Source organism: Trichosurus vulpecula, chromosome 1 (genome assembly GCF_011100635.1).
Source record: "Trichosurus vulpecula isolate mTriVul1 chromosome 1, mTriVul1.pri, whole genome shotgun sequence".
Lineage (NCBI taxonomy): Eukaryota > Metazoa > Chordata > Mammalia > Diprotodontia > Phalangeridae > Trichosurus > Trichosurus vulpecula.
In genome coordinates this window covers 341,247,012-341,319,100 of record NC_050573.1, presented here as the reverse complement: position 1 = coordinate 341,319,100, position 72,089 = coordinate 341,247,012, and the positions used below count along the sequence as shown (strand labels likewise).

Below are 72,089 nucleotides of genomic sequence, written 5' to 3'. Positions count from 1 at the left end.
TATTAGCAATTGCTTCTTTAACCTTTTGTGGCCGAATTATTTCAGTTAATTATAAAAGCTATATAATTAATTGTATTAGCAAATTGTTACTCTAAGATATAATTATAATAAAAGATATGATTATAGGCTTTTTTCCACTTCTGATTTTTTTTTTTCTTTTTTCTCCCCTTTGAGTTTCCAACAACTTGATGGTCTTATTCTAGGTCGGCAGTCAATTCACGGATAACACCTCAAAAAGAAAAAAAATACTTCATTATCAAAAAAAAGTAATGCTTAAGTTTTTTTTTAGGTTATTTGGTATTCACCATGTCAGATAACTAATTCCTTTCTTAAATAAGTTTTTTTATTATGTTAAGTCAAGCTTCAGTATTATCTACAATACTTTGACTTTAAAAAATTCTTTCCCTTTGAACCATGCTTTCCTATAAGTACTTCATCATTATTTACTTTCCTTGTCTTTGATTTCAAGTACCTGGATATTATATTGCACATTCATTCAATTTAGTGAGTCTAATCCATTTTTTTGTAAAATTCCTCTAATTCTTTTTTAACAAATAATGTTGGTGTATCAATGGAAATTATCATAACAGTTGTCTCCTCACAAATATTTATCATCAGTACTGGAATGTGAGATAAGCAAACATCACAGTATCAACAGTTGGATTAAAAACTGATGGTGAGTCTAAAACCTATGTTGTTCCTAGTATGCTATGTTCCCTTTCCTTCCACTGTCATTGAAACAATGGAAAGTTTATATCCATGTCAATAGATAGATCTATATTGATACCTTTTTATGTTTTTGCTTTCAGAACTATTTTTGTAGCTATAAGATCTAGACAGAGTGCTCTTTATCTCCATTAGAATCAGAAAGAGTATTAAAGATATGATGTAAGTAGTCATTTCCTACATAGAGATAAATAATGTAATGTGTACCCCCTCCAAAAAACAGCAAAATTGGTGATGGCCAAAAGTAATAATCTAAATTGTTTGAAAAATAAGTAGCATTCTCCTTTTGTTTTGACTCTTCTTTTATGACATGGCTATTGTGTAACTATTTTAACATAGTTGCGCATATATAATCTATTTCAGATTGCTTGCAATCTTGGAGAGGGGATAAGAAAGGGAGGGGATAGTCAAGGGAGGGAGAAATTTTGGAACTCAAAATCTTATTAAAAATTAATGTTGAAAAGTATCTCTCCATATAATTTGAAAAAATACTATATAAAATATAAATAAATTTTATTGCGCTACTCTTAAAAAAAGAAAAAAAAATAAGTAGCTTTCTCTGATGCTTCTTGCTTCCAAGCACACCACAAATATGTTAATTGTGTTTTATGGGTCCACTGAAATATATAAACTAAGAATGTTTCTAATTTAGATATTTAGGTAAAGTTGGATATTTGAGGGGAAGCTAAATAGCATGGTGGATAGAGGGTCAGGTCATCTCCCTGAGTTCAAATCTGGCCTCAGACACTATTACCTGTGCAACCCTGGTCAAGTCTCTTAACCCTATTGGCCTAAGTTCCTTCATCTGTAAAATGAGCTGGAGAAGAAAATGACAAACCACTAGAGTGTCTTTGCCAAAAACAAAGAAACAGACAAACAAACAAACCCAGATGGGTCACAAGGAATTGGACATGACTAAAATTATTCAACAACAACAACATACTTGAATTGTATAGTATTATTTTTAGGAAAGACAGAGAACCTTACAGAATCATTTACTAATACCATAGCATTTTGATTGAGATTTATGAAAAAGTCTTATTACAAAGAAGAGCAGAGTAACTGTACTTTATCTTTTACTACGATTTAATTAATAATGTTGACTATGAAAAACAAAGTTAAATACAACTATGAAAATCATGGGGCTACTTTGATAAAAATTTAAGTCAACCTTGGGTCCAACATGCCAAATATTTCTAGACAAAAAATGATGATGATATTCATGCTTTAAAAAAGTATTTTTATAAATGGTTTTATCTATTGAAATAGTAAATACATAAATTGAAAATTACAACACAGCATTTCATTTTGCACACCAGCTGTGAATGCTAATCCAACAAAATATATGCTAGTAGGTGGCACAGTGAGTAAAGCATAGGCCCTGGAGTCAGGAGGACCTCAGTTCAAATCCGATCTCTCAGATGCTTGAGACACTAACTAGCTGTGTGACCTTGGGCAAGTCACTTAACCCAATTGCCCTGCCTTCCCCCTGCAAATATTTGTGTGTGTGTGTGTGTGTGTGTGTGTGTGTGTGCATCCGGAGTAGAATGTGATCTGGCAAGAAGACAAATAGTCACACATTTCTTTTTTATCTTCCTGGTCCAAATAAAGTTATCTTGAAAAGACATGCATATAAATAAGTCAGAGAGCCAGAAGATACTTGCATTGATAACATGGAATAGCCCTTTCCCCTAGCTAGTACTGTACTGAAATTATTCAGTCTTTGTCTGTATATAAAAAAGAATGTGAAAATGTAAAATTACTGATTTTTGCTCTATAATTTTAATAATTTTTCATATTTTATATTGTTTAGATTTCATTATTTTGAGGTTTTGGAAACACCCCCTACATATACAGAGAAATTCACCTGATACAAGATAGGTGGGAATAAGCATTTATTACATATCAATTATATGCAAAGCACTATTCTAAATACCATAGAGATATCTTAGCTGATCCACATGATAGCCTTCTTTCCTTGAGTTGAAGAAAATAAGCTTTTTTCAAACTTAAATGCCTTTAGGAATTTAAAAATACATATTATTTCTTCCTTTCTTTGTTTTAATACTTAATATTTGTGGCTAGATCTGGCAAGGACAGGCTTTTAAAACCCAAGAAATCATATAGATAATAAATTACTGAAGAAAATGAAAAGTCATTATATTGGAAAGGGATAAATTTTAAATGTTCATCATCTGCTATTTTTATAGGGCTGCTAAGTGGAGTAAGGAGGACCGGAATTGAAATTCAGCCTCAGACAGTTACTAGCTATGTGATCCTGGGCAAATCATTCAACCTTGTTTGCCTCAGTTTCCTTATTTGTAAAATGAACTGGAGAAATAGCAAATCACTACATTTTCTTTGCCAAGAAAACCCCAGATACGGTCAGAGAGTCAGACATGAATGAAATGACTCAAAAACTATTTTTTTAAATGTAACATAATATTAAAACAATTTAAATGCACTAAGCAAGATAATACTTAAAGGATGGTTATGGATATGTTACCAGTTAATATGATTCTTATTTTATAACTGAGGAAACTCTGGCAAACAGAGATTAAGTGACTTCCCAAGAGTCACACTGATAATACATACATGTCTGAGGGCACATTTGATCTCAGGTCTTTCTGACTCCAGTCCCAGTGTTATATACACTATGTCACTATTTCAGATTGATTAATCAAGGAAACCCTTAACACTATATGAGTGGTAAAGTGATCCTTTGTATATACCTTAGAATTATATATCCTCCAATTAGGTGACATTTGTTTTTAGTTTAGTTTGCTTGAGGTGAAATGAACTCAAACTCATTAATATTAAGAAAACAAGCTTATATGTATTTCAAATCTATGTCATTAATGTTATTAGCCATATAACAATTGTTATCTTCAGTTCCTTCTGAACATTTTTTCTTGTTTGCTTTCCCTCACCTTGGCTTGACTTGCTCTCTCTTCCTTTCCATTCCTTTTCTTTCCCTAACTTTTCCCTTCCTTCCATCTCCTCAGGTGGAGCCAACAAAGGGAATCCTGATTAGATGTAGGCCCGCACCCTTTCACTAACTAAATGTGAGGCTCCAGGCCCCAGACCTTTTTGGTAAGTAGACACTGAGCCCTCATTGCCCTGAATAGGGTATAAGAGCCTTTGAGGGGGCCCACTCATTGAAAGACTGTTTTTGACCAGACTATGGGTAAGCTGTTGAAGCACCCCCCCCATGCCCCCACTTTGAAAACTGAGATGTTGGTGCTTTTCTGGTAACTATGTATATTGTGATTTTTGTCAAACAGAAATCTGTCCTGAGGCCTATTCAATGATTTTTCACTTTCAGATTGGCCTTACCCTGACTTAAGGTAATAGGGGAATTTACTAGAAACACAGGAAGATAACATTTGTGAAAAGTTACAAAGATAATATGGATGATAATATATGATGAAGGGAGCATAAAAGGTTGTGATATGCACTATGGTAAACAAAAAAAAAAACAAAAATATCCACTTTGATAACATATTCCATGGAGAAAAATAATAACTTATACTCAAGTATCCTTGTTACAATACAGGTTTCTCTGAGATTGAAGGTGATCTGGGCTTAGTCACAGATGGTTTCAAGGATATTTTCCTGCTCATTCTAAGTAAAAAAAAAAAGCATTCATAGTCTACATTTTGAAATTAGCCAAAGGATATGGGGCTCAGTGTCAATATTTGCTTCACTGGAGGATTCCCATTGAATGTGCTTTGTGAACACTTGCCTTGGGGTCCTATGGGTGAGAGGATAAAAAAGGATGCCTGGGCCTTGGCTATCCAGGGGTGGGGAACCTGTGGCCTTGAGGTCACATATGGCCCTCTAGGTCCTCAAATACAGCCCTTTGACTGAACTTCACATTACACTTCACAGAAAAAATCCCATCAGTAAGAGAATTTGCTCTGTAAAACTTGGACTTAGTCAAAAGGCCACACTCAAGGACCTAGAGGCCCACATGGGGCCTCCAGGCTGCAGATCTCCCCCTCTCCAGACCTCTCCTAATTGTCTCATATCATTTCTTTTTTTTATTTATTTTTTTATTTTAAATTCTCCAGAATAAATAGATCTGAGAATGACAAGAGAGGATAATTGCATCCATGGAAGCAGATATGATAAAAAAAAAAGCAAAATAGTATAGGTAGAGAAGAAATCCTAGCAGAAAATCTTCAGGGACACCCAGGATTAATAGTAGGTACACCTCGATGAAAATCCAGGAATGGAGAACAATGTAGGACCAAAAAGTTAGGAGAACTAGAATAGTGTCCCAAAACCCTATAAAAAAGAGAATATCAGGAGCAGAGCAATGTCAAAGTCTGTGAAGAGGAAAAGAAAGAAAAGTAATGAAAAGTAATCATTAAATTAGACATGAGATTATTAGTAACACTAGCATGGTTAATTCATTTGAATGATAAATTTGTAAATAAGATTATAGAGAGATAAGAAGAGAGAGAGAGGCTCTTATTTTGATATCCTACTCAAGGAGTATAGCCACAAAAGTAAGAGGAGACAATAATTAGTGGTGATGGAAAGAACAAGCTGAGTGGTTTTAAAGATGGAGGAGACAAGGGAACATTTTAGCTAAACTTAAAATAACAGTTAAGCAGGAAGGGATAGGAGATTAGTTAGATAATGGAAAAAATAGAAGAGGAAATCAACTAGAATGGGAAGACATCAGTGTACATAAATGGACTCTCCTTAGCAAGGAGACAGTTCAGGTCCTCATGTGAGACATGGCTAAAAAGGACTTAGTTGAGAAAGACGTATGATTTCATAAGATGGGAGAAAAGTACTGGGAGAATGGCCTTAATTTTTTTTCATTATAACAAGAGGTATGATTTTCAGCACAAAATGAGGAAAAAGTGTGGGGGCAAATATAATCTGAGGAGGGTAGAGAAGGTTTGGGAAATCTTCAGTAGTAGGTTGGATAGAACGTTGATTAGGGAAGGTAAAAAATCTTGTTTTGTCAGAGTAAGGACCTCGTTGACATCAAAGGACATAAATATATAGTGGACACAGTAATCATGTGTTTGTGATTCCTTCTATTTTCAATAGCACATGAATAGTCAAGAAAGCAGTGCATATCGTGAACAATCCTAAGCTGGGGTTTGACGGCACAAGTTCAGAAAATGAATAAAGGAATAATGCTCTCTAAAGAAGAGGACTCTGTAAGTTCACCAAGAGGTCAAGGAGGGAAATGGAGAATGTAGGAAATGAAGGGGCAATGGCCTAGGAAAGAACTGAGAGGTTCAGGAATTGAAGATCATGGTGAGGACAATGAACTAGGTTAGAGCTAGTAAAACTGGGGGGAAAATAGAAAGAAAAAAGATTAAGTTGAGATAAAGGAATTTCAGAGTTCATGAACATGGGATTAGAACATCTATGGTTAACTACAAGATCAAGGACATAGCCATCCCTGTATAGAGCTAAGTTGGGATACCATCATATCCCAGGTCATGTTAGTTTGCGGTAAGATGTCATCATCAAGGAAGGTTTATTCATTGAACCTATAAATAAAAAAGGTACACCAATGTGAGAAAACTGGCAATTATGTTACATAAAATTCAAAGTACAAAACTGGAATTTATAAGTAATATGACATCTCACAGAGGCTTCACTAATAATCAGAAAAGATGCCAAGTTCCTAATGGGATGAAAAGCTGTGGATAATTTTCCAGGCTGCAACCTGCAATGCTCCTTCTGATATTGCACCTGCCCCTTCTTGCCCATTTGCTTGGGAAGAATAAGCTCACTTTCTCCCAGATGAAGATAATCCGTTAGCCAAGTAAGTTGTTGAAAACCACAATTTTATGCTTAGCAGCTTTATACCCTTTTTATCCTCTCATATATAGAACAGAATGAAACTGTTTCTATATTCTCTTGTTTGATGTTTTAAGAATGTAAATGTCATCCTATGGCTAATGGATACTATCATTTTTCCTTTCCACTCTTTTTTTTGAGGGGGATCTGGGCAATTGCAGAGCAATTGGGGTTAAGTGACTTGCCCAAAGTCACACAGCTAGTAAGTGTGTCAAGTGTCTGAGGCCAAACTCAGGTTCTCCTGAGTCCAGGGCAGGTGCTCTACTCACTGTGCCACTTAGATACCCCTTTTTCCATTCTTTACATGCTAAATTCATTGACCTTGGGAACATCTTCCTATTTTTATGTATGAGAAGCAATATACTGTTGAACTTTGAAAGGTGTTACTAACTAATGCAGTCTTATCCTTATCGATATGTCCCTATAATTAAAAATTGTAGTTAATGTAGAAATTAGCTGTATTCCATCATGATGACAATGGCTCTTTTGAGTACTATAGTAATCAGTTATAAATCATACTTAGATTGAGATGATAGATGTCTATGTGACTGAAACTTTTCATTTCTCATTGATGCTATTGATTATATATTTCTGTCAACTTAGCTAGGGTTACCTGAGTGTATAAAATTATTTTAAAAATTTAACTTCCTGAATGGCAAAATGCCCAAGCAGAGACAGAATGGGGGAGTAGTGTCTTAGCAGGAAACTTACTGGTGGGCTCATGTAAAACATAACCAAAGCAAAATAATGGTTCTGAAAGGAACATCTGGGTGATTGAATGTTGCAGATGGATATGTAGGAATAGTGGGAAGGATGAGAGAAAAAGTCCTTCATGGAAAGACTTGCATAAACTGATGTTGAATGAAGTGAGTAGAACCAGGTAAACATTGTACATAGTAACAACAACAGTGTGGGATGACCAACTTTGATAGCTTTTCTTTTCTCAGCATTTCAATGATCTAAGACAATTCCAAAAGCCTCATGATGGAAAAAGGTATCCACATCCAGAAAAAGAACTCTGGAGTCTGAGTGTAGATCAAAGCATATAATTTTCTTTTTTTGTGTGGGCTTTTTCCTTTTTCATTTTTTTGTTCCTTTTGTTCTTATTCTTCTTTCATGACATGACTAATGTGGAATTTTTTTAAAGCCCAAAAAATTATTGTTATTGAGTACAAAGTATATTTTAATTCTATAAGCTTAAAACATAGTCAAACACTTTTTAAGGAAAAACTCATGTGAGTATATATTCTGGGGGATATTTTAACCAAAATATAACATCCCTGTAGCCAAAAGTCAACATGCTCATGAAACTCTTAGAAAATGTGTAAAACAAATATGCTGTAATAAATATTTCACTACCATGTTTGAAAAAAATAAATTAGTGGGTTATTTTCAAAATTTCATTATTTGAGTGTATTTTCTCTTCCTTTCAGATGTGGTCTACAAAATTTTGGGAGCCCTTTGTGATAGGGATTAGGGACTCAGGAGCGAAAATACAAGGAGTGAGAAGAAAAAAAAACAGGAAGGAAGAGCTTGAGTGATGTAATGGGTAGCTTAGAAAATGTAGAATCTTTTTTTTTAACATCAAGTGTTAAAACAAGGAAAGGTAGAAGAAGCCAAAAACATTATCAAATTATTATATATACTCAAAAAACTTGGGAGACTTGACACCATCACAAGTGCATAAGTGTATATATAATGCAATGAGCCAAGAGCTATGTGAAGACAAAGAAGAAAAGGCAAAGAATCTCTCAAATTTTGGAAATTATCCATCTTTTCAAAGTTTTATGTGTTCAAAGGTTTTGGAAAACAGACAAGGAATCCAAACTAACTTGTCCTGCCAAGAAAAGGCCACAGTCTCCCATCTTGTTATCCTGGCACCAGTTCAGCATATCTCTTGTAATTTGCATTTTCCCCAGAAAAGAAATGTGACCAATGCTGTATGAAAATAGAATGATCTTTGAACTTCTTTCTCTGTCATGCTAATAAAGATAGACTTCAAAATGAGCAGCTTGACATGCTGCATGTGGATGATAAATGATTTGTTTAATATTGTTAGAGCATATCCCATAGAACTCTTAATACCAAGGAGGCCAACATAAAAGGCTTCATATCCTCATATGCTTCTGTCTTATTTCCAAATTCAAGAGAAAGATTTGAAAACCTGAGATCCCATTGCCTTTTAATGTCACTTATCACTCTCTAGGAAATGAATTACAGTTTAAGCTTCTGTTGTTAGGAAGGCTCCAGTGGATACTGTTGCATACAATAAGCACATGCCATAGGTATGGTTTGTGAAATTTTAGGTAAGAATATTTTCATCACTCAATACTGCTTATGTCTATTTTAATTATTTAATTAACAGCAAAGCTGTGGCATTCAAAACCTATACCAGGTTTACTACTTTGCTTTCAGTGGGTGGTATTCCACATTAACATATATAGATTACTAGCAGGAGGGATGCAAGGTAATTATAAACTAATGCTTTGCAAATCAGAAAGACAATACACTCAACATCACTCTGCACTGCTTTTCAAATGACACATTTCAGGGGAGTTATGCTAATTTCCATCATTCATAGAAGATAATGATACAAATCAGTCAGAATTTGGCATTAGCAGTTTCTAAGTGTTCAGGCTATGGAGAACACAATAATGGCCTCATTAACTATGGGCTGAGAATTGCATTTCCATTTCTCAGCAGTAGTGCTATTGCTTTACTCATAATACATATTATTTCACCGTAATTCATAAGTAGTTATAGCCACAGAATATCTTGCCTCCTTTGTTGACATTCCAGAGGTCTTAAGTAGCAGTAAAGATATATATATATATATATATATATATATATATATATATATATATATATATATACAATGTTTGCTGTGATCAAGAATATATATATGTATATATATGTATATACATATATATACACATTCTTGATCAGAGCAAACATTGTATATATGTATATATATATATATATATACATATATATATATATATATATATATATATATATATATATATACATACACACACACATTTTTGATCACAGCAAACATTGCCTTATGTTTTTTGCCGCTTAGCTACTTCTAGGTCAATAAATAAGCATTGCTACTCTCTAATTTCTCTTGGTACATTTGGGTCCTGAAAGTTTATATAGAGCTTAGACTTTCTTAAGTCTTTGATGAACTGAGAAAGAATTTATTTTTCAGAGGCTATATTTGTCTTTCAATCTGACATTACAATTGAAAGAATAATAAATACACACTTTTCCTCCACAATGATATAAGGAGCAAAAGTAATCAAGTCTTTATTTTTAGAGTACTTAGGTATTAGACAATTGTTTGGATGCAAAGGATCATTCAATTATCCAGGATCTTTGACTAGTTATATCCAACAGTACAGCTAACTCATAGTAAAATCAATAGAAAATGTATCCGTAGTGCATTACCCATTCTATATGTGCTTACATTGTATACTGACCGTACTCTATTTTTAAAGGTCTATTAGGGGTCTTGAAGAGATACAAATAAATATTAGCTATTTCATTTTATTCATGACCAAAAATAATCTAAGCCATCTAGTTGGTGATTCAGTCTCTGGTTTCTCCATAGCTTTTTCTTTAATAAGCAGATTGTGTGGGAAGACTGATTCAGAATTGGGTTCAATTCTCAACTTTGCCACATAATATCTGTGTGGCCTTGGGCAAGTTATTGAGCTTTTCAGAATCTCAATCATTCCTTAAATGAAGGGGTTGGACTAGATGCCTCTTAAGTCCTGTCAAGAATTAAATCTCTTTGCAATTGTTATTCAGTCCTTAGCTCATATATGCTAGGATCATACTTGGATTTAAGGGCAATCAAGCTGAGAAATATGAAGTAAATATATTATTACTCAATAATTTAAAATTTTCTGTTTATAAATTGTTTGGGGGTTCTAACTGAAAATGTCAGAAAAAAAGAATGAGATTTAATTCTAATATTAATCTTAGAATTCACGTTGCAGGACTGTATTATATGTGAAACTGTTTTAACTAGGTTCTTCTGAAACTCCAAACATTGAAACCCTAGGGACAACATCCAAGAGAGATTTAGCCACCATTTCTGTGTATACAGAAATTGTATTGTAATGTAATGAGAATCCAGCTTAATTTAAACAAATCAGAATAAAACCTTCATGGATTACATATCACATATATCTCAGCAAGAAAAAAAAATACATTATTTGATTGTCATAGCATTCCTAAATTTGAGGAAGTTAACCTTCCATTTATCATAATCATAATCAGTAATTGCATTTTTCACTATAATCTCAGCCCTAAGAAAACCAGAGTAACACTGAAGTAGATAATGTAGAATTCTTCAGTTTTCTCTCTTACTTTATGATGAGCTCTTTGAGGTCCATTACTATTTCTTTTTTCTTTCTTTTCCTTCTTCCTATTAATAGAAAGCTTTATTGTTGTTATATAGTTGCAGGTAGAGGAGAAAGCCAAAATATGAGAGTCAACCTAGGTCAGGCTGACAAGAAGAACCAGCTTCTAACTGGGTTCCAGGCCAATAACACCTCTGGATGAACTAGATACTCACTTAATCCCCTCATGGAGCCCACTTGCATCATGGAGGGTGGTCAGATGGTTGTCCAGGTGCTTCATCAATTTTGCTTCCTCTTCCAGGTAGCGGATCGCCAGTAAGTCTTGGAAACATAGTTCTCTTTGGTCTGAGCCTAAAGCACTCAGCTTCAGAGGCCCTGTTTTTTTTTTTATCTTTCTGAGATTCAGAGCAGCCTCTGTAACTTCTTGGTTACTCCTGCATTCATCTTGGGCAGGTTTCTGGACAGTTTGAAGAAGGATGCAGCCCTCAGGCTGGTTCTCGAACTATGGAAAATTCTCAGCTCATGGAAAAACTGAGACACCTCGGTCAGGGCTATCATGTCTCAACTGAAATAGGAACATAGGCTTCCACAGGAGTAGGAGACATGTAGGTAGGAGTTGGTCAGGTGATTGGCAGCAGCCTAGAGTTCCAGGAATAAGTTTTGGAAAATCTTGGAGATGGAGCTCAAGGCACTGGTGGCCAGGGTCTGGCTGCAAAGGACATGGGAAAAGAAGTACCTAGTTCCAGTGGTTGGTAAGAAGACAAGGAGTTGGACAGGTGAAGAAATGTGAAAATAAAGGATAATGGGTATTGGGTAGGGAGGGATCTCTGATATGTTTCGTCCAAATATTGTTGAATCAGAAGCCCCGTTGATTCGATCTCAGTTACTAGGTCATCTTCATCTTCCCATATTTCACTATGCCTCTCCTCATTCTAAGAACAAAGAGCTACCAAATACTAATTAAATGAATGAGTGTTTAAGCTGGATGAAAGTTTCAGAACAATGTGAGATGATATTCTATATGAAATCAATTGCTGTGAATGCATGTACATGTGCAATGACTCCGATGTGCAGTTTAAATCACAAACTTTTCATGACATGTTGACAGTACCAATGATAAGATTATAGCTTATATTTGGTAGAATAAAAATAACTTTTTTGTGGGATAAAGTTGACATTAAGCAAATAATAGTAATCGCAATAAACCAGAGTCCCAAGGAACAAGTTACCTGGTATAATAGAAGATGCTCACATCCTCAGACAATTTTAAAAAGTGAAAAGATATGATAAAGACAAAGATAATTTTTTTTAAAATTCAAGGAAGAATGCAAAAGAAAAAAAAATTGTGAATAATGAAAGCAGAATAGGAATTGGAAATAAATGAAATTGGTAAAACAAATGAATTGTGGGTTTTGTAAGGCTAACAAAAGGTATAGCCCATTATCATCAAATTTGAGAGGAGAGAAAGAAAGAGAGAGAGACACAGACAAAGAGACAGGGAGAGAGAGAGAGAGAGAGAGAGAGAGAGAGAGAGAGAGAGAGAGAGAAACAGAAAGAGACAGAGACAGAGAGAGACACACACAGAGAGACAGAGACACTCAGAGAGAAAGAGACAGACAGAGAGAAAGAGACAGACAGAGAGACAGGGAGACAGAGACAGACAGAGAGTCAAATTGGAAAAAAGAAAAATGAAGATAGGTGTACTTAATGTGGAAAATATGAATAATATTGTCTGAAACTTTGTGAAGGAAAATAGAGAATATGAATGAAATTATTGCCTAAAAACATTTTTCAAAATTATTTAATCCACTATTTGATGGATCTGTTATCTCATTACTGTAGGTAAACATCATAGATTAACAATAATCACTGATCTTGTGCAATGGTTATTTGTATCATTTGTGAGATGTCTACCTAGCATTCTTCTAGATCTATTGATACTGCAGATGTCAGTGAGAACTGTTATCTGTTTCTTATTCCCAAGCAATATATGATTGAATAACTCATTTTCTGGTTACCTTTTCTTCACTAATGATATAATTTCTCCTAATTTCAAACATATTTCTTCAGGGTTATATTTAACCCTGACAACCCTATCAAAAACTTCTCCTTAAGTTGACTTTAATCTTCAGAAAAAAGGTATATTGTTCATGATTCACAGTTCAATTTAACAATACAAGAAATTTTCTGAACACCAGGATCCTAGGTATAGTAAATAAGCAAAGGGGGGGGGAAGGGGTAGAGCCATGATAGCACCTGGAAAGCAGGGATTTGCCTAGGGCTCTCCACCAGGACTCTCCAAACACCCATAAAAAGGGATATGAACAAATTCTAGAAATGCAGAAGCCACGGAATAGCAGAGGGAAGCAGGGCTTCAGCCCAGGACAGCCTGGATGGTGACTGGGTAAGGTCTATCACATGGAGCTGGGGGTGGAGTGGAGCAGAGCCCAGCCTCTGCTGTGCCCACACCAAGCAGACCAGGAGCCAGGCAGAACAGGACCTAGAGCCCTGAATCAGTGAGCTGTGGCAGTTACCAGAATTCTCAACCAATAAACACCAAAGACAACAAAGAAGGTTAGTGGGGAAAAAACTGCGGGGACAGAGTGAAAAGAGTTTGTGGTTAGGCCACCACCCCAAGGACAGCAGAGGTCATGTAGCTACAGAGCTACAGCTGAAGTTGCTTCTGGCCCCAGGCCCACCTGGTGGGAGGAATTAGCTGTAATCAGAACTGGAGGGCAGAGCCTGCTCAAATCTGAATGGCAGTTCCAGGTTGGTGGTTCTTGGGGGAGGAGGAGAGATGGTGTGGCAGAGCTTGCTATGTAGAAATAGCACTGAAAACAACAGTGCAGTCCCTTAAGCTTGGGACAAAGTACTCTATAGTCGAGAAGCAGTCATATCCCAACAAAAAGCTCAAGGGTCAAGTAGTGGGCTGGGAACATGGTCAGGCAGTGAAAATGGACTCAGGTTCAGACTCAGACTTTGGAATCTTTTTCTGGTGACAAAGAAGACCAAAACATACAGCCACAAGAAGTCAACAAAGTCAAAGAGCCTACATCAAAAGCCTCCAAGAAAAACACGAACTGGTCTCAGGCCATGGAAGAGCTCAAAAAGGATTTGGAAGAGCAAGTTAGAGAAGTAGAAGAAAAATTGGGAAGAAAATTAGAGTGATGTGAGAAAACCATGAAAAGCAAGTCAATGACTTACTAAAGGAGACCCAAAAGATACTGAATAAAATAACACCTTAAAAATAGACTAATGGCAAAAGAGCTCCAAAAAGCCAATGAGCAAAAGAATGCCTTGAAAGGCAGAATTAGCCAAATGGAAAAGCAGGTCCAAAAGACCGCTGAAGAAAATACTACCTTAAAAATGAGATTGGAGGAAGTGGAAGCTAGTGACTTTATGAGAAATCAAGATATTATAAAACAAAACCAAAGGGATGAAAAAATGGAAGACAATGTAAAGTTTCTTATTGGAAAAACCACTGACCTGGAAAAGTATATCCACGAGAGATAATTTGAAAAGTTATCGGACAACCTGAAAACCATGATCAAAAACATAAAAAGCCTAGACATCATCTTTCAAGAAATTATCAAGGAGAACTGCCTGTCATTCTAGAGCCAGAGGGCAAAATAGAAATTGAAAGAATTCATCGATTGCCTCCTGAAAATCCCAAAAAGAAAATTCCTAGGAATATTGTTGCCAAATAAATTCCAGAGCTCCCAGATCAAGGAGAAAATACTGCAAGCAGCCAGAAAGAAACAATTTGAGTATGGTGCAAACACAATCAGGGTAACACAAGATCTTCAACTTCTACATTAAGGAATCAAAGCACTTTGAATATGATATTCCAGAGGTCAATGGAGCTAGGATTAAAGCCAAGAATCAACTATCCAGCAAAACTGAGTATCATGCTCCGAGGCAAAATATGGATTTTCAATGAAATAGAGGACTTTCCAGCTTTCTCAGTGAAAAGACTAGAGCTGAAAAGAAAATTTGACTATCAAACACAAGAATTAAGAGAAGCATGAAAAGGTAAACAAGAAAGAGAAATCATAAGGGACTTACTAAGTTTAACCATATTGTTTACATTCCTACATGGAAAAGTGATGTGTATAATTCATGAGACCTCAGTACTAGAGTAGCTGAAGGCAAAATACATACATACATATGTGTGTGTGTGTATATATATATATATATATATATATATATATATATATATATGTATATATATATATATATATAGAGAGAGAGAGAGAGAGAGAGACAGAGAGACAGAGAGACAGAGAGAGAGACAGAGACAGAGACAGACAGAGAGACAGAGAGACAGAGACAGAGAGACAGAGACAGAGAGAGACAGAGGGCACAGGGTGAGTTGAATATGAAGGGATGATATCTAAAAAAAACAAAATAAAATTAGGGGATGAGAGAAGAAAATATTGAGAGAGGGAGAAAGGAAGAGATAGAATGGTGTAAATTTTCTTGCATAAAAGTCACAAGAAAAAACAGTTGTGTTGGAAGGGAAGAGGGGCAGGTGAGGGGGAATGAGTGAATCTTGCTCTCATCAGATTTGACCTAAGGAGGGAATAACATACACACTCATTTGGATATCTTACCCCACAGGAAAGAAAGAGGAAGGAGATACAAAAGGAGGGATGATAGAAAGGAGGAGAGATACAGGGAGGGGGTAATCAAAAGCAAACACTTTTAAAAAGGGAGAAAATTGAACAAAGGGAGATAGGATAGGAAGGAGCAATTTATAGTTAGCATTTCACAACATGAGTTTTGTGGAAGGGTTTTACATAATGATACACATGTGGCCTGTGTTGAATTGCTTGCCTTCTTATGGAGGGTGTGTGGGGAGGGAAAAGGGGAGAAAATTTAGAACTCTAAGTTTTAAAAGAAGATGTTCAAAAAAAAAACGTTTTTGCATGCAACTAGGAAGTAAGATATACAGGCAATGGGGCACAGAAATCTATCTTGCCCTACAACAAATTACAGGAAAAAGGGATGGGGGGGACTGGGGTGGTAGAAAGGAGGGCTGACTGGGGAATGGGGCAATCAAAATATATGCCATCTTAGAGTGGGGGGGCAGGGTAGAAATGGGGAGAAAATTCGTATTTCAAACTCTTGTTAAAATCAATGCTGAAAACTAAAAATATTAAATAGATTTAAAAAAAAAGAAAATGAGCAAAGAAAAAATTAGTTCATTTGGATTTACAAGTAAATTCATTGTAATATTTAAAATTAATTGTTCCATATATTAAATAAACTATTCTAAATAGAGATTAGAGTTTAAGTATTTCAAGAGAGAGATAATGGGCATATGTTTCAATTATGGCCTTGGTAGCAAAATAAAGTAGAAATAAAGCAAAAAGAGCTATGGGTTTATAAACACACACACAAACATCTGTGAGTGTATGTGTTTGTGTCTGTGTCTATGTATATGCACATACATATGTATGTATATGTACATATAATGATCATATAAAATAAAAATAATTACCTCAATAAAAATTTGCAAGACAGTTATATTTATAAGACATCTAAATGGTTAAAATTTAGAAAATAATATAATCTTATGAATTACAAAATTTCACTTATGGGAATAAATTCAGGGCCAAAAACCTTTAGCAAAATGCAACCATCATTAATATCAAACTAGGAAACAGTACAGAAAATAGAATGATGCTTCATTAGAATGATGAAAACATTTATCTGAAACCATGACTTATCATTATTTGAAACGTTATATTTAATTGAAAAAAGTATATTAGGTCAGATACGAAAAAAAAATACACTCAATACTCCTACTACTACTTGAAATGTTACTAGAAATGTGAGACATCACATGAGAAGCAAAACTTGCTTTAGGAATAATAATTAATAAAGAAGAAATGCATTCAATAAATTATTTAGAAAACCCTAAATTAATACAGTCAAAATTAGAAGGAAAAAAGGAAATCAGGGGAAAATTACAACCAATCTACTTGATAAAGACCTCATTTCTCAAAGATAGAGGGAACTGAGCGATTAAAAAAGCAACAGCCATTCTCCAATTGAAAAATGGCCAATGAATATGAAGAGGCAATTTTCAGAAGAAGAAATCAAAGCTACCATTAGTCACATGAAAAAAATTGCTCCAAATCAGTACTGATTATAGAAATGCAAATTAAAACAACTCTGAGGTATCACCTCACATTTATCAGATTGGCTAATATGACAGAAAAGGAAAATGGCAAATGCTGGAAGGGTTGTGGAAAATGGAGACAAAATGCACTGTCAGTGGAGTTGTGAAATAATCCAACCATTTTAGAGCAAAATTTTGGACTATGCCCAAAGGCTTAAAAATTTTGCATACTCTAACCCAGCAATATCAGTACAAGATCTGTATCCCAAAGAGATCAAAGAAAAAGTTAAAGGACATATATGTACAAAAATATTTGTAGCAACTCTTTTTTGTAGTGGCAAATGATTAGAAATTGAGGGGATGTCCATTAAGTGTGGAATTGTTGAACCACTTGTGGTATATACTTTTCATGGAATACTGTTGTACAATAAAAAAATGATGAGAAGGATGTTTTCGAAATAACTGGGAAATCTTATATGAATTGATGCCAAATGAAGTGAGCAGAACATGGAGAATATTCGGCCTGGTGACAGCAATACTATATTACGAGTAATGGTAAATTACTTAGCTACTTTCATCAAGACATTGATCCTAGATAAATTTTCACTCTCTTTGTTTTTCTTTGTCCTTTCTTTTGCAACATGGCTAATATAGATATTTGTTTTGCATGCTTTCACATATATAAACAATAGCATATTGCTTTCTTTCTCAAGGGGTAAGGGAAGGACAGAATTAGAGAGATGATTTGGAACTCAGTTTTTTAAAGGAATATTAAAATGTTTTTAAATGTAATTGGGAAATATTTAATGAAATAACTTAGAATATTTATTTCAAAAATAAATAAAACTGCATGACAGAGAACAGACAAAAAAGGAAATAAAAAGAATAGAAACTTAATAACAATTTATTTAGTAACAACAATATTCTAAAGAAAAACAAGTTCGAAAGCTTTAAGAACTATGATCAATACAGTTATCATCTATTATTCCAGAAGACTGATGCTGATGAAACAGAATATCTACAATGAGGTGACAGATTTTTGGTACAAAATGAAACATGTATGTTCTGGTTTATATCCAAAGTAGGAATTTGTTTTCTTTGGAAATGCATTTATATTACATAGAAATTGTTTTACTTTGCTCTTTTTTTACTTCACTAGAACAAGTATTGAAAGAAACACAAAATGGATTTTTCTTAATTAAAAGCACAATAAATATAGATTGGAGAGGCCACAAAATTGGAATGTTGTATCTACTTTTAAATGATGTCATAGTATTGATAGTTTTTCTTAATTGTTTTACTTTGCCACAAGAGATTTCTCAGAGAGTTGTGATGATGAGTAAACATTTGTAATATAAAAATAAAACATGTCAATAAAGCTTAAGAAAAGAAAACCTTAGACAATTAAGAAAAAAGTATCTAAAATAAATACTTTTAGAAGCTGATAGACTAAAAGATATCCAAGAACTTAGTAGCATTTTTTTATCTTACTAAGAAAAAAAAAACTAAAAGAAAAAAAGAAGAAATCCAATAAAAAGTAACAAGAATGTATAGAATATATAGGAGATAAATTAACATAAATAAATAGTAGTTAGATAAATTTAACCTTAAACAATATTGATAGAAATAAGGAAATAAAGGATAAATTAATCAATTGGACATTTCGTCAATTTTTGTGTCTGTGCCCCACGACTATAATTTGTTAAATGATTTTACAGCCTAAATTGGTAAATGGTATGCCAATCAAATAACACAAGAAATACAACTGAATTAAGAAAAAGAATAACAAAATTAATATTCATCTGCAAGAAGAGCCGCTAAACATTAAACATAATCTCTCTTATTTCAGATCTCTATTGGAAAGTTAACTAATGTAACCTGTCGAGCTCTTGAGGTTTTGAGCCCCAGTCAAAAAGGGAAGGGAAGGAAATATGCATTTACATAATTTCCCCTATGTTAGTCACTCTGCTAAACAAATGTAGAAATACAACTCGTTGGCTTCTTACCACCCCATAATTCAGGTTTTATTGTTATTCCTTTTTCAGAATTAAGAACACTGAAACAAACAGAGATTAAGTGATTTACCCAGGGTCACACAACTAATAAATGTCTCAAGGCAGATCTGAAGTCAGATCTTACTGTCTCTAGTCCCACCACTTCATGCATTATACCACCAGGTGCCTCAAATTGTTTCATATTCTCTTTTTTTGGAGGGGGAAGCCAGGGCAATTGGGTTTAAGTGACTTGCCCAAGGTCAAGGTCACACCCCTAGGAATTGTGTGAAGTGTCTGAGGCTGGATTTGAACTCAGATCCTCCTGACTCCAGGGCTGGTGCTCTACTCACTGCGCCACCTAGCTGCACCAATATCATATTCTCTTTAGCTAATCAACTCATACCTCTTATTCTTCTAACTCTAGTGTTAAAAAATCCTTGTCTATTTAACTCCCTCCACTATTTCATGTTCTCTTACTCTCCTTTACCTTAGTTCTTCCTTAACTATATCCCCATCAAGCTTTGCCCGTCCCTTCCTTTTGGCACTTTAGAATACCATTTCTATCATTAACCAACAAATTTTCTTTCATACTACATATATTCCTCCTATGCTTCTTCCATTATCTGATATTGACAGATACACAAACACAAACACACATACACACACACATATTCACATGTATATAAACATAAATACACATATATACATATGTACATATAGGTATAGATACATATAGGTATAGAAACAGATAAAGATAGAGATATAGATGTATGGTTCCCATTCTTACCCTCCACCTCCAAGACACTAAATCCAGGAAAAATGTCCCATAATGGTTGAACTTTCTCTCATCTGATAACACAAGTCCTTGTGAGGGTATGTGTATATTCTTTATTCTTTATTGCTCCTTCAAGACTCTCCTACTTCCATCATTATTTTATCAATCTGTAATTCTTTAAGACTTAATTCATCTAAATGTGTTACATAATCCATATCCTAATAGCAGTTATCTCTAAGTCCCTGGGACATATTTTGTCCTTTCTCAAAGAGCTTAAAAATCTTCCTCTCATGGCAGAGCCAAGATGGCGGCTGGAAAGCAGTGAGCTCCCTGCCAAGTCCCTCCAAAAACCTATAAAAAATGGTTCTGAAGCAATTCTAGAGCTGCAGAACCCACAAAACAGCAGAGGGAAGCAGGGCTCCAGCACAGGATAGCCTGGATGGTCTCTGGGTGAGGTCTATCACACATGGAGCTGGGAGCTGAGAGCTGGGAGCTGGGAGCCGGGAGCAGAGCAGAGCCCAGCATGAGCTGCTCAGACCAACCAGACCAGGAGCCGGGCGGAGCGGGCCCTAGAGCCCTGAATCAGGGAGCTGCAGCAGTTACCAGACTTCTCAACCCACAAACACTAAAGACAGTAGAGAAGCTTAGTGGGAAAAGCTGTGGGAGTGGAAGGAGTTCCTGGTTTGGCCACCACCCCTGGGGCAGTGGAGGTGGGGCAGCTACAGGTGCTGTTGCTTCCGGCCCCAGGCCCACCTGGTGGGAGGAATTAAGTGGCAGATAAGAGCAGGAATGCACAACCTGCTGAAGATCTAAGCACAGTCCAGGTTGGGGGTTCTTGGGGAAGGAGCGGTGCTGGTGTGGCAGAGCTGGTGCATCCACCCTAAACGTAGAACATAGAACTCTTAAGTCTACAAGCAGTCATACCCCACTGAAAAACTCAAGGGTCAAGTTAGTTGGTTGGGAATATGGCCAGGCAGCGAAAACACACCCAGATTCAGTCTCACACTTTGGATTCTTTCTTTGGTGACAAAAAAGACCAAAACATACAGCCTAAAGAAGTCAACAAAGTGCAAGAGCCTACAACAAAAGCCTCCAAGAAAAACATGAACTGGTCCCAGGCCATGGAAGAGCTCAAAAAAGATTTGAAAAAGCAATTTAGAGAAGTAGAGGAAAAATTGGGAAGAGAAATGAGAAGAGTGTGAGAAAACCATGAAAAACAAGTCAATGACTTGCTGAAGGAGACCCCCCAAAATACTGAAAAATATACTGAAGAAAACAACACCTTAAAAAATAGTCTAACTCAAATGGCAAAAGAGCTCCAAAAAGCCAATGAGGAGAAGAATACCTTGAAAGGCAGAATTAGCCAAATGGAAAAAGAAACCCAAAAGACCACTGAAGAAAATACTACCTTAAAAATTAGATTGGAGCAAGTGGAAGCTAGTGACTTTATGAGAAATCAAGATATTATAAAACAGAACCAAAGGAATGAAAAAATGGAAGACAATGTGAAACATCTCATTGGAAAAACCACTGACCTGGAAAATAGATTCAGGAGAGATAATTTAAAAATTATTGGACTCCCTGAAAGCCATGATCAAAAAAAGAGCCTAGATATCATCTTTCAAGAAATTATCAAGGAGAACTGCCCTGATATTCTAGAATCACAGGGCAAAATAGAAATTGAAAGAATCCACCGATCGCCTCCTCAAATAGATCCCAAAAAGAAATCTCCTAGGAATATTGTCACCAAAATCCAGAGCTCCAAGATCAAGGAGAAAATACTGCAAGCAGCCAGAAAGAAACAATTTGAGTATTATGGAAACCCAATCAGAATAACCCAAGATCTGGCAGCTTCTACATTAAGAGATCGAAGGGCTTGAATACGATATTCCAGAGGTCAATGGAGCTAGGATTAAAACCAAGAATCACCTACCCAGCAAAACTGAGTATCATGCTCCAAGGCCAAATAGGGATTTTCAATAAAACAGAGGACTTTCAAGCTTTCTCAGTGAAAAGACCAGAGCTGAATAGAAAATTTGACTTTCAAACACAACAATCAAGAGAAGCATGAAAAGGTAAACAAGAAAGAGAAATCATAAGGGACTTACTAAAGTTGAATTGTTTTGTTTACATTCCTACATAGAAAGATGATGTGTATGATTCATGAGACCTCAATATCATAGTAGCTGAAAAGAATATGCATATATATGTTTATGTATATATATAAGTGAATGTGCATATATGTATATATATATATATATATATATATATATATATATATATATATATATAGAGAGAGAGAGAGAGAGAGAGAGAGAGAGAGAGAGAGAGAGGACACAGGGTGAGTTGAAGATGAAGGGAATATATCTAAAAGAAATAAAATCAAATTAAGCGATGAGAGAGGAATATATTGAGAGAGGGTGATAGGCAGACATATAATGGGGTGGATTATCTTGCATAAAGATGGCAAGAGGAAGCAGTTCTGTGGGAGGAGGGGAGAGGGCAGGTGAGGGGGGAATGAGTGAATCTTACTCTCATCAAATTTGGCCTCAGGAGGGAATAAATTGGGTATCTTACCCCACAGGAAAGAATAGGGAAGAAGATAAAAAAAGGGGGGATGATTGAGGGGAGGGCAGATGGGGGTGGAGGTAATCAAAAACAAACACTTTTGAAAGGGGACAGGATCAAGGGAGAAAATTCAATAAAGGGGGATGGGTTGGGAAGGAGCAAAATATAGTTATTCTTTCACAACATGAGTATTGTGGAAGGGCTATACATAATGATACACATGTGGCCTATGTTGAATTGCTTGACTTGTTAGGGAGGGTGGGTGGGAAGCAAAGAGGGGAGAGAATTTGGAACTCAAAGTTTTAAAAACAGATGTTCAAAAACAAACAAAAAAACTTTTTTGCATGCAACTTGAAAATAAGATACACAGGCAGTGGAGCACAGAAATTTATCTTGCCCTACAAGAAGGGAAGGGAAAAGGGAATGGGAGGGGAGTGGGGTGACTGAAGGGAGGGCTGAATGGGGAACAGGGCAACCAGAATATATGTCATCTAGGAGTGCGTCGGAGGGTAGAAATGTGGAGAAAATTTGTAATTCAAACTCTTGTGAAAATCAATGCTGAAAACTAAATATGTTAAATAAATTTTAAAAAAATAATAAAATAAAATAAAATACAAATCTTCCTCTCATATTCCTCAATCTACTCAATTCCCATAACTTCTCCTTCTTTCTACTTCAGTCATACACGGGAATGATCACAATTTTGATCCCTCTCAATAATCTACTTCCATGTTTAAGCATTCTGAATTCCCTTTCTCAGACCATGACCTCCTATTAATTTATTTCTGTCTATGCTTTATTCCTCTTAAATCTATTTTTAATCCTCACTGTATGATTTTTTGTTACTGAAACTCTTCCTACTCTTACGGGCCATTACCCCCACTTTGCCTTTATTTTTCTTCCTTTCTAATCTTGATGATATAATAACCTATTAAAAATCTTAATTTCTACTAATCTTGAGTCCATTGCCCCCTTTTCATTGGCACTCAAACTTTGCCAAACCTAAATTGATCCCACCATTATCTTCTCTACTGCTGGTCACCTGCACCAGAAGGATATAAGAGGAAGTAAGTAGCTAACTGTCCTCATTGGGTCCATTACAAATTTACATTATCTAATCTCAAGTGGACAATCATAGTTTGAATTTTCAATAAACCTGTGATGTCATAGGTTCCATGAAGTCTCTTTACCAGGACAGACAACTCCTCCACCACTTATTTTACTATACTATTTGAGGCCACATCTCTCTATAAGTCCTCATTAGAATACCCATCAAATATATGTTCTGGAAGAGTGTCTTTTTTTTTTTCAACATTCTGTAATTTCCATTGTAGCCTTGGCTTTCTATAATATTCCTTATTCTTGCAATCTTACTGATCTATCTTCTTAACTGGAAATGCATATATTTTATCATGTTATAGGAAAAGTTGGTGGCATCCTTGGAAGGATCCTACATCTTCTCATCCCAAGCACTTCATGTACTTTATTAAGAGAATATGTCTCCAAGGCAATATCCACAACAGTTGCTATTGCTACACATATGCTAGACAGAAGAAAAACATTTATCTAGACACCAGAAAGCCAAATCCCAACACCAGTAAACCAAATCTTTCACAGCAACAAAGAAGTTAAAACACATTATCACTCCAGAAAGCAACTCCATCCCATAGCCTCCCCCCGCCACCCCGGCTGGGGCCTTCCCACAAACACTCACAGCACAGATAGCTTGCCTCCTCTCTCTCCCTCACCTCTAACTGCTCTCATTAGTTTCCTTCCTTCTCCACCCTTTCCTGTTCTACTCCTTCAGCAAGCTTCTCCTACCACATGTGACTTAGGCTCCCATGTGATTTAAGCAGGTCACATGGGTTGATTTATGGATGGGGAAGATCTTCAAATTAAGCAAAAATACTTTATCAACACACTGGGCTCTAGTATCTTTCTTATCTATTACACAGGTCAATGGGGCAACTAGTGCCAACAGAACTGCTCAACAATATAACAGGGATAACATAAAATAAGCACATGAAATTGTGTTATCATTCCCCCCTCAAAAAATGAGTCTCAAAATCTTGGGGTAAGAGGTGAAGATCTCTTCCTCCATAGCCACTTCCTTCTGAAATTGGACATAGAGCTTTCCCTGCTCCAAGATGTCCAGAGTCACATTTGAGAGGCTAGTTCTTTAGCTGGCATCCAGAGCTTGGTCAAGACCAGCTCCCGGAGTGATATATCACAGTCATGGACAGAGGGTGACATCCAGCTTAAGCAATCAAGCATTTGCAGGTGGAGGGTACTAAGCCTACAGGAAACAAATCTAGCAAACAAGTTTAATAGACACAAAGCCAAAAAGAAACAAGGAGACAATAACCACAGGTAGGGTTGATGTAGGGTAAGCTGTGCTTCTGGAGTCCATAAACCCACTATCATAGCTTCATTCATGGTAAAATATATGAGTCAAAGGTACAATTTAGTAACCATCTTCTCCTGAATAAACAACAACTACACTATTATCCTTCCATTTGCTATAATTTCTGCAGCCTTTGGACCATCATCTGGATTCTGTTTTACTCATGCTTTAGCTCGCAATTTTATTCTATCAGCAGAACCAAACCCTTCAGTTCCACTTCTAGTTACTTTGAAAGGAGGGTGAGTCTTCACAAGGGGTATTGTTTCACAAGGAATAATAATCACTTGAACTATTCTATCATATTTTACAAAAAATTTAGAGGTTCTTCACTTAAATTTTGGAATGTCACAATAATTTCTCCATAATAATTAGAATCTATTTCTCCAGCCAATGCATGTCTTCCTCCAGCTGCTAATCCTGATTAAGGTAATATTCATCTAAAATGATTTTTATGGATTCTCATACATATTCCAGTAGAAATTTTTCTTACTTCTTTTCTATCCAACCAAAAATACTCTAAATAATGTAAATAACATGCTGGTGAGCCAAGTGTTCCTAGATACAGTGTTGGGACATCTTGCCTCACAGTCCAATACTCAATATTTGGGATCTTAAGTGTTTGTTGTTTTTTTAATTTGCAAATTTGGGCAATCATGTTGGCTAGAGGTGTACTTCCTCTTAATGGTCTATTATTCAAATTATGTAAAGCAGTAAATAAATTATCTTTCCAATATTGATATGAATTATTAGAACTTAGTTCTCTTAACTGTTCTTTCAATAATCCATTCATTCTTTTGATTAATCCAGATGCTTCTGGATAATATAAAATGTGATATATCCATTCTATATTATTTTATATACAGTATCTCTTCATTTCATTACCTTTGAAATATGACCCATTTTCACTTTGAATCTGCATTGGGGTTCCAGAAGACAGACTTACGATATCTAGAGTTTTACAGGAGTTTTTCTGGGTCCTATTCTTATAAGGACAAGCCACTAGTAGACTTGAATAGGTGCCAACACAAGTACATATAAATTTTCATCCTTTATCTTCGGGTAGGGGACCAATATAATCTATTTGCCAAATTTGGGCCAGAACTTTTCCCCTTGCTGTCACTCCAATTACTACCCAAGTAACAGTTCATTCCTTTTCCAATTGACATATATAACATTCCTCTGCTACTTGTTTTAACAACAAATAAGAGATATTAACTAATACTTCAATCTTGTGTCCACTGGTATGTGGCCCTGACACCTAAATGGCCAGCCATTTCACAGACCAATTTTGCTAATACTAGATTATCAGCTGTTGTCAGAGTAGGACAATATGATGAGTAGCAATCTTTGTTAGTCAATCAGCATGTACATTGTACTCACATTCTAGTGTGGTGAAGGCCATGTGAGCATCTATATGAAAAACTGACAAATTAGTAACCAAAGACATGTCCTATATATCTTCCCATAATTCTTTACCCCAAACTTGTTTTCCATGAATTTCCCAATTTTGATTTTTCCACATGGGCATACCTGTGGCTAACTCTTTAACTACTGCCCATGAATCTGTGAATATATAACACTATCCTCCTTGTTCTGTTTTAATGGCTTGATATACTGCCATATGTTCAGCATATTGACTACTTCCATCTGCCCCAGTACTTTCCAAAGTCAACCTAGTACACGGATTATAGGTTAGAGCTTTCCAATTTCTTTTATGGCCCAAATATTTTGCTGTCCTGTCAGTAAACCATTCACGTTTCTTTTGGTCTTCAGTAAATCCATCAAATCCTTCATTCAATTTTATCAAGGTCTGTACCAACTGTTGCTTTGGTTCAGGGAGTATATCATTTCCCTCAGTGTCTGTTTGCTATAGATTCATGTAGAGCAGAAACTCCTCTTTTGCCTATTTTAGATCTATTTTGAATATACCATTTAAATTTAATTATGCTAGCCTCTTGTGAATGTCTAATTCTGTGGGAAGCTGGGGTACTCATTATCCAGGACATAATTGGGATTATAGGCCTTAATATTACTTAGTGGCCTAGAGTCACTTGTTCATTCTCTAGCAAAGCCCGATATCCACCTAACAACTGCTTTTCAAAAGGGATATATTGATCTCCAGATGAAGGAAGTTTCCTAGACCAAAATCCTAAGGGTACATTTTGGCTATGTTGTTTTTGCCACAAACTGCAGTTTGCATATTGATCTGGTATCGTAACTTGTAATTCCACCAGGCCATTTTGCATAGGACATAAATCTAGGGCCAATTGTACAGCAGCTTTGGCTTCTTCAAAAGCTTTACTCTGCTCAAGTCCCCAGATGAATTCATATTTTTCCTAGCAACTTTATATGAGGGTTTCAAATCTGTCCTAAATATGGAATGTGGATATTAGTATCCAAATAGTTCTATAAACTTTTGGGCTTGTGGGAGAACCACTTGCAGCACCTTGTTCCATTGCATGATCAAAATTTTATGGTTTGAGCTTGTCCCTGAATTTTTGCTGAGTTAATTTCCCATGCTTTGCTTTTCATATGCTCAATTAAAAGTGTCAAATATTTCTCCACTTCTTTACATTTTCTCCCTGTATTATAATATCATCTATGCAGCGGGTAAGTCATAAACTAGGTAGCTCTAATTCATCCAAATGTTCAGCCACAATCCTATGAATAATAGTGGGAATATGCATATATCATTGTGGCAATCAGGTAAAAGTATATTGTGGGCCCTGCCAAGTGAAAGCAAACTGGTCTCATTGTTTAGAATCTATTGGGATTGTAAAGAAAGCATTGGCTAAATCAATAACTGTACCAAGTCCCATCATATTTCTGGATCCTTTCTATTAAGGTAACAGTATCTGGAATAACAGCATATAAGGGAGGAGTCACCATATTCAATTGTCTATAATCCACTGTCATTCTTCATGTCCCATCTGACTTCCATGTTGTCAAGACAGGATTATTCTATCAAGTGATTGTAGGGACTAACACACCTACCTCAACAAATTCCTTTATGGTATTAGTAATTTTGTCTTGCCCATCTGGCGTACAACACTGCTTTAAAGTAATTACTTCAGAAGTTTCAGGTGAAATGATTGGGTCCTTTTTATTTTTCCCACTAAAACTGTATTAATTTCCATGTTCCTTACTGCAAATTGGTATCTCCCCTCAGGTAAATTTAGGGTCATACCTCTCAATTTGTCTATTCCAATGATGTATTCAGTATTGGGTACAATTACCATGTTATATACTTTCTTAGGTAATTGTCCAATTTTCATCATTAGTTTGGCTTGTCTGGCTTATATTTTAGCCCCTCCCAGTCCTGTGATGGTAATAAGAATTCCATGTTTAAACTTATCAAAGTTTCCATATATAAGGGAGGCCTTCACCCCAGTATCCCTAGTTTATGTATTTGATCCATTTTTCCAATATATGGTCAAATTCATATGGGGTCTATAATCCCATACGTGTATTTCTTTAATCTGAGAAATCAGAAATTGGCTCAGCCGATTTCCTATTTTCTCTGAAGGTGTGACACACTTGGAAGCAAGGATCTGTGTGGCCTGTTTTTACTTCTCTATTCCATCTGCCATTAAGCCCCCCTTTTTGGTACATTTCATATAGCTCATTAGTTGAAATACCATCTATTTTTCCAAAAGCTACCCCTACTCTCAATAGAGCAGTAAATAATTCTCTTCTAGTCAATCTATTGTGACTTTGAATCCACTGGCTATTTGCTCTTCTCTCTTGAGGAAATTTATCTTTTCCCCAGTTCCCTAAGTCACTTAACCATGGAAACCTTATCTAGGATCTCTAAAAGAGGGTGCTCTATCTTCCCAATCAGTACAGTCATAACTAGCTGCTTATAAGCACAAGGAGCCATCTTCACTATTATATTACTATGAGAAACTCCCAAGGGGGCATCACAGTACTCATCTGCATTTCCCATCACAATAGCAGTCTTTATTACCTCCTTTTTAAACTTTCTCATACAATGCCTAAGTGAACACCAGGATCTATCTGCACTGGGCCACATAGAGTCAGTAGGATACTCTCTGTTTCATCCATCCTCTGCTAAAGCAAACAGACTAATCATCTTTTTATTTCCTCGCATGTGGCAATCGCTGAAAACTTGCTGTACAAAAGGATTCTTACTAATACCTATGAATTTCAAGCAATATACATTATCTACCCATACTCCTCTGGCCCCTTCATCACTGATTCTCACCATCCAAGACACTAATGATTTTCCCATCCTCTGCTGAACTGACTCAAAATATCTGTGACCTGCTGCTGAGTAAAATCCTCAAGTGTCTCTCAACACTGCGTTGTCTCCCTGGTTCTCCTGCATTCTTTTTAGCATTGGACATACATCTGCCTTATCTAACATTGTATCATTTTCTGTCCACTTACTCTCCTGGCAGTCATTGTTGTGGCAACTGGGCTTATTCTTTGCCAGAGTTGCATGTACTTTTTTTGCTAGTTTCTTTTCTTTTTCTTTTTCTTAGCTAAATTAACAACAGTATGATCCGTATGCAAACCAGCCAATGCCCAAACAGTAATTTGTTCTTCTACCACCCAAGACCTTCCAGCTCCCTCTTCTAAAGGGAAGTTGGAATTCTGTAAAACACCAACCAACTCCCTCTCCATTTGAGCTTTCTCCTGTAACAGTTTGTCCCTGCTTTTACATATAATATGGCAACCTGTTGGTAAAATACAACCTCTTTTATACACTCATTCCAGTTCTTTCCCTGACTTAATTTGTATTCTCTGAAAATATCTTTCCAAATCTCTAGGTTTTTCCCTTCTGTAGCCTCAGTTCCCAGTTTTCACAGGGTCAAGTGTTTTTAACCCATTCCCGTAAGAGAGAGGAATAAGGTAAATCCTCCCATCCTGGGATATCCATTTCTTCCTATAAAGCCCTTCTGCCTCCAAATGGAGATTGTATACCTTGTCATCCTGTTTGTGATGCCAAACATATCTCTAAGACAATATTCACAGCAGTTGCTGTTGCTATGAATGTGCTGGTGTGGTTCTGAATCACAAAATAGAACAGAATATCCATATAGAAGACAGAAGCAAAACATTTATTCAGACACCAGAAAGCCAAATCCCAACACCAGTAAACTGAATCCGTCACAGCAACAAAGAAGTTGAAACATATTATTACTCCGGAGAGCAATGCCATCCCACAGCCTTCCCTTCCCTGCCAGGGCCTTCCCACAAATAAACATGCACAGTACAGCAATTTAGCCTCCTCTCTCTCCTTCACCTCTAATTGTTCTCTCTAGCTTCCTTCCAGCTCCACCCTTTCCTATTCCACATGTTCAGCAAGCTCCTCCCAGCACATGTGACTTAGGCTTCAATGTGATTTAAGCAGGTCATGTGGGCTTATTAATGGAAGAGGAAGATTTTCAAATTAAGATATGGCATTATTAGAGAAATAATGGTCTTAAAGCAATAGGCTTTAGCAACAGCAAACTATTTAGGATCACTAAAAGTTTCCCAAATAAAGTTAAGCATAATATCCTCTTATTCATTTCTGAGTCCAGCTCTTTGCCCAACTCAAATGACTTTCTGATATAAATTAAATGATGAACTTGAACATTGGGTTGCCCACTCAACTACATTTCATAATGTGGACAATAAATTTTCTTCATACATGTGGTTTATTTTCCAGTGTGAAAAACTAGGTTTGAGTAAACCTAAATGTCATTAAGGATGAAAGGCTTATAATGTTCCAAGGTTTCATGATATTAGAATAATGGCATTTGTAAAGAACATCTCGGGGCCATCCAATACCAGAAGGAATTCCATTTTTATTTGTATTTGCAAGGAACATATTTCATGCAACAAATAAAAATCTTTAGTGAAAATGTCAAGCTGCTTTATGCTGTGCTTAATATTGACATTCAGAAGACAGCTGAGCAAAGCTATCTTTCTGGTCATAACTGTCAAGGAATTAAATATGCATCTACCTCATCAGTATTGGTCATAGCAGAAATGATAATCTCTTCTATGGAAAAATAAACAAAAAGCAAACATATACTACATACAAACACATGAAGTGATCTGGTAGTTAAGTATGCCTACTTCCATGTCCTTGGGAATATAGAATGATTCAAATTTAATTTTGTTTGGTCTTTCAAAGAAGTATAAATCCCTTTAGAAATTTATGCAATTTTAATTGTATCATAAAACCTTTCTATAATTAAATGTAAACAACTATCGAAAAAGTTTTTAGATTCTGAGTATGAAGACAAATAAAACTCCTTAGAAAAAACATAAATTAATCATTTGACAGTTATTTACTGAATACTGGATGGACTTGTTCTCAGCCCTGTATAAGTCCTTGCTATAATGGGGGAGTGTGATACAGTGGAAATAGCACTGATTTTGGAAACAAAGAACCAAGGTTAAAGTCCTACCCTGATGTGTTACAACCTGTGTGGACCTAAGAAAATTATGCAATCTCTTGTGCACCTCTGTTTTTACATCTACAAATTTGTGGGGTTGAATTATATGTCACCTGAGATCTCTTTACATCTATTATCCTATCATCATGTACTAATGTATTAATTCATCTTTTTGAATGCTTTATTTTAAATATTAGGAAAAAAGGGGGGCGGAGCCAAGATGGCAGCTGGTAAGCAGGGAATAATGTGACCTCCATATGGATACACTCCAAAATTTTATAAAAAATGGCTCTGAACCAATTCTAGAACGGCAGAACCCACAAAACAGCAGAGGGAAGCAGGGCTCCAGCCCAGGACAGCCTGGATGGTCTCTGGGTGAGGTCTATCCCACACGGAGCTCGGAGCTGGGAGCTGGGAGCTGGGAACGGAGTGGAGCTGAGCCCAGCCTGAGCGGCGTGGACCATCCAGACCAGAAGGCGGGCGGAGGGGGCCCTAGCGCCCTGAATCAGTGAGCTGCGGCAGTTACGAGACTTCTCAACCCACAAACACCAAAGACTGCTGAGAAGGTTAGTGGGAAAAGCTGCGGGAGTGGAAAGAGTTCACAGTTCGGCTTCCAGCCCCGGGGGCAGCGGAGCTGGGGCAGCTACAGCTGTTGTTACTTCCGGCTCCAGGTCCACCTGGTGGGAGGAATTAAGTGGCGGATCAGAGCAGGGGTGCACAACCTGCCAAAGATCTAAGCCCAGTTTGGGTTGGGGGTTCTTGGGGAAGGAGCAGTGCTGGTGTGGCAGAGCTGGCACCTCCCCCCCCAAACGTGGAACATAGAACTCTGTAATCTACAAGCATTCATACCCCACTGAAAAACTCAAGGGTCAAGTTAGTTGGCTGGGAATATGGCCAGGCAGCGAAAACCAACCCAGATTCAGTCTCAGACTTTGCATTCTTTCTTTGCTGACAAAGAAGACCAAAACATACAGACAGAAGAAATTAATAAAGTCAAAGAGCCTACAACAGAAACCTCCAAGAAAAAACATGAACTGGTCCCAGGCCATGGAAGAGCTCAAAAAGGATTTGGAAAAGCAACCTAGAGAAGTAGAGGAAAAATTGGGAAGAGAAATGAGAAGGATGCGAGAAAACCATGAAAAACAAGTCAATGACTTGCTGAAGGAGACCCCCCAAAATACTGAAAAATACACTGAAGAAAACAACACCTTAAAAAACAGACTAACTCAAATGGCAAAAGAGCTCCAAAAAGCCAATGAGGAGAAGAATGCCTTGAAAGGCGAAATGAGCACCACATGGAAAAGGAGGTCCGAAAGACCACTGAAGAAAATGCTACCTTAAAAATGAGATTGGAGCAAGTGGAAGTCAAGTGACTTTATGAGAAATGAAGATATTATAAACAGAACCAAAGGAATGAAAAATATGGAAGACAATACCTCATTGGAAAAACCACTAACCTGGAAAATAGATACAGGAGAGATAATTTAAAAATTATTGAACAACCTAAAAGCCATGATCAAAAAAAGAGCCTAGATATTATCTTTAAAAAAATTATCAAGGAGAACTGCCCTGATAGTCTAGAGCCACAGGGCAAAATAGAAATAGAAAGAATCCACCTATCACCTCCTGAAAAAGATCCCCAAAAGAAAATTCCTAGGAATATTGTTGCCAAATTCCAGATCTCCCAGATCAAGGAGAAAATACTGTAGGCATCCAGAAAGAAACAATTTGAGTATTGTGGAAACATAATCGGAATAACCCAAGATCTAGCACCTTCTACATTAATCGATCAAAGGGCTTCGAATATGATATTCTGGGAGTCAATGGAGCTGGGATTAAAACCAAGAATCACCTACCCAGCAAAACTGATTATCATGCTCCAAGGCAAAATATGGATTTTCAATAAAATAGAGGACTTTCAAGCTTTCTCAGTGAAAAGACCAGAGCTGAATAGAAAATTTGTCTTTCAAACACAAGAATAGAATCAAGAGAAGTTTGAAAAGTTAAACCAGAAAGAGAAATCATAAGGTACTTACTAAAGTTGAACTGTTTTGTTTACATTCCTACATGGAAAGATGATGTGTATAATTCATGAGACTTCAGTATTAGGGTAGCTGAAGGGAATATATATATATATATATATATATATATATACATATATATGTATATATGTATATATATATGGAGAGAGAGAGATAGAGAGACAGAGAGACAGAGAGACAGAGACAGAGACAGAGGGCACAGGGTGATTTGAATATGAAGGGATGATATGTAAAAAAAATAAGATCAAATTAAGGCATGAGAGAGGAATACATTGAGAGAGGAAGAAAGGGAGAGATAGAATGAGGTAAATTATCTTGCATAAAAGTGGCACAAAAAAGCAGTTCTGTTGGGAGAGAAGAGGGGGCAGATGTGGGAGAATGAGTGAAACTTGTTCTCATCGGATTCGACCTTAGGAAGGAATAACATACACACTCAATTGGGTATCTTACCCCACAGGAAAGAAGGAGGAAAGAGATAAAAAAGGGGAGACGATAAAACCAAGGGCAGATAGGGGGAGGAGATAATCGAAAGCAAAGACTTTGAAAAAGGGACAGGGTCAAGGGAGAAAATCGGATAAAGAGGGATAGGATAGGAAGGAGCAAAATATAGTTAGTCTTTCACAACATGAATATTGTGGAAAGGTTTTGCATAATGATACACATGTGGCCTATGTTGAATTGTTTGCCTTCTTAGGGAGGGTGGGTGGGGAGGGAAGAGGGGAGAGAATTTGGAACTCAAAGTTTTAAAAGCAGATGTTCAAATAAAAAGTTTTTGCATGCAACAGGGAAATAAGATATACAGGCAATGGGGCATAAAAATGTATCTTTCCCTACAAGAAAGTAAGGGAAAATGGGATGGGGGGAGTGGGGTGAGAGAAGGGAAGGTTGACTGGGGAATGGGGCAATCAGAATATATGCCATCTTGGAGTGGGCAGAGGGTAGAAATGGGGAGAAAATTTGTAATTCAAACTCTTGTGAAAATTAATGCTGAAAACTAAAAATATTAAACAAATAAATAATGAATTTTCAAAAAGCAGATAAAAAAATGAAAACAAAAAACAAAAAATATCGGTGCCAAGACCCTGGGTAAGCCATTGAAGCAGCCCCCTGACTTTGAAAACCCAGATGTCAGTGCTTCTCTTTTTGGTAACTATATATGTGATTTGATCAGACAAGATAGGTTTGTTGGTTTGTTTGTAATTTCTGTTTTTACTTGACCTGAAGTTCAGTGGACTAACCTTTTCCCCCTGACCCAAGTGAATGGCACATGCATGTTTAATTAAAATAAGATTGTTATCCCCTTAAAGCTGCTTTCCTTAGAAAAGCAGATCAAAGAACCAATGTTAGCAGCCCTTCTGTGTGCTCATGTTCTTTGTCTTACACAGCCAAAGTTGCTGCTAGCAACCTTGTTGTTACAAACACTTAGAAAAATGTGGCCAGTCTGCCTACTACCCAATTTCTATGCCCAATGATAACTTATACACAATTAAGAAAATTTAATATGGCCTCAACATTTTCTCTAGTAGTTAGGACAACTGACTTCCATAATTATACCTAAGTGTGCATTAAAAGCAGTATTCAAGGATTTGTGTCCCTGGAAGTATGCTTCTTCATATAGTGGCTTTCTTTAGAGAACAAGGATCTATGCAGATCACAAGTTACAGATGCTTGAAAGTAGCAATACTTCTGGTGAATATCACAACTGAGGGATACAAGATACAATTCTTATGGGGTTTGGGTATATGACTATGCTACCTGAGAAAGCATCAGCCACATGGAAGATGCTAGGAGATAGTATTGGGGAAACAAGATAAGATCCAATTTTAGACATTTTGTGTTGGCCCACCATTTATTGGCCGAAGAGAGAATAGTTGGCATATTTAGAACAGCAAGATTTAGCAGTGGCTGAGGCTCTTTGACACATTTGAGTCTGAGGGAGAAGGTAACTTGTTCACTTACAGTTAGGGAGACCTTTCAGCAAGTGGGGCAGTTCCTAGGCAGTCCATCTTCCCTTTTCTCCTTAAGCCATGTGGTCTAGACACAATGCCCAGGTCTTTTGTTGCTGTTGTTGATGTTTATTCTTCCTATTCTAAGTCAGGGAGTATATTCTGTTATCTTACGTCAGAGCATGAGACTTGGAGATCTGGAAATCTAGGAATCTAGATCAGATGTTTCAGCAAGCCTAGTAGTGAACCCCTGAAGAACATGAGTCTGATACTCCAGCTCAGCAAAAGCTTCTAGCCCAGAAGAAGCTGGTATTACCAGTATTGATCCTGAAATTGATGGGATTAATTCTGTGTAGGAACTGAGGTAAGCTGTGAGCCTAAGTCCCCCATCCTCACCTTCTCAGAGATAGAGATTTTGTGGGGGAGAAGGGCTGGGGAGGGAGGGTTATGACCTTGAGATGCTAAGGGAAATTTTCTTCATTTGTTCTTGCTATATCTTTAAAGTAGATATCCCTTTGGGTGGATGCTAATCTAATGCTAAATGATTAAATTGGACACCTGAGTTGGTTCACAGGACTGAATTCCTGAAAAAAAATAAGGGAAATATAGTCATTGGAGGGCTTGAGCCAATGGCAGAGATAATAGATCTTCCTCTCCCCCATCCATGAGAACTCTGATGAGTACAAAATGTAGGGAACCTGGCCCTGAGAGACTGGGATCAGAATCAACCATATCACACTAAGATAAATGGAAAAAGAACTACAGCAAATTTCTAGGTAAGTAACAGCTATATGATTCTTCCTCTAAAAGGGGAGCTGTCATCTGTCAGGAAAGAGAAGCTTCTTAAACTCTAAATAAGTTGGTTTGGATATCTTGGTAACATCAGGAGAAAAGAAATCCTGTGAAAGTCAGAGGAAGAAGAGAAAAGTAATGGGGAATTGGCAAATGCATGCTGAGGAATCCTAAGGAAGCTATTGTTACCTTGTTATTAACAGTGCAGACATGTTCTATCTTCATGAGACATGACATTGGGACACAGTTAAGAGCCTCTTGAAATTTGTCAAAACTGACAACCACAAACCATTTCTAAAGACAAATCATATTATCAAAAGGAACCTACAAAAGATTTTTAAGGATTACAAAGATCTGAACAAAATACTCACAACCCTAAGGGCACAGACATTTTCAGTTTTCATCAATGATCTTGAAGAGAAGCAAGATTTTCGAAAGAGAAGGATATATATATATATATATATATATATATATATATATATATATACACATATAAGAAATGAACATTGAGTTAAGACAGCTTCTAATAATAAGATTTGAATTTTTAGACGATAGCTTAAAATATAGGACTGATAGAATCTTAGCCAGGGATAGAGGCCCCAAGAAAGATAGGTAAAATATTGGTTTGTCTGTAATATATTGAGTTTGATCAAGAAGGATTTATATTAAAAAAATTAGTAAGAAGAAACATCCCTACATTATTCTAATCTACCATCCAGATATCTGCTAGGTCCTCAGTTTCCAAATCCAGGGTCTATTGTGGCATACTTACAAACATGTCTATTAAAGTTTTTTTAATAATAATCTTACAAAATAAATAACATTTGCACTGTTGTTTTAGGAAATATTTTTGTATTTTAATGATATCTCTATCCAGCTTTGTATTGGTAATTGATTAAACAACCAACTTAAAGCTTCATTTCATGATTATGACCTTGTAATGTGATATAGAAGATTGATCAGGGGAGTCTGTTCGACTTGATGAGGTTAAAGTGTAGTTCAGTTGTTTCTGACTCTTTGTGACCTCCTGGATTATGCAGTCCATGGGGTTTTCTTGACAAAGATACTAAAGTGGTTTGCCATTTCCTTTTCCAGTAGATTAAGGCAAATAGAGGTTAAGTGACTCTCCCAGGGTTTCACAGTTAGTAAATATCTGAGGACATTTTTGAACTCAGCTCTTCCTGACTCCAGGCCCAGTGGTCTATCCACTGAGTCATCTAGCTACCCTTAGTTTAAAAATTAAAGAGACGAGGCAATTATTTAGGAATTTTATTCGTGGTCAGAGAGGATTTTTCTTCTCCCTTCTAGTTGAGTACAAACATCCTCATGGCACTGATAATGTCTCTTATGCTTCCATTTAATAAAGTAAGTGCCATAAGTTTTGATCAACTCTTTTTATAGACTTGAGTCTCCCATTGGACTAATGCTGTCTTGGCTTTAGAGTTAATTGGATTAGGTAGGCTAATTGTTACTCTGAGATTCTGCTTTTGAAGTAGGCTAACTCTGGTAGTGCGGTTGAGATAGTTTAATAATAGCTTGTATTTATATACGGCTTACTTAAGTGCCTGACACTGTGCTAAATGCTTTATAATTATTCATTCATTTGATCCTTACAACAGCCTTGGGAGGTAGATGCTATTATTATTATTAATCATTTTACATTTGTGGAAACAGAATCAAAGAGGGTTAGGTGACTCGCCTAGGTTCATACAGCTAGTAAGTATCTGAAGCCCAATTTGAACTCAAGTTTTCTTGACTCCTGACTCCAGGCCCAGTACTCTAGCTGCTGTGCCACATAGCTACCCTAAGGTGCAAGGATAGATCCCAAATGGAGCTTAAAATAGAAATCAAATCACAGAGAACTAAAATTGAAGACAGGCACTGGATTTTAGAAAGGTGATAAAGCCTGATCTTCTACTGGATTCCCCGACCTTCTTACAAGAAACACATTCCCTCCCTCATATACTATAAGAAGGACATAAAATAAATGGAAATGTAATAAAAAATTAAAAACAGAAACAACGATAGCAGTACTTTTTGTGGTAACTTATGATACTTACTATAAGCCTGCAGATCTGTAAAGGGTGTGTGGGTTGTTCAGGCAAACTAGCACCTCCAATGTGAGGGCTTGACAAGCTTTATTCAGGGCTGCTCATCCAGCTTTGGTGTCCACCTAATTCACCCAACTCTTATTTGTGAATCCAAGAAGCTAAAGCATGCATGGTAATCACACCCTGGTAAACCATCTCAGCAGATGGCCTAAACCAGTTCAAGGGTACTCAATAGGCCTCAAACCTGTCAGTGAGCTAGGGAGATGTCTACCCCAAGCATGTGAAGATATTCCTGTGTTTAATGGGTGAATGAAAACATTTTGTTCCAATAACATGAAAATGGCTGAAACAGGCACTATGGAGCACTTAGAGCTTAGTCAGAAATCAAAGATGCCCAGGTCATGCACTGCATCCTGGACTTTGATGACTCAGGAAGAGAGAATGAGGATGAAAACTGTGCAACTCTGCCTCACTTAAATTCAATTCCAATGCAAGTCAAAAGACATTACCCATGATACCATTGTTTGAAGGACAAACAACAAGAAACATTCATATAGATGTTCACCATGAGATTCTGAGTCCTTTCCATTTTCCTTCTTCTATGTACAATGCCCTGTATCTGATTTTCATTGTTATTTTGAAGGCCCACATAGTACCTCCAGCCCTTTTATCTCTACCTGTGGAGAAATAGGCATGAGCTATGTATTCTGAGAACCTATGAGGAAATTATGAATGGGGGCATATGAACTAAATTCAGACAAATCAAAACAAGCTAAATGTAATGTTTTTGAGAGACCTCCATGACTGAACTTAATTTAGGTAAACCTGGAGCTTGAGATTTGATTCCATATTTCCTAGTTAGTGACCATGGTAGAAATCTATTCCCAATAGATTAACCTCCCTTAATATAAATAAAGAAGAATTTTGAGTAGCTTATGTAGGCTCTAACTATGGTAGCGTCTATGTTAGTGTCTCAGACAATGGCTAAACAACAAACAACCAAATATATGTTAATGTTGTTCTTTGTGCAATCTATCATATATCCGTGTGTCTATCTATCTATCTATCTATCTATCTATCTATCTATCTATCTATCTGTCTATCTATCTATCTGTCTGTCTGTCTATCTGTCTGTCTGTCTATCTGCTTGTCTGTCTATCTGCCTATCTGTCAGTCTGTTGTACTATCTATCATCTATTTTCTTGGTCTTTATTTATTTGTCTTTCTGATTGTTTATTGAAGTTGTATTTCCCTATCGTGCCCAGACTGGAAGTACAGAGGCCATTCATTGGTTGGATCTCACTTTTATTCACTAGGGTAGCTTTGACCTGATAAGTTTTAAACATAGGCCAGTTTGCTCCTCCTTAGGTAATCTGGTGCAATATGTATGCATACACACAAGCACACTCTCTCATGCTCATTCATGACACATGGGGACTCATCATATTAATGTTGGACTTAGTGTGGATACCCAATCAGCTTAGCCCACTGTGGTTCAGAGCACTCAAACTAATCCTTCCTGGTAAAAGCTATGTGCTATCATGCCTAGACTATTTGTGCTTTCCAAATGCATGTTAACAGACAAGAAATGATTGGTAACAGATATAAGTCATTTCAGAATCAGCCATCTCCATTAACTTACCTCATCAAGTGATTAAAACAAGAAAGGTTTAAATTAAGATGAAAATATCATGCTTGATGGGAGGCAGTAGAGCTAAGTCAATTTAGACAACATTAACTTTAAAAAAATGGGAAATAAATTGAAGTAAAGGCATTGTCTTTGACCAACCAGTATTCTTTAGGGAAGTTTAACTGAGCAAAACAGTCACTAAAACAAGGAAGTGTAAAGAATTCAGAAACCACTTTTGCCAGCAAACATTTAATTTTAGTGCCAAGTAGAGAGATATGACAGGAAAGGAAAACACAATTTGAAAGGACAAGTAATTTTACAAAATAACAGAGTGGAGGAGAATAGAAGATTATGAGCAATACTGACTTATAAAATGAGATAGACAGAGAGACAGACAGACAGACAAAGATGCAGACTAAGAGAGATAAAGAGAAACAGAGTGAGATAAAGACAGATAGACACAGACAAAGAAAGAGAGAGACAGAGAAACAGAAAAACAAAGACTGAGATAGAGAAAGAGAAGCAAAGATGGAGTGAGAAAGACACGCAGAGAGAGACAGAGGCAGAAAAAGTAGCGAATATGGCTGCAAAGCTTGGCAAGACTTCCAGTTAAACCACATCATTATATTTACATTTACATAATTAATCATAAAATACCACAAAACAACAAAAATACCAAGTCACATAAATGGCAATAGAAAACATTGTGATAGGATAGCATATTGCCATGATGCATCATTGTGGGGTTAGGAGATAGGGTGAGGGATTTTCCAGAAACTAATTTTTGAGGCCCAGCAGAAGTATTTCCCTAAGTATTCCTTGAATTTTCCAATAGTGTATAAACACAGAGCTACTATGTTCTCAGAAAACAGGAATCAGGTCATACCAAAGAGCAGCTGCTGGTTTGAAGATATCTTCTTTTACCAATGCCTTTTACTTTTAAAGTAACTTCTAGGTCTAATTTCCTCTTGGTGCTGATATACTCAACAAACAGCGCTTTGTTTTCTTTTAGGATTTGAGAGAAGTTTATTGTTTCCATTTTATTTCATTTAAAAAAAAATCTCAGACTTTCCTGACAATCAACTACTGAAAATACAGGATTTAAATAGATGGTTAACAATTATTTCTGTTGTTGTTGTTTTTGTCCATATTAAATTAATGAATGTGCATAGCTCTAAGAGACAGTACAGAAATCATTCCAAGTCAAGCCTTGGAAGAATTACTGCATGTGCCCCTAAATCAGTGCCATAAGTCTTAAGTGTAGTAGAATTTAGAGTGAACATAAGCAAATAAACATTTAATAATATGTAAAAGGCAATGTGGAGGTAGTAGATAGAATCATAGAGCCCTGGAGCTATGAAGGTGTGGGTTTAAAATTCATCTCTGCAACCACTGCCTTTGTGACTCTGGACAATTTGATTAACCTTTCAGTGAATGAGGCAACTGTCTATGACTATATGGTACAAAGAAGATACTGATTTGCATTGATAAAGGGAGTTTTGGGGGGGAATTTCCTCCATCAGTGGAATCATAGATCTAGTCCATAAATAATGATGATGGAGGAATAGGATTTTATTAGAGTGAATTTCTATTTCTACACAGATTGGCAACATTATCTCCACGTTTCTTGGCTTAGAATAAGACATTGAGGAAAGTTAGGTATGCCTGATGATCTAAATAAGTTATACTGGAGAAGTTTTATTCAAATAGCTCTCATTATTTTTTGTTGTGCATGGACAAAGAAAATGCAGAAGATACAAGCAATTAGATGACAAACTTTAACAAAAGTAAACTCTCTCATTCTCTCTCTCTCTCTCTCACATACACACACACACACATACCTACACATACACACACACCTACACACACACACACACACACACACACACACACACACACACACATATACCTCAATATGATCATATAAGGGAAGAAAAATCAAGGCTGGGGCTGTAAAGGCAATCAGTAAATGAGAAGATCTTTCCTGCCCATTTGATCAAGAAAACCCCATGGACTGCATAGTCCACAAAGAGTCAGATACAACTGACCTACACTTTCACCTCATCAATGGAGCAACCCTGTCTGGCCAGTTCGAAAATCAGTTGGAACATGGAGGATGACGGTAGATTATAGACAGCCGAACAAAGTGACTCCTCCCCTGTATGCTGCTGTTCCAGACCCCGTTACTTTAATAGAGAGAATACAGAAACATGAAGGGACTTGGTATGCAGTTATTGATTTGGCCAATGCCTTCTTTAAAAACCCAATAGACCCCAAGCAATGGGACCAGTTTTTTACTTGGGAAGGCCAACAGTATACATTTACATGCCTACTACCACAAGGATATCTTCATAGCCCGACTATTTGCCACAGGATTGTAGCTGAGCATTAAACAAATTAAAGTTACCTGGTGTACAACTTACCCACTACAAAGATAACATCATGATACAGGGAAAAAATATAAAAGAAGTGGAGAAGAGTCTGACACTGTTAATTGACCATATGTAAAGCAAAGAATGGGAAACTAACCCTGCAAAGGTTCAAGGGCCAGTTCAAACTGTAAAATTGTGGGGGATACAGTGGAACAAAGGACGCAAGAAATTCTGCTACAAGCTTAACAAAAAACCCAGGATTTTCCCACCCCTACTAATAAGAAAGAGGCCCAAAAGTTCATAGGGCTATTTGGTTATTGGAGAAACCATATCCCACATTTGGGACAGATTTTGAAATCCTTGTATAAAGTCACCAGGAAGAAATATGATTTGATTGGGGACTTGAACAAAGTAGAGCTTTTGAGGAAGCAAAGGTTGCTATACAATTAGCCCTGGATTTATGGCCTATACAAAATGGGCCAGTAGAATTACAAGTGACTGTGCAAGATGACTATGCAAATTGGAGTTTATGGCAAAAACAACAAAGTTGAAGTGTATCTCTAGAATTTTGGTTAAGGAAACTACCTTCGTCTGGAATGCAATATACACCTTTTGAGAAGGAGCTGTTAGCTGCATATCAGGCTTTGGTAGAAACTGAGCAACTGACTCTCGGTCATGAAGTGGTATTAAGGCCTAGAATTCCGATTATGACTTGGTTAATGAGTATCCCAGCTTCCCACAGAATTGGACATGCGTAAGAGGTAAGCATAATCAAATGGAAGTGGTATATTCAGAATAGGACCAGAGCAGGCAAAAGTGGAGTTCCTGCTCTACATGAATCTGTGGTGAACACTGACACTGAGGGGAATAAAAAACCCCCTGAACCTAAGCAACAGATGCTACTATCCTTAGTGAAATGGAATAATGGATATGATGGACTTACTGAGGAACAGAAGAAACATGCTTGGTTTACTGATGGGACAGCAAAATATTTGGGTCACAAGAGACATTGGAAAGCAGTAGCCTATAACCCCTGTACTAGGCAAACTCTGGAAAGTTCTGGAATAGGTGGAAGTAGCCAGTATGCTGAACTGATGGCAGTACATAAAGCCATCAAGACAGACAAAGGAGGACAGTGTCATATATTTACTGACTCATGGGCAGTAGCTAATGGGTTAGCTATGTGGATGCCTATATGGAAGAATCAGAATTGGCAGATTCATGGCAAACAAGTTTGGGGTAAAGAGTTATGGGAAGATATATGGGATATGCCTTCAGTTACAAATTTGTCAGTTTTTCACGTTGATGCTCACGTGACCCTGACCACACCAGAATGTGAGTACACTGCACACACAGATTGACTAGCAAAGATTGCTATTGGCCCTACTCCGACCCCAACTGAAGACCCAACCTTAGCAAAATGGGTCCACCAGACAGCTGACCATTTAGGGGTCTAGGCCACCCATCGATGGGCACAGGATCAAGGTATTAGTGTTTCTTATGCATTGTTAAAACAAATAACAGAGGAGTGTTGTATATGCCAATTAGAAAAAAGAATGAACTGTTCCTAGGGTAGTAACTGGAGAAATAACAAGGGGAAAAGTTCCAGCCCAGATTTGGCAGATAGATTATATTGCAATACTACCCCAAGATAAGGGATGTAAATATATATGTACATGTGTCAACACCTATTCAGGTGTACTAGTGATTTGTCCTTACAAGGATGCAACTCAGAAAGACACCAGTAAAACCCTAAATAGTGTATGTTTATACTGTGGAACCCCAATGCAGATTCAAAGTGTCAATGGATCAGATTTCATGGGTAATGAAATGAAAAGATATTGAGTATTGAATAATATAGAGTGGATATATCATATTCCATATTACCCACAAGCATCTGGGCTAATTGAAAGAATGAATGGATTGTTGAAAGAATAGCTAAGAAAATCAGGCTCTAATAATTAGTATCGACATTGGAAGGATAATTTGTTTATTGCCTTATGGAATTTGAATAATAGGCCCTTAGGAGGGAGTACACCTGTAGCCAGAATGATGACCCCAAATCTGCAGATTAGAAAACAGCAAACACGTGAGATCCAAAATAATGAATTTTGGAATGTGAGGAAGATGTCCCAACACCGTGCCTAGGAACACCTGGTTTGGCAGGATATGAATTACATTGCATAGAGAATTTTAGGTTGAATAGGAAAGAGGTAAGAAAAACCTCTACTGGGGTATGTATGAGAATCCCCAGGAATCATTTTGGGTGGATATTACCTAAACCAGGATTAGCAGCTCAAGGAGTACATGTATTGGCTGGAGTGATAGATTCTAATTATCAAAGAGAAATTGTTGTGACACTCCAGAATTTGGTAAAAAACCTGTCAAATTTTGTAGAAATAATAGTATCGTCCAAGTGATTATTATTCCCTGTGAAAAAACACCCTTTGTGAAAACTGACCCTCCTTTGAAAATAACTCTTAGAGGAAAGGAAGGCTTTGGTTCTACTGATGGAATAAAATCGGGAGCTAAAGTATGGGTAAAACAGAAGCCAGATGATGTTCCAAAGGCTGCAGAAGTCATAGCCCATGGGAAGGACAATACTGTAACAGTTGTCTATTCAGGGGATGATAATTACCAAATTGTACCCCTGAACCATATATTTTACCATGGAAGGGCTATAATAATAGATTCATGGACTCCAGAAGTATGTCTGATGCTGATAAATGCCACAAGTCACTCAGAGGGAAGATGATCTTGTGTGATTAACACATGGGGCAGGGACAGCTCTAAGTCCAATTTTAGCAAGAAGAAGCTATGGAGAATAAGACCTTCGCCCCTTACCCCACGATTTTGAGCCGCATTCATTCAGGGCAGGGGGAATGATGATATTGTTCTGTGTCCTTATTTTGTATTGTCCTTGTTGTATTGTTTTATTGTTATAGTATCATTGACACCAGTTTCCCATTGACCTATGTAATGGACACAAAGATCTAGGGGCCGACAAAAGAGCCATGTGGCCACTCTGATGATGAGATGTTATGTTAAGTATTTTGCAAATGTGATGTGTTCATTCCGAGGGGATTCTATTGTACTTGAAAAAAAAGGGGGAGAAAAAGAGTTTGTACCTATTTAGACACAAGTTCCCTATGTAATGGATGTGAAAGATCTTGTGGCTGAAAGTAAAGGCAATCAGTAAATGAGAAGATCTTTCCCGCCCATTTGAATAGGCTTGGGGGGGCGGCGCTCTCAGGGTTCTAGGGGGAGTGACTAAGACTGGAGCCAATGGTGGGCACCTGAATCCTGGTCACTCAGATGATGTTCTAGTAGACAGGATGACAATATAAAAGGAGAGAACACAGCTTGGAGATTGAGATGGAGTGGAGGCAGGAGAAGGGGAAGTGGCAGCAGCAGCAGCAGAAGCAGAAGTGGCAGCAGGTGCTACAAAAAACAGGACTCACCCTCATGCAGACTGGAGAGTGCTGAGCGAGGGCTTGAGGCTAGTGGGTCATCTTCTTACTGGGGGGCCCTAGTATTAGGGGGAAGCACCAGTATGGCTTGGTTGCTGCCATAATATTTTTCTGTAACCTCCTGGTCACTATTGTGAGATGGGCATATTGGTTTTGGAAGGTTCTTGCCAAGATATTGAATTGGGGACACTGGTCCCTGCATCTGCTACTTTGGAGCTTCAATAAATGCTTTAAATCCTCTGCCTTCTACTTAGAGAATTCCTTATATCCTACAATTCTGGACCATTCAGGCATATTTATGATTTTCTTTGAAATCATGAATTCTGCCTTAATGATATAGAGACTAATCCAATAGAGTGACTCCCAGCATTTAGAGAAGCATAAGCAGTATCATGGAAACTTGAAAATTACTAGAATATCTAACATCTAATATTTACATAGACAAATACTCAAATTCTTGTGAAAAAATGCAATATGGACAAACATTAACATTATACTTTTAAAGACCTATTTCTAAGTAAATACTCAAAGTAAATATACATTGATTGATATATTTTTACACTTCTTTTTTAAGTTGCAAAATATCCTAAAACATTTTGCTAAGCAAAATGTAATTTCTTTTCCCATTTTTAAAGATAGTAAATCCTTAGTTTTAGGAAATTAGAATGCCAAACCCATAGTGCTGTAGATGTTCAAAATAGCTTCCTGTTATGTTGGCATCACTGGCAGTTATTGTCTCCTTTCCAAACACACATTTTTAGAAAAAAAATATAGATCATCTGCTGAGAAGCAGCTTCAGATTTCCTCATCTTTCTTTGGGCCTTTGAGTTGTTGTTGTTGTCCAGTCATTTTTCAGTCTTGTCTGACTGCTCATGACTGCATTTGAAGTTTTCTTGACTGTGATATGGGTGTGGTTTATGGTTTACTTCTCCATTTCATTTTACAGATGAGAAAACTGAGGCAAGCAGAGTTAAATGAATTGTCCAGGGTTACACAGATAGTGGTATATGAGGCCAGAGTTGAACTTAGAAAGATGCCTTCAGACCTGGCATTCTATGCCCTGCATAACCTAGCTTCTCTTCGCCTTTTAGCTTACTTGAAGACATATTTGACCAGAAAAGAAAGTCAACTAGTTATTTAGCAAGAATTAGAAACAAAAGTTATGCAATACAAAGGTTATATGACCATTTCTGTGATTATAAGAAAAAAGGAATCAATTTTCAATAATAATAATAAAACTCTAACTTAAAGTCCAACTCATTTTCCATATTGGATGGAGTAGGGGTGGGAGTAGAAAGTGGTATAGAGTGATACTTCATGAAAATTCTAGCCAAACCCATTCACTATGGGGAATTTGTATGCACTCAGATATGACTAGTACCCACTTTAATAAGACTTTATATAAATTATCTCCTAATCTTACAGTACTCCTCACTTCTTTATCTTAAGCCATATATTCTTTTCAAAGCTCAACATATGCGCCCCCTATGCTGAGGCCTTTCCCAATTCCCCTATTTGATACTATTTTTATACACCCATAAATTATTTTATAACATTATTCTAAGTAATATAGAAGTTGTAAGTGATAGAAGAATGTATTTTTCATTCTTCTAGATCTTCAGTATACACTAATTACTTATCTCAATACTTTGACTCAAAAGTTTTCTGAAAGCATGATGCCTTCATCATTCCAAATTTTGGTTTGGAGGAAGTAATATAAATAGCAGAGTAAGGTTGTTTTCCCTGTGAGAAATTCTAGAAAATTGCCCTCATAGACCAAAATATAACTGATTCTTGAATCTCTTTCCCCTCCTGGGCATGTTTCTGATTTTCTCTGCATTTCAAAGTAATTTCTCTATTGCTATCTCATTGTGGAACTTCCCTTGGCATCTGGGGCCTTCTCTTTCTTTAGCATCCAACTATAGCTCTAGACAGAACACCTTGGAATATCATCTGCAATGCTTACCTTGCTTTTTCCTGTTGGTGAGTCCTTTTTGCACCCTCCATTTTGCAAAAACACCTAGGACCTCCTGCCTTCATTTCTCTCTTAGTCATGTTCTTGTTTTTCCTTTGAAATTTTGGGTGCCCTCATCCCCTCTCCATGCCTTTTAAACTACATTTCATGTGTTGTTTTCTCAGATTAGGAAGTAAGCTTCTTGGGGGGGACAAGAAAGGTCTTTTTTCTTGTTCTTTTTTGTATTGCCAGCAATTAAGAGAGTGTCTTGCTTTTCCTTGATGTTTATAAGTTAAGTGCTCCACTTTCAGTAATCAGCTATTCAAACCATGATCCAAGTCCTTAGCATAGCATCCTTATATCAGGACATACAAAAGTCCTAGAACTCTAGGAATTGAAATGTATTTAATTCAAAAAGAATACCCAGAAATGTTTTTTTTTTAATTTAATCGGGTCATATATGTTTACACATGTACATAAAATGATTGCCATCTCCCATATCTCCATAAGAATAACAATCAGATTTGCCTTTACTGCCTCCTTTTTTCCTCTATTGCAGTGAGGATAAAATCTAATTAGATTCATGGTAACAATAGTGTATGTTAGAGTCAGAAGTTAAATTGCCTTTTCATTTTCTTTTTTTCCTGTCTTAGGTAAACAAGCTAAAAAAAGTTAATTGTGGATACTCCTTGCCCCAACTCTCTCTACAACCATTGCCAATCCATAGTTTTGGGCCTCCTGTATTTTCTACCCAGTTTTTTCATAAAATCAAACTCATGACTCTCATTTCTGTTGACTTCTTCCAAGATCTCACTGACAGTAACTGATAATTACTCTATATGTTTCATGTGTCCTTCATTCAAGTCTCTATCCCTTGTTCTCCCTTGACATAGATCTAATTCTTTTTCTTCTTCTGTTATCATCCTGCACAATTTAGTTTCTAAGCACCAAATTGCCCAGAAACCTCACTTTCCAAAATTTAATCCAATCAATGTTAACCCAAACCATCTTGGAAAGGTAGGATTACTGAAGCTTCATCTGATGAGTCCATTAACAGCTTTGACAAAATGTGAATAAATTATACACTAAAAGTTCAATGCCTGAATTTTTTCCCCTAAGGTAACAGAATTAATGGTAACCCAGAATTATTAGCCATTTGTTGCATTTACTATCAAAATATTCAGATGCTAGTCTACTAAATTAAAAGCTTCTTGGGGGAATATTATGATGTTTTATTACTATCTTTACACATCATCTCTATTCTTTCCCCCAAAGACTTGAACACTGTCTTGCATTTAATGGACACTGAATAGGTATTTGTTGAATTAAAGCATGTTTACAATTGGAGTGACTTACTTTGCCCAAGAATAGGCTCAATGTTATCATGGATTTTAGTAAAATGTAGAGAAAACAAAAGAAAAAAACTAGTATTTTCCATCATTGAAAATTGAGAATTGTAGTCCAAAAAATCCCTTAGGAAGATCTTTACAAAGAATGAAAAATAGCATTTCTCCCTCACAGCTGAGTCCCCTCAAGGCTGTGAATAAGTAAACTAAGAACTTATAAATAATGAAATAAATAAATAAGTAAATAAATAAATAAATAATAGACACTAAGAAATGAAAGTAATTCCTCTAGGCAATATATCACACATAGAAAGTATGACATAAAAATCAATGAGAGAATAAATGAATGCAAATCTAGGAAACTCAAGACATTATATGAAAGATTTGTTAACAGGTCAATATATATGAATGAAAGAAGCACAGACATCTCCATTTGTCTTTCCAAACTATCATAGCAAAGGAACAACATAAGAGACACATCCATTGAAATATGACTGTCTAAATATGGAATAATGTAATCTAAATTTAGCATAAGGATGAGAAAATGATAGAACTCCAAGACAGCTCTGTTTTTTGTAATTTTGCCAAAACTTATTCACTTTGAAATCATATATCAAAAATGTTTATAATGTGTTGCTGCTTGTTAGAGGAAGTGTACCAAAAATCATTTTCTATCTGAATTTTTCAAATGATAAAATGAAATAACTGAAGAATATTGATTATGCTTTTTAAAAGAATTAGGTGGGTTGAAGTCACACTATCTGTAAAGCCCAGTGGACTAGGGGAGAGCACTTTTAATTACATTATAAGCCTTTCTTATTCAGTAAGACATTTGAATAAAAAGGAGGAAAGGGATCATTCCAGAGTTGGAGGCCTTTTTTTAGGTCATTTCAAGTTATTTTCATAGTTTTAGATTCTAGAATTCCCTCTGGTGGATAGAATCATGTATTTACCTGAAATTTGAGGATTCTTTGCCTCTGTTTCCTTTTACATAATTATCACCATCTCTATGCAATATTATGATTTTGAGGATACTTTAAGAATTGCACAAAAGAAAAACAAATGTAAAAAGTTCATAATGAAAACAAAGATCAATTTTGAATAAGGTTAATAATCAATAATAATTATAGTTATTAATTAAATATTTACATGTAATTATAATAAATAAATAATATATAATTACTTGATTATTATTAATAATAATGCTAATAATGCATAATAATTAAAAAGTGAAATGACTAAAGCACAGATGTCATATGGAGCTGGATGCACTATCCTATTTGAATCAACTAGATAGAATATGGCCACCTAGAGGTGAGCTGTGAAGGTCATGGTCACAAATTTGAATTGAATCTACATGATATGAAAAGAACCTGGCATACTATACTGTTGTGCAGTGACAAGCTTAAAGTTGTGAGAATAGAAAATGAATCTGGCTGTTGTCTTTAGGGACTTCCCCAGTGACAAAAAGGTGAGCAACCAGGTTAAAAAAAAAGTTGAGGTAGTAGCACAGGGATAAGATAAAAAGGGCCTAGGCAAGTGAATTGGCAATAAGATTACATTTCAATCAATCAATATACAGTTAATAAGCACCCTAAAAAATAAGTATTAACAACAGCAACAATAAATTCTCAAAGCAATAATAATAAAGATAATCCCTGATAGACATAAAAATAACATATATAGATATATAGACAAACACATATATAATTAGTAATACTTTATAGTGCTCTTTTGAAAATAATATCACTCAAAATTAAAAGATAAATAGATATTTGTAGTATCTTATCTAATCAGCAACCACAGGATTGGTTCTTCCATACAATATTCATATATTTTTAATGATTTAGTTCATCTGATTATCCCTGTACTTCAAAGGGAGAATAATTTTTAAGATAAAGAAGGAAGAAGGAAGCACAAAGAAAAGGAGTATTCCCTGTGCTTCAATAAAACTAATTTTCATTGTAAATGCCAGCTTTATCGTATTTCTTCTAAAGTGTTGATGGAGATTGCAAATTACAAAAAAATTTATCATCTTTTTCTTGTCTGAAAAGGACATTCTTGAACCATGAGTAGCTTGGGGAAAGTAGCTTGACCTCTCAGTGCCCCCAGACAACTGTCTAAGTATAAGGATGGGACTGAAACGATCCAATCCCATTCATGATACCTCAATTAAATACAAACATATTTGAATCATCTCACTCATAGGTCTCAGACTAAGTGCTAAAAGGCCTTCAAGCTACAATGACATTAAACATTAATAATGTTTAGCTAGGCTGAGGAAGGTAGGAGAATGTGCTGTGGATATTGATTAGGATATTTTGTAAAAAAGAGTTTTTAGCGTGTCTGTTAAAATTGTATCTTGTACCTTAATACCACTCCTTTCTATTTGGTATAGTAAGTTTATAAATAGCCAATATAAAGTAACAACAGAAAATAAAATTGCAAAAGGGAATCTAGAAATCACTTTCAGACTGTTCCATACATCAAAGGAGCAGAATGAGACTACGTGCTAAATCATTGGAAGCTAGCTAAGACTTGCCCTAAGGGCCTTTAAGTACTGTTAACTACCATGCTCTCTAAATTTTAAATAAGATTAAGACATCCACGATAAGACCAATAGAACACCAAATGTTGCTGGTTGCTTCGCAAAGGTGTGGATATGATAAAAAAAAATAAAAACAACAACAACAACAACAAAAACTAATACCATGTTGACATGGATCAGAGTTAATCTGTTCACTAAAAAAAAACAATAAAAATGAGACCCTCAATGCCTGACCCAAAAGTACTCCTCTATCTCCTAAGGGTCCATGCAGCACAAGTGCCCCTTATTCTTTTTTTTTTCATTTCTTTTTTTTTCTTTTAAATTTTGTTTATTTAGTTTTCAGCATTGATTTTCACAAGAGTTTGAATTACAAATTTTCTCCCCATTTCTACCCTCTCCCCCACTCCAAGATGTCATGTATTCTGGTTGCCCTGTTCCCCAGTCAGCCCTCCCTTCTGTCACCCACTCCCCTCCTATCCCTTTTCCCTTCCTTTGTTGTAGGGCAAGATAAATTTCTATTCCCCATTGCCTGTATATCTTGTTTTCCAGTTGCATGCAAAAACTTTTTTTTATTGTTTTTGAACATCTGTTTTTAAAACTTTGAGTTCCAAATTCTCTGCCCCCCTTCCCTCCCACCCACCCTCCCTAAGAAGTCAAGCAATTCAACATAGGCCACATGTGTATTATTATGTATAACCCTTCCATAATACTCATGTTGTGAATGACTAACTATATTTTGCTCCTTCCTAACCTATCCCCCTTTATTAAATTTTCTCCCTTGACCCTGTCCCCTTTCAAAAGTGTTTGTTTATGATTACCTCCACCCCCATTTGCTCTCCCTTCTACCATCCCCCCCTTTTTTATTTTCTTCCTCCTTTTTTCCTGTGGGGTAAGATATCCAAATGAGTATGTGTGGTATTCACTCCTCAGGTCAAATTTGATGAAAGCAAGATTCACTCATTCCTCTTCACCTGCCTTCTCTTCCCCTCTTACAGAACTGCATTTTCTTGCCACTTTTATGTGAGGTAATTTACCCCATTCTATCTCTCCTTATCTCCCTCTCTCAACATATTCCTCTCTCATTCATTAATTTGATTCTACTTCTTTTAGATATCTTCCCTTCATCTTCAACTCACCCTGTGTCCTCTCTCTCTCTCTCTGTATATATATATATACATATACATATATATGTATATATATGTATATATATATATGTGTATATATATATTATATATATACACACATACATACACACTCACATATACATATATATACATAAAGATATATATATATGCATATTCCCTTCAGCTACCCTAATACTGAGGTTTCATGAATCATACACATCATCTTTCCATGTAGGAATGTAAACAAAACAGTTCACCTTTAGTAAGTCCCTTGCAATTTCTTTTTCTTGTTCTTTTTCTTGATTACCTTTTCATGCTTCTCTTGATTCTTGTGTTTGAAAGTCAAATTTTCTATTCAGTTCTGGTCTTTTCACTGAGAAAACTTGAAAGCTCTCTATTTTATTAAAAATCCATATTTTCCTTTGGAGAATGATACTCAGTTTTGCTGGGTAGGTGATTCTTGGTTTTAATCCTAGCTCCAATGACCTCCGGAATATCGTATTCCAAGCCCTTCGATCTCTTAATGTAGAAGCTGCTAGATCTTGGATTATTCTGATTATGTTTCCACAATACTCAAATTGTTTCTTTCTGGCTGCTTGTAGTATTTTCTCCTTGATCTGGGAGCTCTGGAAGTTGGTGACAATAATCCTAGGAGATTTCTTTTTGGAATCTATTTGAGGAGGTGATCTGTGGATTCTTTCAATTTCTATTTTGCCCTGTGGCTCTAGACTATCAGGGAAGTTCTCCTTGATAATTTCTTGAAAGATAATATCTAGGCTCTTTTTTTGACCATGGCTTTCAGGTAGTCCAATAATCTTTAAATTATTTCTTGTGGATCTATTTTCCAGGTCAGTGGTTTTTCCAATGAGATATTTCACATTGTCTTCCATTTTTCATTCCTTTGGTTCTGTTTTATAATATATTGATTTCTCATCAAGTCACTAGCTTCCACTTGCTCCAGTCTAATTTTTAAAGTAGTATTTTCTTCAGTGGTCTTTTGGACCTCCTTTTCTATTTGGCTAATTCTGCCTTTGAAGGCATTCTTCTCCTCATTGGCTTTTTGGAGCTCTTTTGCCATTTGAGTTAGTCTATTTTTAAGGTGCTGTTTTCTTCACTATATTTTTCAGCGTTTTTTGGGTCTCCTTTAGCAAGTCATTGACTTATTTTTCATGGTTTTCTTGCATCATTCTCATTTCTCTTCTCAATTTTTCCTCTAGTTCTCTAATTTGCTTTTCCAGCTCCTTTTTGAGCTCTTCCATGGCCTGAGACCAATTCATGTTTTTCTTGGAGGCTTTTGTTGTTAGCTCTTTGACTTTGTTGACTTCTTCTGGCTGTATGTTTTGGTCTTCTTTGTTACCAAAGAAAGATTCCAGAGTCTGAGACTGAATATGGGTGCATTTTCGCTGCCTGGCCATATTCCCAGCCAACCAACTTGACCCTTGAGTTTTTCAGCCGGGTATGACTGCTTGTAGACTAAAGAGTTCTATGTTCCATGCTTGGGGATATGCGCCAGCTCTGCCACACCAGCACTGCTCCTTCCCCAAGAACCCCTAACCCAGACTGGAGTTATATCTTCAGCAGGCTCTTCACTCCTGCTCTGATCTGCCACTTAATTCCTCCCACCAGGTGGGCCTGGGGCTGTAAGTAACTGCAGCTGTACTTCTGTAGTTGCCCCACTTCCACTGCCCCCAGGGCAGTGGATGAACAGCTAACTCCTTCTACTGCTGCAGCTTTTCCCACTAGCCTTCTCTGTTATCTTTGGTGTTTGTTGGTTGAGAAGTCTGGTAACTGCTGCAGCTCACTGATTCAGGGCACTAGGGCACTCTCCACCTGGCTCCTGGTCTGTTTGGTCTGTGCAGCGAACTCTGGGCTCTGCTCTGCTCCCCTCCACTCCCAGCTCCATGCGGGATAGACCTCACCCAGAGACCATCCAGGCTGTCCTGGGTTGGAGCCCTGCTTCCCTCTGCTATTTTGTGGGTTCTGCCAAGTGCTCCTTATTCTGATCCACAGTTATGTAAGTAATGTCCTACATCCATTCTCTTGCCCATACTGTCTGCCTTCTTCCACCACCCCATTGCCATCTCCACATCATCTACCTCTGTACTCCTATCCCTGTAGCATTTATCCCTTTATCTTTGTTACCTTACCAAAGTGTGATTGAAGCATTTCTCCCTACTGCCATCTGGTCTTTCTTAGCAAGTGCTCAAATAATTGGATATATCTGCCCTGATTTAATAATTCAATAAGTCCCCAAAGTAAATATAGCTTACCTTTTTTTCTTTCTAAATAGCAAGAAAGTTATAGCTTACATAAACTCTAGTTAGTTAAGTAATTTGATGCAGAGAAACCCACTAATGCAACAGCACTTTCAGCATATGTAATAATTGAGGACCTCTCATCTTTGTTTTTGGAAAAATTATTTTAATTTGATATCTCTTTACACTTCAGAAGAAGAACAATGAAATATAACTCCAACAAGTATTTGAGTTATGCCTCCATTGTCAATTGACATTTTCCCTGAGAAGTGCTTAAATGCATTTAAAAGAGAATTCAAGGATGTTAAACTTTCTGGAGTGGGGGTGGGGTAGGGTGGATGGGAAGTGATATTTTCAATGTTATACTTAGTACGTTTTGAAATAATACATAATATGGGTCTGTAAAACTACAAATTCTCAGAGCATTGTGCTACATAAGCAGATATCTTAGCAATATCCTGATGCAAGCTCCAGTTTTCCCAACCACTTTTAACCTTCAACTAGTTCTACAGAATGTGTGATTCACACCATGCAGGGAAGATGATTTTTACCATCTCAGCCAAATCCTCTAACATTTTTAGATTCAAAAGTAATTGATGTTAATTCAGCGGTAGAATTTAATTCAAGATCTGAGAATCAGTCTTTAACATTCCATAGTTTTCCCTTCCATCTCCAATATTCTATTGCAACTCTTGCCTTGATTATCACTTGTGAGCTATTTTTTAAAAAATTAATTTTTGGTGGTTGTTTTTGTTTTTATATTTTATCATCTATTCTTCCTTGAAACTTTCCTCCTTTTTTATCTTTGTAAACTTTGATATGCATGGTTTGTTTTCTAACTTTCTGAAAGCTCTCTCATTTTCTTTTTTTACATCATTTTCCTACCCTCTAACCATACTTTCTTTCAAAGACTTTCTACAATTCAGGGATGGCTTTTTACTTAGGCAATAAAGGTGAGTTTTCTAATGTTGTAGAGCTTGCAAATACTAAGAGATTTATGTACAATGTTCTGATTTCAGAGTGTTAGGAAGGGGTCTCCTTTTTGTCTTAATTTCCAGCTCCACTTGCTATTATTTGAGGAAGGGGATTGGAGTCAAAGAGTGAATTTACAAAGTTATTGTAGAAGATCTTTGTTGCCCACCATCTTCTTTTGCCCATCCCCCAAAAAAGTGCACAAGAATTAAAAATAAAATTAAGATAAAATTATAATTAAAAGAAACTGAGAGAAAATAAAATTAAATTAAAATGAAATGAATAAAAAGGCTTTCATGGAGGAAAGGCATAAAATACCATTTTACCATTTTGAGATGTTCTATTTTTCTTTAAATGCATAACATACCTTTGTATTTTCACCACCATATATCATGAGTTTTTATTTTTCTGTCTATCTATCTATCTAGCTAGCTAGCTGAGTCTGATAGTCTATATTTGTAAAAGCTACTGAGTTTTACTTTATGTGAAAAAAGAAAAATGGGAACTTATGCTTTTTATTTGATTTTAGAAGTCTTTTATTTATTCCTCCTTCTTATATGATCACAAAATAACACATATTTCAAATACTAAATAGGACTAGATATTTTGAATGCTATTATTCATGTACATCTATTTTCAATTTTAATCTGCACTCTTCCTTTGTAGCATAATTGCAAGTTAAACTAATGTAGAAAGATTTGTGGTTGGTTTATTATAGGTCACTTAGGAATATGTGATTTGAAAATATTTGATTTTATTCATGCTATGATTCATTATAGTCAAAATTAACCTTGTTTTTCATGACACTTCAAATGATACCATAATTTTTTGTGCACTTTAGGTAGAATTGGGCCTTCAATTGAGAATGTTTTCCTTCTATGTTTCTCCTCAATTATAATATACCTACCTCCCATTAAGTACAGGCAAATAATCTCCTATTTTTTTCCCTAATCACACACACACACACACACACACACACACACACACACTCTAAATATATTGTTTTTCTTGAAAAAAGTGGGGACAAACTTTTATTAGATCTAATTAGGTTATTCCTACTAAACGTATATTTTATGATGATTGTAATCTAAGTAAAATTATTGGATTACCTCTTTGACCTAATCTATGATGTCAAACACCTATAAAGTATTTTCTTTGCTTCTTTGAGATCTCATGAAGGATAGGAATGTCACTGAGTTCTTAAAGCCTGTTCTGGAGAATACAACTTTTATAACATCTTACCAAGTTGGAAAAGTTCCAAGTACTTTCCTGGAAACAGATTGTACTTCACCTAGAAAAGTTTAGAATTGTTCATCACTAAAGTGCCTGCAAAGGGAATAATGATACTTCCATAGTAAGTTGCAAAGACTTATCTAGTAAGACATAGTGAGGTCATGATATACATGGATTGAGGAAGTACCTAACAAAGTCCTAGATCTTTCTATTGTTAAGATATGGTCAACATATAGGGAAAGAACATATAGCTTTATTATGCTTGTGTCGTAAATTGTATAATCTTTTCCTACATATTTTTTGCTTGTTTGTTTTTTGCTTAAAAATTATCTGAGTGCCTTGGAGTAACATACTGATCTGACCTATCAAGATTTTCATCTTTTATACCTTCCATTTCTGATCATATCATGTTTTGAATTATATACCTTTAATATATATTAAGCCAAAGAAACTACCACCATCTGACTTAAAGTTGTTTAGCTTATTATTTATGAGGTGTTATAAGTTTTTCTCTTAATTAATATTTCTTTGAAAAAAGGTTGTTTTTTTTTATAGAACAAAGAATAGTTTGGATTGTTGTTAGCCCCCAAAGATTATATCTATAGCTTCAACTTATGTAAATCAAGTTGACAAAATTGTGCCAACTAGAGTCATTATTTACAAAGAAAAATCACCTGACCAAAAACTATGAGGACTTTTAATAAGATTTTAAAATGTATAGTGTTTATTGTTTAAAGAAATGCATATCAAAATAACTCTTAGGTACCACATCTCTCCTGTTGCATTGACCAACATGAGAAAACAGGAAAATCATAAATGCCGGAGAAGATGTGGGAAAATTGAAACACGAATGCATTGTTGGTGAAATTGTGAACTAATCTAACCTTTCTGAGGAGCAATTTGGGACTTTGCCCAAAGGGTTATAAAAAAGTGCATACCCTTTGACCCAGCAATACTACTTTTAGGGCTGTATCCAAAAGAGATCACACAAGTGGGAAAGGGACCCATATGTTCAAAAACATTTAAAGTGGCTCTTTTTGTGGTGGCATAGAATTGGAAATCAAGGGGATGCCTATCAATTGGGGAATGGCTAAATAAATTGTGTTATATAAATGTAATGGAATACTATTGTGCTATAAGAAATGAGGAGCAGAAAGACTTCATAATAACCTGGAAAAATTTACATGATCTGATGTTGAGTGAGGGGAGCAAAACCAGGAGAACATTATACACAATTACAAACACACAGTATCTGAGATGATTAACTCTGATAGACTTGGCTCTTCTCAGTAATACAAGGTTCAAAGACAGCTCCAAAAGACCCATGATGGAAAAGGCTATCCACATTCAGAGAAAGAATCATGGAGTCTGAATGGAGATTGAGGCAAACTATTTGCTCTCTTTTTTTCCTTCTTTTTTGGTTTTGTTTCTTCTTTCTCATGATTCATTCCATTGGTTATAATTTTTACTATATGACTATTGTGTAAATAAGTTTAATGCGAAGGTCTGCATAGATCATATATTGGATTATATGCCTTATTTTGGGGAGGGGAGACGATATAAAGAGGGAGAAAACTTGGAACTCAAAACTTTGTGGAAATGAGTGTTGTAAACTCAAAATAAAAATAAATTTAAAGATAAAAAATATATATATATGTACATATAGTGTTTAAGGCTTTTAAAGGATGGTGAATAAAGAAAAAGAAAAGTAATTTCCTAAAGCTGCATCTTCCTTTATTTATGCATTTTGGCTACAAGCTAGAGATGTGAACTTTTTTACTTCTTTGCTTCTATAGAAAATGTATTTCAGTTTCTTCATCTATAATTGTTTCTCATCTGTATTTTATACTGTGACATTTTGAACATAAATGAGATAATGCAAATGAAATTCTTTTGAGGAGTTAAAATATGATATGCATACCCCTTGATTTTATGGCATAATATGGTGTCTTGATTTCCAAGGTTGAGAGTTAAAATGCTTACTTATGGTCACAGACCTAGTAAGTCTCAGAAGTAGAGACATGAACTCAAATTTTCCTGACTCTAAGATCACTACTCCATATTGCCCCTTGGTACACCATGAAGATTTTTAGTAGTATTTAAAGTGACAATAGTACCTTTGATAAAAGAAATTCATATATTTGGAGCTAAATGAGACCTTAAATATATCTAGCTTGACCTCTATTGAGGTGAAGGGAATTACTCAAATTTACAGAGGAAGGAACAAAGTCAAGATTTTATTTCAAATCTACTGTTCCTTTACTGTCCCACAAAATGCCTCTAGGTATTATTGTTGTTGATTTTTTTTTCCTAGTCCTTTGTATTAAATACCTTCAGTAGTGTTTCAAATGTCTTTACCATGAAGTATTCAGGGTTATATATTTATCTGTTTTGTATCTTATTTTCTCACAATATTATTGTTTTGAGATAGAAACGCTCTTATGCCTGAAGACTATCTACTAGACAGGAGGGAATGCTCCAAAGTGTTTTTCTGAGAGCGAGATTCTCATAATATGAACTTGCATGGCCTTCCTGGAGCTAGCCCAATTTCATATCAGATGTCAGGGCAAAATATTATTTTGGGTTGTTTCTTATCAGAGAGCAGAAAAACGCAAACAAACTGGTGAGAGACAAAATATTATTTGGGAGATACAACTATATGAACTTTGAAGATGTTATCAGTATTTTTCCATGCTTATGTTCTATAAGCTTACAGCCTCCATTAAGTGGGAGACAAAATATTATTTGGGAGACACAATTATATGAACCTTGAAGATATTATCAGTATTTTTCCATGCTTATGTTCTATCAGCTAACAGCCTCCATTAAGTGGAAACTGTCATGGTAGTCTCAAGAACATTAGGCCTAATCTTGCAACAACTAAAAACGTATGGCAGGACTATGTTTTTTCTCAGCCCAGCATTTAGGTGGTGAAATGGTTTGTGAGCTGGGCCTGGAGTCAGGAAGAAATGAGTTCAAATCTAGCTTCAGATACTTCCTACCAATGTGACTTTGGACATGTTATTTCACTTCTGTTTGTGTTGGTTCCCTCAATCATTAAACAAGGACAATAATAGCACATAACAGGATCATTGTAAGGATCAAGGTTTTAGAAAGTAAGGTCACATTGCATTCTGGCTCATCTCCAGTCATCCTGATGAGTATCTGGTCACTGGACCCAGATGGCTCTGGAGGAGAAAGTGAGGCTGGTGACTTTGCACAGCTCTTCCTCACTCAAATCAAAGTCAGCTGTTGGTCATGTCATCATTTCCCTGATGTCATGGTCCTCTTCAAAAATTAAGGACAGACACAACCTGTGAGTAGACTGAGCTGCCTGAATAGGGACCCAGCTAGTTGGGTAACTCAGCTTGTCCTTTCTCCCTTTCACTTTCCTTCTCCTTCTTCTCTCCAAAGGAAGGTAAATTTGGATGGCCAGAAGCTGCCTACTTAACTTGGGGTTTACTGGCTAGATTTCTTTTTCTTTCTTTCTTTCTTTCTTTCTTTCTTTCTTTCTTTCTTTCTTTCTTTCTTTCTTTCTCTCCTTCTTTCTCTCTTTATCTCTTTCTCTCTTTCATTCTTCTTTCACAAAACCTTAAACTCAATTCACTCTAAAGCTCATAGATTGGACCACAATAGGTCCCTACCCACATTCTACGTGATAGCTGTATTTTGGGCCCTCCTGGCTTAGAGTGAATGGCAATTATAACTGTTTCTCTGTGGAAGAGCAACCCTGAGGGTCTTCCCACCTTCCTCAGGTATTCTGCCTTGGGTCTCTAGCACAGTGTTAAGAAAAATTAGACAGGAATCATTCAGTATTGCTGGTTACAATTCACTGACAAAGATAGCATTTTAGGAGCCTACCTTAGACACAAAAACACTCAAAATAATTCCACAGGTTACATTTTTTAACAAGAGTCTCCAGAGGAGAATTATAAGCCTTCTTAGCATCTCACTTACATGCCTAAAATTTTTTACATAACAGTTATAGGAACATGCTTTCCATTTGCTTCAGGGATCATATTCAGGCATTTTGCTTCACTTTTCAGTTATAACAGGAAAGAAATGTTAGTGGACTTGTTGAAGAAGGGCTGACCAGGGAGGCAGAAATACTAATTGCCAGGCATTAAAATTGGAGGGAAATTTTGTTTCTTCTTCCCAAGAAGGCTGGAGGAGGAAAGAAGATACTGATAAGGTTTAACAATGCTGATCAGAGCAAGAAAGAATTTATCTTGACTGAGAAACCTTAATGAATGGGAGGATGACTGGTAGCATTGAGTACCACTGCTTTTGGAAAAACAGAACTGAGTTCTTCATGAGAATAGCATGGCTCATGAAAATTAGGTGATGTGTCCCAAGGCACAAATTAAGGAACTTGCTGAGCCAGGATCTGAAATCATCTCTGATTCTTAAATAAAGTAAATGAAAAGCCAGTAAACTATTTTGGATAGAATTGCCACTGGTTGGGAGGGAAGTTAAAAAAAAGGTAAAGATGGTCTGTATCCAGATTTTGAAGGATCTAAATTCATTCTCTGAAGTTTGTATTTTATCTCACAGGCAGGAGGAAGTGTATGAATGTCAGTCCCGTGACTTGGGAAGCTTAATTTCACAGCTGTATGAAGGAAAAGCTGGAAAGCAGACAAAAGGAAAAGTTAATAAGCCAACACAATAATAGACCAGTCAAGAGTTTAGGACAGCCTGATAAAGAGTTATGTCTGTTGGCTGGGAGATAGTCATGGAGAAGTGGAGTTCAAGAAATAGATTACAGCAGGATATGTAATCTGGAAGATAACTGTTTAGAAATATAGATTGTTTTGATGATATCTAATAAAATGTTGTTAACGCAACATTTTCCATTATTGTAATAAAGATATAATACTAGTAAAATGTGCTGACAAGGACTTAGATGATTATAGCTTTATTCCAGTGGGGTCATTTATTCTTTTCATGACTTTGGACAAATCATTTCTCTGGACTTCAATTTCCTCACTTGTAAAATGAATATGTTGCACTGGAAAATTTCCACTTCCCTTCCAAGTCTAAAATGCTATAATTCTGTGAAATTCCTTTGATTTTGAGTGCAGTAATTCATAGTTTTCTTAGCAACAATTGTATCTCTGAATTAAAAAGAGGTTTAGGGCTTGATACTAAGTAGTGACTTATTAAATACTCATTCATAAGGTTTAGACTTTTGTTGTTGTTGCTGCTGTTTTACTCTGGAATTTATTTGCCTTCCTCCAGCTGCAAAAAGCAGAATTCAGCATCCATGACAGAGATCATTTAAAACCATCTAGTTGGGACAAAGTCCTGAGAAACAAAATTCACTGACATATGGTTTGCTATTTCATTTTGTCTAGACTTCATATGAAGTTACAGCCACTGAAGAAAGTTCAAGCATAAATTAGATAAAGGCATCACCTCTGATTTGCTCCAGTTGGTCCTGTACTGTAGGGTGACAGGAAAAAAAAAAGAAATTGTCCATGATTGATGGAAACTAGGAGATACAAAGTCCAATTCAAATCAGAGGAGAAGTGCCTGCAATCATTGTGACAGAAGCAAGTTTGAAATGGAGCAACATATCTCAGTTTTCTATTGTACAAAATAGAAGGGAATACACACTCATAAATAATAAGAAAAACAAAAAAAAATAAAAATGAGAAGGCAAGTCAGTATAAGTTATTCAGAGATAGAAAGATTTTCATATATTGCTGCACAAGATAAGACAAACTGTCATCAAATTAGAAACAGACAGGAAGAACAAAGGCAACTGGTGTAAAATCAGCTTCTTAGACAGAGATAACTAATGTATTACTCTATTTTCCCCCTCGTCTTACACTGTTCCTTCTTTATCACCACATAAAAGTATTGAATTCAGAATTCAGCAACTCATTCATGAAATAAACAAGATATTTTGATGCAGCATTGCCAATATGTACTTATGTTTTTCATAAAAGAATATTAAATTTAAATGGTCATGTTGCTTTAAAAATATTTCATTGATCGTTTCTTCTATATTTTTTACATTACTGTCACTTTCCAGTCATTCCTCTGACCCATAGGATTTTCCCTTGTAGAGGGGGCGGAGCCAAGATAGCAGCTAGAAAGCAGGGAATTGTGTGAGCTCCCTGCCAAGTCCCTCCAAAAACCTATAAAAAATGGCTCTGAACAAGTTCTAGAACTGCAGAACCCACAAAATAGCAGAGGGAAGCAGCGCTCCAGCCCAGGACAGCCTGGATGATCGCTAGGTGAGGTCTATCATGCATGGATCTGGGAGCAGGAGGGGAGTGGAGCCCAGTGTGGGTGGCTGCAGGACCAACCAGACTGGGAACCGGGCAGAAAGGGCCCTGGCGCCCTGAATCGGTGAGCTGTGGCAGTTGCCAGACTTCTCGACCTACAAACATCAAAGACAACAGGGAACTGCAGAAACCACTAAATAGCAGACGGAAGCAGTGCTCCAGCCCAGGACAGCCTGGATGATCGCTGTGTGAGGTCTATCATTCACGGAGCTGGGAATGGAGAGGAGCAGAGCCCAGCATGGGCGGCGGCAGGACCAACCAGACCCAGAGCTGGGTGGAGTGGGCCCTAGCACCCTGAATCAGTGAGCTGTGAAAGTTAACAGACTTCTCAAACCACAAACACAAAAGACAACAGAGAAGGTTATTGGGAAACGCTGCAGTGACAGAATGAAAGGAATTTGCATTTCAGCCACCACCCCAGAGGCAGCAGAGGCTGTGAAGCTACAGAACTACAGCTGCAGTTGCTTCCAGCCCCAGGCCCGCCTGGTGCAGGAATAAAGTGGCGGGTCAGAGCAGGAGTGCAGAGCCTGCTAAAGATTTGACTTCAGTCCCGGTTGGGAGTTCTTGGGGAAGGAGGAGTGCTGGTGTGGCAGAGCTGGCTGTAATAACTCTGAAAATAACAGCGCATCTCCTCAAGCTTGGAACAAAGTACTCTTTACTCTACAAGCAGTCATACCCCCACAAAAAATTCAAGGGTCAAGTAAGTTTGATGGGAACACGGACAGGAAGTGAAAACGCACCCAGATTCAGTCTCAGACTTTGGAATCTTTCTTTGGTGGCAAAGAAGACCAAAACATACAGCCAGAAGAAGTCAACAAAGTCAAAGAACCTACATCAAAAGCCACCAAGAAAAACATGAACTGGTCTCAGGCCATGGAAAAGCTCAAAAAGGATTTGGAAAAGCAAGTTGGAGAAGTAGAGGAAAAATTGGGAAGAGAAATGAGAAGGATGCGAGAAAACCATGAAAAACAAGTCAATGACTTGTTAAAGGAGACCCAAAAAAATATGGAAAAAAAGTACTGAAGAAAACAACACCTTAAAAAATAGACTAACTCAAATGGCAAAAGAGCTCCAAAAGGCCAAAGAGGAGAAGAATGCCTTGAAAAGCAGAATTAGCCCAATGGAAAAGGAGGTCCAAAAACCACTGAAGAAAATACTACATTAAATATGAGATTGGAGCAAGTGGAAGCTAGTGACTTGAGAAATCAAGATATTATAAAACAGAACCAAAGGAATGAAAAATGGAAGACAATGTGAAATATCCCATTGGAAAAACCACTGACCTGGAAAATAGATCCAGGAGAGATAATTTAAAATTATTGGACTACCTGAAATCCATGATCAAAAAAGAGCCTAGATATCATCTTTCAAGAATTTATCAAGGAGAACTGCCCTGATATTCTAGAGCCAGAGGGTAAAATAGAAATTGAAAGAATCCACAGATCACCTCCTCAAATAGATCACAAAAAGAAAACTTCAAGGAATATTGTTGCTAAATTCCAGAGCTCCCAGATCAAGAAGAAAATACTGCAAGCAGCCAGAGAGAAACAATTTGAGTATTGTGGAAAATCAATCAGAATAACCCAAGATCTGGCAGCTTCTACCTTAAGAGATCGAAGTGCTTGGAATACAATATTCTGGAGGTCAATGTAGCTAGGATTAAAACCAATAATCAATTCCCGTGGCTTGTGAGAGGCGGGGCCTCGGGCGGGGTCTTGGGCCTGGGCCTGACACTCCGCCGCCCTCCCGGCGTACTCCTCGTTGGCCAGCGAGAAGCTATTCGGTGACTCACCACCCGCCCTCTCGCGCTCTCCTTCCCCCTTCTCTCGCTCTCGCACTCACACACACCCGGCCCGAGATGGCAGCGGCGGCGGGGGACTCGGACTCCTGGGACGCGGACATGTTCTCCGTAGAGGAGCTGGTGCGGAAGGCGGGGGGCGCGGCCGGCGGGGACCCCTGGAAGGGTGAGGATGAGGATGACGACATCAAGGAAAACTAGGATGATGATGATGAAGAAAAAAAGAGGAGGCAGAGAAACGAAAGTTTCAGAAAAGAAGAAAATAGCAGAAAAAATCAAAGAGAAAGAATGGCAACAGAAGAAAAGACAAGAAGAAATTAAGAAAAGGTTGGAAGAGCCTGAAGAATCTAAAGAGCTTACACCAGAAGAACAATTAGCAGATAAACTACAGCTAAAGAAAGTACAGGAAGAGGCGGACCTTGAATTAGCAAAAGAAACGTTTGGTGTTAATAACACAATCTGTGGTATAGATGCCATGAACCCCTCTTCAAGAGATGACTTCACAGAGTTTGGCAAGTTACTAAAAGATAAAATTACACAGTATGAAAAATCTCTATATTATGCCAGTTTCTTGGAAGCATTAGTTGGAGATGTGTGTATTTCATTGGAAATTGATGACTTGAAAAAGATTACCAATTCATTGACAGTGCTATGCAGTGAAAAACAGAAACAACAAAAGCAAAGCAAAGCCAAGAAGAAGAAGAAAGGTGTGGTTCGTGGAGGAGGGTTAGAGGCTACAATGAAAGATGATCTTGCAGACTACTGTGGCTATGACGGAGGATACGTGCAAGACTTTGAAGACTTCATGTGACATTTCATCTTCTCCCCATTGTCTTCTTCTGTTGCCCACAGTCCCTTCAACATGTAGCACAACTTCCTTTCCTTTCAGTTCTGCCAAATGCTACAATCAAAAGTGCAGTATCTTTGTGCTGGTTACTTAACCCCTTGCCACTTAGGTGCTAATGCAATGGGGAACTTGGTTCTTGTTGCCAAGGGGTTAAAATCGGGAAACTTGGTTGCTACTAAATCACAGTAAAAGAAATCCTAATAATGTTGTCATTGTTGCTATCTGGTTCCAGGGCAGCAGAGTCACTAAATTGGAAACAATAGTTGCAACGTGACAAAAATATGTAGTATTTACCAGAACCATTCAATAATACAGCCTTAACCATACCTCCTTGAACTACTTCATATCTTGTCAACAAAAGCAGTTTGCAACAAGGGCATATGGGTGTGAACCTAGTATTAAAATTGCTTTGTCTTAAGGTAGAGCGTGAGGATTTTGAATACATTGCAAAGAAGACTGCTTATTTCAGAGTAAGGATACTGTACCTCAAATGGCTACTAGTTTGACATTTTAAAAAATTAAATGACCAAAAACCACCAACCTTGAAGCCGCAGCGGTAATGTCTCCATTATTGCATTCGACAAAATCCAATTTGTGGTATTTCGAGTATATAAACAGTCTAGTTTATATTTACCAGAATATTTCTACTGATGCAGCTCTTAAAGAGGGGGGGAAATTCTTGACTTGTTTTATCTGCCTGATTTTAAAATGTCTGAGAAACAAAAACTTCTTTTGTTCTCCTAGGCTGAAACAACAACTTTGACAGGGTTTTTGGCATTTCCTTTCCTTTACAAACATGCTTAGCAAACTGCAACAGTTACTACAGTTTGGTAAATTGTTATGTTAACAATTATGACATCTGCAATGTTTTATAAAGCAACTAATTTAATAAAATCACTATTGTGAGGACTTAAAAAAAAAAAAACAATAATCACCTACCCAGCAAAACTGAGTATCATACTCCAAGGCAAAATATGGCTTTTCAATAAAATAGAGGACTTTCAAGCTTTCTCACTGAAAAGACCAGAGCTGAATAGAAAATTTGACTTTCAAACAAAAGATTCAAGAGAAGCATGAAAAGGTAATCAAGAAAAAGAACAAGAAAAAGAAATCGCAAGGGACTTACTAAAGTTGAACTGTTTTGTTTACATTCCTACATGGAAAGATGATGTGTATGATTCATGAGACCTCAGTATTAGGGTAGCTGAAGGGAATATGCATATATATACATATCCATATACATGTGTGTGTATGTGTATATATATATATGTTTGTGTATGTGCATATATATGTGTATGTATGTATATATATGTATATATGTGTGTATATGTATATATGTGTGTGTATGTATATATATATATATACATATACATATATACATATATAGACAGAGGGCACAGGGGTGAGTTGAATATGAAGGGATGATATCTAAAATAAAATAAAATAAAATTAAGGGATGAGAGAGGAATATATTGAGAGAGGCAGAAAGGGAGAGATAGAATGAGGTAAATTATCTTGCATAAAAGTGGCAAGGAAAAGCAGTTCTGTAGGAAGGGAAGAGGATGCAGGTGAGGGGGAATGAGTGAATCTTGCTCTTATTGGATTTGACCTGAGGAGGGAATACCGTACACACTCAATTTGGTATCTTACCCCACAGGAAAGAAGGAGGAAGAATAAAAAAAGGGGGGGATGATAGAAAGGAGGGCAGATGGGGGTGGAGGTAATCAAAAACAAACACTTTCAAAAAAGGACAGGGTCAAGGGAGAAAATTTGATAAACGGGGATTGGTTAGGTAGGAGCAAAATATGGTTGGTCTTTCACAACATGAGTATTGTGGAAGGGTATTGCATAAGATACACACGTGGCCTTTGTTGAATTGCTTGACTTCTTAGGGAGGGTGGGTGGGAGGGCAAGAGAGGAGAGAATTTGGTACTCAAAGATTTAAAAACAAATGTTCAAAGATAACAAATAAAGTTTTTGCATGCAACTAGGAAATAAGATACACAGGCAATGGGGCATAGAAATTTAGCTTGCCCTACAAGAAAGGAAGGGAAAAGGGTATGGCTGGGTTGTGGGGTAACAGAAAGGAGGGCTGACTGGGGAATAGGGCAACCAGAATATATGCCATCTTGGAGTGGGTGGGAGGGTAGAAATGGGGAGAAAATTCATAATTCAAACTCTTGTAACAATCAATGCTGAAAACTAAATATATTAAATAAATTAAATTAAAAAAAAAGACTTTTGTAAAAATAAGTTCAATTTCATACAAAGGAAACAAAAAAAAGGATTATGTCTGAGAAAATATACTTCATTCTGCCCATATTGTTTACCACCGTCCTTCCAAGAGATCAAAGAAATAGTTCAACATCAGTCCCCTGACATGAACAGACACTATGTTGATAAGAGTTATGACATTTTCAAAATTCTTTTCCTTTGCGTTATTGTTAGGATTGTCTAAATTATTCTATTTACTTTTTCTTATATATAGATTTTCTTGAGTTTTTCTGCATTTTTCTATTTATAGTTTCCCATGGAACAATAAAATTCTCCCTGCATACAGGGCCAACTCTAGTTATCCTGGTCTATACCTTGTCTTTGGACCCAGCTGGTTTCAGAGGAGAAAGTGAGGATGATAGCATTGTATTGCCCTCCTTCCCTTAAATCCAATTCTTTCCCATGCCATGTGATCACTTCCTTGATGTCATGTTACTCGTCAAGAATGAAGGACAAATAACAACAACACAACAACAACATATTCTATTGTAATACAATTCAATGCCATTACAATGTCATAAAATAATTTTCTTATAATTTGTTTTTTTTGTTTCCCTATTATTGGACACCTGTTTTCCTGCCATTTCCTTATAATTAAAATATTATTATAAATCTGTTGTGTATTTTGGAAATAATTTGAATATGCGAATTTATCAGGATACTGATTTTTTTTAAAGAATAACGAAAATTCCTAGCTACATGATGTGATCATAGACAAGTCCCTACATCCCTTTTTACATTTTTTCAGTCATTTTTCAGTTGCATTTAACTTTAATGAGCCCATTTGTGGTTTTCTTGGTAAAATATACTGGAATAGTTTTCTATTTCCTTTTCCAGATCCTTTTTCCAGATTAGAAAACTGAGGTAAACAGGGTTAAGTAACTTGTCCAGGGTCACATAGCTAGTAGGTGTCTGAACAAAGATTCAAACTGAGGAAGATGAGGCTTCCTGACTTCAGTCCAGGCATTCTATCTGCCCTCTCCTAGCTGCCACTTTCTATTTTAGGTTCATTGTATTTAAAATGGAGACAGTTGTACTACCTATCTCAAACGGCTGTGGAATTTTTAACAACATCTAATATTGTTATTTTGAATATTATTCTTATTAATAAATTATTCATATAGATATTACCATAATTTCCCTTTTATATATTTCTGTGAGGTAATGTTTCTAAAGAAAAGATTTGGCCTCACTTCATAGTGATAATATCTATTCTTGAGTTAATTAGACATATGTTGGGGCTACAGGAAACAAATCCTCTAATTTCTCTTGACATAACTAGACATTTGGAATGATGGTTGATTTAAAAGAAAAAAATCATCATGTAAATGACTGCATATTGCTCACTGCCCTTGATATAACAGAAACATTCTTACTAAGATAAAAATGAATATGTTTTTTAATCAACAGAATTTCTCCCAAGATCTCTTCCCCTCTGTCTTCCCAGAGTCATCCAATACAATAATTAACATTTTAAGGCAAAGAATAAGAAAAAGAGGAAGAAGAAAAAAAAATTAGCAAGACTGTTCAATACATTGAAAAATCTGAAAATATGTGCAATGTTCACCAAAAGTGTGCCTCTCACCACGGCAAAGGAGAGAGGTGGGGGTGTTTTCTCATCTCTCTTCATTAGGACCAGACTTTCTTTAATTTTACAATATTCAAGTTTTCATTGGTTTGTGGCTGTGGGTTTTTTTTTTTTGCTACTTACATTTTTATAGCAACCTTTGTTTATGATGCTTTCATGCCTCTTAATTCATGGTGATTGTGGACTCAAAAACAAATTTCTTGTAGGTAATGAAAGCAAATTGATTGCACTCTCTGGCATTAACTCTTGAAAATTTGAACTTTGCTTTCCCCATAAGTCCCACTTCAAAATGTAGGGAGCACTGGGAATGAGGGAGATTTGATTTTCTCCTTTCTCCAACCACCTAAATTAGCAATGACAGCTCACAGGGGGAATGAGTGACAATGGAAGCCCTGTGCATGCAAGGAGTTTTAGAAGAAAATTCAAAGACATTCATCTTGAATGTGGACCTCTTATGTAAAGGAGAGAGCAATTTTGAATTCCCTGGACAGTTTGCTATGTGAATCTTTTTTGTTGTTGAGCATTAATTTCAGTGGTGTACAATTCTTTGTGACCCCATTTGTGGTTTTCTTGGCAAAGACAGTGGAGTGATTTGACCTTTCCTTTTCCAGCTCATTGCATAGATGAGAAGACTGAGGCAAAAAGGGTTAAGTGACTTGTGTCTGGTTTCATAGCTAGAAAGTATGGCTGCATTTGAACTCAGTTTTCCTGACTCCATGGGGGGTGCTCTATACTCTGTGCCATCTACCTACACATTTGGATATTATCTTTTATTAACAAAAGGCTATTTTCTTGCATGCACCAATTTTGGGAGGTTTCTTATAGGACAATCTAAGATCAAGAATTCCTGAATTCATGAAAATTCAGACAGAAAATATTATTTAAAAAAAACCAATAATTTTTCATGTGGAATGTTCTTTAGAGTGAAGACAAAAATAGTACATGTGGTCCCTGTGCAGCACCCTTGAAGAGCAGAAAGGGTGAGTTGCTTAGAAAGTTAGGTAAGAGTGAAGGTTTCTGTTTAGCAAGGTTAAAATAGAGATTCTTAATCTGGAGCCATTGAACTGAAAAAAAAAGAAAATAGAAAACTAATTCAATACACTTGGTTGCCTTTGTAATCACATGAATTTTATTTTATACATTTAAAATACTCTATTCAAAAGACATGTACAGGTTTAACTAAATTATCAAAAGCTTCTATGATACAGAAAAGTTTAAGAACATCTTCTCTAAAGTATTTTTAACATTTTAAAAAATGATTAACAATTGTACAAAGTCAAGAGTGTCTTTTAGGGAGGATGGGCAAAAAGCCAGCACCCTGAACTTCAGAGTATACAAACAGAACTTACAAGCACGCCTTATATAAACAGAGCAAATAAATGCAAACCATAAGACAGGCTTCTACCCATCTAACCATAGCAATACATACAGTTACCAGAAAGAGAAGCATCAACATCTGGGTTTTCAAAGCTGGGGTTTCCATGAGGGATACCCAGAGTCTCATCAGGTCAAATCACATGACACTCTTCCAGTGAGTAAGAACCTCAAAATAAAAACACCAACCTCAGATCTTATATACCTTTCTCAGGGTCAGAGGCATCACAACCATGTGACTCAAACCCATGTGAACCAGGCTTTCTTGTTTCTTAAGCAGGTCCTCAAAGACTCTTGATTCAATCAAACACAAGACTCATCAAAGGCACTTGAATACCTCAGTGCTGAGAAGCACTCAAAAAACAGCAAAAAGTCCCACTTTGCTTGCCATTACAGTTGAAAGGCAAGACTCAAAGATGCAGGATTACTTTAGCATTCCAAAAGAGAAAAAATTTTAAAAAAGCCCTACCCTTCATACCATTAAAGATCCCACAAATTTTTCCATCACATCTGGCTCTGATTAGGGATGTCTCCTCCTGTATATGACACCAAATACTTGTTCTCAACCATTCTTAAGGTATAAGCATCTTCCCTTCCCAAAATATCTACTTCACCTCAGAGGATGGTAGGTTTCTTGTATGTGCAGAAAAAGCTCTATTTGTATTGCTATATAGTGTATGTATATGCTTTGCCTGCTTGCTGCATTGAATAAAAATAAATCTTATGGCTAGGGAGCCAAGATGGCTGTATGAAAGCAGGGACTTACTGGAGCTCTATTACAAATTTTGTCAGATACCTCTAAAAAGTGAATCTGGGTAGATTTGAGAGAAATAGAAGCCACTAGGAGACTAAGTGTGGCAGATTTTCAAGCCAGGAGAGTTCACAAGAGCGCCACATGAGCAGAACTGCACCAGACCACCCCAGAAGGGGAAAAACAGGGAAACCCAGCCATTTAACCTCATTGG

The 72,089-nt window shown here is 36.6% G+C and overlaps 1 pseudogene; it reads left to right on the top strand.

Moving 5' to 3' along the window:
- Nucleotides 1-17,568: 17,568 nt before the first annotated feature.
- On the top strand, nt 17,569-66,271 carry LOC118838134 (annotated as a pseudogene).
- Nucleotides 66,272-72,089: the final 5,818 nt, after the last annotated feature.